This window comes from Trachypithecus francoisi, unplaced genomic scaffold, assembly GCF_009764315.1.
Source record: "Trachypithecus francoisi isolate TF-2019V2 unplaced genomic scaffold, Tfra_2.0 Contig01676, whole genome shotgun sequence".
Lineage (NCBI taxonomy): Eukaryota > Metazoa > Chordata > Mammalia > Primates > Cercopithecidae > Trachypithecus > Trachypithecus francoisi.
In genome coordinates, this window is record NW_022681448.1 from 868,426 (window position 1) to 929,373 (window position 60,948).

Here is a 60,948-nt window from a genome sequence, read left to right on the forward strand (position 1 = left end):
TAGCCAGGCATGTTGGTGCACACCTGTAGTTCCAGCTACTCCGGAGGCTGAGGCAGGAGGATCCCGCGTACAGGAGTCTGAGGTATCGTAAGCTAACTGCACCACTGCACTCCAGCCTGAGTGACAGAGAGAGACTGCAAAAGAGGGGGGAAAATGTATCCCCGGTCTTATGAAAGGCACCACAGAGGAGGTAGCATATGAGCTGAGTCTTTGCTGGGCAGAGAAGGAAAGACTACATTTCAGGTAGAGGGGGGAAAATGACTAAATGGAAAACTGACATGATCAGATTTTAATTTTAGGAAGGTAAATGGTTTCAATATGCAAGGAGAGGTGGGCAGGACTAGAGGAAAGGAGACAAAACAATAGGCTGTTACAAGAGCCCGGGCAAGCGAGGATACAGATCCAGTGCAGGCAGTGCTAACAGAGCTGGAATGTCATCTCACACATGAACAGTTTCTACTATCATACTGACAGAACTGAGTGATCCGCTGAATATGGATAGTAGGAGAGAGAAGAGCAGGGTTAGGTAGTACTTGGGTTAAGATTAGAGAAGGGTTTGGGCTAGAATTAAGGCTATCACTGGTTTACTCCCCATTTGAAAACATGATTCAAAAGATTCTCATAACCCGTCATAATTCACCCCTTCTAAAATACATTCCTTTTCCCATGTTAATATCTCTAATTATAGGAGGTATCTTCAAACATTCTTTGTGTCTTAGTTTAATTGGCAGTATAGTTTATCTCCGAGTGATAGCAGCACAACTAACCATTGTGGATCTTCAAATCGATCGCATCTTGGATTTTATGAAATGAGTGAATGTGTTCAAAACACAATAGAAAATCAAATGATTCGCATTAGGCCAGAGGGAGCAGAGCCATCACTGATGTGTACTGTTTGCTAATAATATATTAAACCTTGTGTTTTAAACAGCAGATATTTTAAATCTTGTATTTTAAAGCTTGCAGAGACTATGAAGTGCTTCCTTGAAGAAAAGCTAATCAAACTCACTTATGGGTTCAGGAGAGACTACAGAGGGTCAGGTAGTCACCTTGGCAGTGTTCAGGCAACAACAGGTAAGAACACGTAAAACTTAAACAATAAAAACTAGGTGGATTCTCAAAAACAAAACATAAAAAACACCGAAAATGTAGTTCTGAAAAAGAGAAGGTAAAAAATGCAACAGAAAGATAGGAGTAAATTATGACACAAGAGTTGTTATGGGAATGTAGTTCAGGAATATATCAAGCAAGTGCATTTGGTAAACAAAATAGCTATTTTTAAAATAACTTGTGACTCATTATCAACCTAATGTATGATTTGAGTTCATTCAAATAGGTCTTTTGTTGTTGCTCAAACTGCACCGCGTGAGTATCTAATAAACAAAGTGTCATGTGAACATGTTAACTGCCTAAATCCGGAATAGGGCTAGAAATCCTAAAAGGTGCCTAAAGAAAAGAAACTAAAGTCTCCCTGAACAAGAATTCTGTTTTCCTGCTCCTTGGCCGCACATGTAGATGAATATAATCGCCTCCCATTGGGAATCCCTGACTCTGGTCTTATCTGATCCCACGTATGCCTCATGCCTCTACCACCCTGATTCTTCTTAAATACCATTTTCACATCGCTGTTGTACTCCAAAACCCTTAACAGCTTCCTAGTACCTCACAATTACTGTCTAAACATTTCTGCATGACTTGTAAGGCCCCTGATCTGGTCTACGTAGCTGACCCAAATTCCCAGTCTTTCTTTCCTTGTGGCCTCCACTACCAACAGCTAATCTCAGTCTATCATCTGTACCTTTTCTAAGGTATTTTTCTCCCAAACTGATATACCCCCTTTAAAACTCCTTCCCATCAAGGTCCACTCTTTCAGCGTCTTCCCCCAACGCAGTCAACAGGTCAGTCAGGATGGTCACAATACCCAGAGCTCCCGGTGACACACACCTTTACGAAACCAGCCCTGGGGACACAGCAGTCCCAAGGGGCTCCTTCTGCATAGGTGACCATGCTCCATATGACCGAGATCCTTTGGCCAGAGTTGATTGGATAAGGGTAGGCTCCTAACCTAGGCCGACAGTCAACAGGCTGGCCAGGGTCCCATGAGTTTGCCAGATGCGAAAGTTCTGCTTAAAAAAGGACGATAAAGTATGCCCAGACCGATAGGATCCCCTCACTTGGAAACCTCTGCAGAAGACACAGACAGCAGGAGTCCTTCCAGGAGCAGGAGTGGAAACATCACCGAGCAGTCAGCACTCACAGTGGAGCCTGAGAGGGGAGTCCAGACCCTGCTGCGCCAGGCCACAAAACTGCCTTGTAACTAGAATGCTTTTGCATCTGGTACAGCCCCCCAGTTCTAGTTTCCATGGGGCCATGTATAACACTGTTCTCATTTTCCCTAGGAACTCTGTCTGAAGGACATTTTCTGGGATCTTGTGAAGCCTAATGACTGAGGTTCCTGTTTCCCATGCATATCCGTACAATATCTAAGGGAAACTGAATAAGTATTAATTCCATAAAATAAACAAACCTGATGCACACACTGGCCTTCACTGGTCCCTGTTCTCTGAATGTCTACAGCATTTCCAGCCTGAGCCCATGCAATCTGGCACTTGTTTGTAACGTCTTCTAAAAGTCTCTGATATTGCATATGCTTTAATTTTGCTTCCCAACAGATTATATACTTCCTTAGGGCAGGGTCCACAGTGCGTGTTTCTTTTTATTTCTTATCGCATAATGACCTTAAATAAGGTATTTAACCTCTCCAAGCATCAGTTTTCTCATTTTCAAAATTGGAATAACAATAGTACCTACTACTTAACAGGCTAATCATGAAGAATAAATGAGAACACGTCTATAAAGCAATTGACTTACTGCATGGCATACAATAGGTGCTCAATAAGTGCTGCTGGTGGTGATACTGATGGTGGTGGTAGTACTGGTAGTGGTAGTGGTTGTGATGATGGTGGTGGTGGTAGTGATGGTGCTAGTGATGGTGGTGGTGGTGGTGATGGTGCTGATGCTGGTGTTGGTGCTGGTGCTGGTGCTGGTGGTGATGGTGATGTTGGTGATGGTGATGTTGGTGATGGTGGTAATGGTGATGGTGGTGGTGGTAGTAGTGATGGTGGTGGTGGTGATGGTGCTGATGCTGGTGTTGGTGCTGGTGCTGGTGGTGGTGGTGATGGTGATGGTGGTGATGGTGATGGTGGCGATGGTGATGGTGGTGGTGATGGTGGTGGTGGTGGTAGTGGTGATGGTGGTGGTGGTGGTGGTGGTGCCAGTGGTAGTGGTGATGTGATGGTGGTGGTGGTGGTGCCAGTGGTAGTGGTGATGTGATGGTGGTGGTGATGGTGGTGATGGCAGTGGTGGTGATGGTGGTGGTGGTGATGGTGATGGTGGTGATGATGATGGTGGCGATGGTGGTGGTGGTGGTGGTGCTGATGCTGGTGTTGGTGCTGGCACTGGTGGTGGTGGTGATGGTGATGGTGGTGATGGTGGTGGTGGTGATGGTGGTGATGGTGATGGTGGTGATGGTGGCAGTGATGGTGGTGGTGGTAGTGGTGATGGTGGTGGTGGTGGTGGTGATGGTGGTGGTGGTGATGGTGGTGATGGTGGTGGTGGCAGTGATGGTGGTAATGATGGCGGTGATGGTGGTGGTGGTGGTAGTGGTGATGGTGGTGGTGGTCATGGTGGTGGTGGTGGTGATGGTGGTCATGGTGGTGGTGGTGATGATGGTGGTGATGGTGGTGGTGGTGATGTGATGGTGGTGGTGATGGTGGTGGTGGTGATGGTGATGATGGTGGTGGTGATGGTGGTGATGGTGGTGGGTGATGATGATGGTGGTGGTGATGGTGGTGGTGGTGGTGGTTATGGTGATGGTGGTGGTGGTGGTGGTGGTGGGTGGTGGTGGTGGTGGTGATGGTGGTGATGGTGGTGTGGTGGTGGTGATGGTGGCAGTGATGGTGGTGGTGGTGATGGTGATGATGGTGGCGGTGATGGTGGTGGTGGTATGGTGATGGTGGTGATGGTGATGGTGGTGGTGGGTGATGGTGGTGGTGTGATGTGATGGTGGTGGTGATGGTGGTGGTGGTGGTGCTGGTGGTGGTGATGGTGGTGATGGTGGTGGTGGTGATGGTGGTGGTGGTGGTGGTGGGTGATGGTGGTGGTGGTAGTGGTGATGTGATGGTGGTGTGGTGATGGTGCTGATGGTGGTGTTGGTGCTGGCACCGGTGATGGTGGTGATGGTGATGATGGTGGCGGTGATGGTGGTGGTGGTGATGTGATGGTGGTGGTGATGGTGTGATGGTGGTGGGGGTGATGATGATGGTGGTGATGGTGGTGGTGGTGGTGGTTATGGTGATGGTGGTGGTGGTAGTGGTGATGGTGGTGGTGGTGGTGGTGATGGTGCTGATGCTGGTGTTGGTGCTGGCACCGGTGATGGTGGTGATGGTGATGATGGTGGCGGTGATGGTGGTGGTGGTAGTGGTGATGGTGATGGTGGTGGTGGTGATGGTGGTGGTGGTGATGTTATGATGGTGGTCATGATGGTGGTGGTGGTGCTGGTGGTGGTGGTGGTGATGTGATGGTGGTGGTGCTGGTGGTGGTGGTGATGTGATGGTGGTGGTGATGGTGGTGGTGGTGGTGATGTGATGGTGGTGGTGGTGATGGTGGGATGGTGGTGGTGGTGATGGTGGTGGTGCTGGTGGTGGTGATGGTGGTGGTGATGGTGGTGGTGGTGATATGATGGTGGTGGTGATGGTGGTGGTGGTGGTGATGTGATGGTGGTGGTGATGGTGGTGATGGTGGTGGTGGTGATGGTGGTGGTGCTGGTGGTGGTGATGGTGGTGGTGATGGTGGTGGTGGTGATATGATGGTGGTGGTGATGGTGGTGGTGGTGGTGATGTGATGGTGGTGGTGATGGTGGTGGTGGTGGTGATGTGATGGTGGTGGTGATGGTGGTGATGGTGGTGGTGGTGATGGTGATGGTGGTGATGATGATGGTGGTGATGGTGGTGGTAGTGGTGGTTATGTTGATGGTGGTGGTGATAGTGGTGGTGGTAGTGGTGATGGTGGTGATGGTGGCAGTGATGGTGGTGGTGGTAGTGGTGATGGTGATGGTGGTGGTGGTGATGGTGGTGATGGTGGTGGTGGTGGTGGTGGTGATGGTGGTGATGGTGGTGGTGGTGGTGGTGGTGATGGTAGTAATGGTTATGGTGGTGGTGGTGATGGTGGTGGTGGTAATGTGATGGTGGTGGTGATGGTGATGATGGTGGTGGTGGTGGTGTGATGGTGGTGGTGATGCTCATGATGGTGGTGGTGGTGGTGGGATGGTGGTGGTGATGGTGGTGGTGGTGATGGTGGTGATGGTGGTGGTGGTGATGTGATGGTGGTGGGGTGGTGATGGTGATGGTGGTGATGGTAGTGATGGTGGTGATTGTGATGGTAGTGGTGGTGATGGTGGTGGTGGTGATGTTGTTAGTATATGCATCATACACTTCTGAATATATAGTAGATAATTTGGTAATATTTATTGATATGTGGGTTGTCTGGTAAACTATATACTACATGAGTTATAAAGGAGATAAGAGGTAGAGATAACTAGAAATGAAAACCAAAGTTGTGAACCAACTGCTTGAATATCAAGCTCTGTGCAGGATATATTATCTCATCTATACCTCACAAAAACTGATTGACAGAAATTCAGATTTAAAGATGAGAGAAGTTAGAATACAATAAATGTAATAACGCGCCTAATTTTACAATACTAAGAAATAACAATGGCCGTGTTTGAGATCTGATGACTCTGGTAACAGCGCCAGTCCCACTGCCCCGTGCTATTGCACAAATAAGCCTCTGGGTAAGTAATGGCCAGAGAGAAGAGAAGCCCAGCAGTGTTTTTTCAAGACCATAATGGTTTCAAAGTATAAACTTCATAGTTTTTCTCTGAAAGGGCCGTCTTTATGCATACTAACTATATCATTTGTATCCTAATCTCCCCGTCAAACTTCATGTTCCATTGACAACTGATAAGGTTTATGTAAGTGTTAGTGGTAATAAAATTGAATACCCAGTTTCAACTTTGATGTACAAAGAAGAGGAAACAGGACAGTGAGGTGTCAAGAAGCTGCGCTGAGGCTGCGAGCTGGGAAGCCGCCGTCAGGACACATGTAGAGAGAAGCTCCACTGGGAAACCTCAGATATATCAGCCAATTCTGTTCCTCAGAATTCAAATGACGGAAAGAGCTGCCCTGTCGGGGTCTGTCTTACTGAGCAAGTGAGAGAAATTAGAATAAAATAAATGTAATGACTTGGCCAATTTTACAATACTAAGAATCTGGGTGACTCTTGAAGCTACTTTCTGGACAATTGGCATTGAGGGAGGCAGGAGAGGGCCAACATTTACTGAGCCTCTGGGAAAAATTGAACCTCCACTGGCGTATTAAAGGAGCTCAGTGGTTCTCTGAGGATGTACATTTTCTTGAGATGAAGGAATGAGGCCCAGACAGTGCTTGCTGTGGTTCCTCGATGAGCAAACGCTGAAGCTGAACCTCACTGCGGTGTCTGTCACGGCCTCCTGCCCCTCACATCCCCTTTGGAGAAGAGCAGATGATTTGGAGTCAAGCTGGCTTCGATTGCAACCCAGCAGAGCCACCTTCAGCTCAGCGACATCTGGACACTTACCTAAATGTCTCTGAGCCTCAGTTTCCTCAGTCGGCCAGATAGGATTCTTAGGAGTATGAAATAGGAGAATCCATAAATAAACCTCAGCACATAGCCTGGCAAGTAGTTAGCACTGGACACAAGCGGCGACTATCACTGTAATTAATTACACAGCTAGACCTGTTCCCTGGGTCTCTGCTCTCGATTTTTTCCTCCTCAGATTCTCGCTGCTGATCCCTAACAGCTAAAAGCAAAACCACTGTAGAAGCTCCAGTGCCAGCACTACGCCTCCAGCAGCCGCTCTGGCTGTGTGGAAGAGCTGCCAGGGTGATGGAGAAGAGAAAATGAGATATGACTTTGTCGAGCCGATACAGCAGCAGAAGGGCTAATGCAGTTGTGGGCTTTGTTCCCAACGGTTTCATCAGCGGAGAACAGAGGTGAGAGGCCTTTCTAATAGCCTTTCTCCAACCCCACCTGGAACATTACATTAAATTCCGGGCACTTCAATACCATAAAGATGTAGAAAAACTGAAGGGAGTTCAGAGAAGAGTAATAAAAATGATGGGGAGGTTGGGAGACTTGATTTACTAGGAAAGATTAAAATAACTAACTATGTACAGCACGTCTGGGTGGTGATGCTTGGGAGCAGCGGGGGGAAAGCTCGCAGCCTATAAATAACGGGGCCATGTAAACATCGGGACAGAACTATCTGCACGGTGCAAGGAGGCACAGCCCCCGGGGAGGAGGAGATGATGGGAAAGGACAATGTATGAAGAATGCTGGGAAAGTTGTGTTGTTGGGTTTGGGGTTTTGATGTTTCGTTTTGTTTTAAGACAGTGAGAAAGGCAGAGAAAGTAAAGACACCAAGGAGTAATATTCCAATTCAGCAGAAGAAAAAAAAAAACACGCTTTTTTTTTCTTTTTTTTTTTTGAGATGGAGTTTCACTCCTGTCACCCAGGCTGGAGTGCAATGATGCAATCTCAGCTCGCTGCAACCTCCGCCTCCAGGGTTCAAGCGATTCTCCTGCCTCAGCTTCCCGAGTAGCTGGGACTACAGGCGCCTGCCACCACACATGGCTAACTTTTTTGTATTTTTAGTAGAGAGGGGATTTCACCATGTTGGCCAGGCTGGTCTCAAACTCCTGCCTCAGGTGATCTTCCTGCCTCAGCCTCCCAAAGTGCTGGGATTACAGGCGTCAGCCACCACGCCCGGCCGAAAATCCTATTTTTCTAAATCATACTGGCTTCCAATCTCTGGCACGTCTACTACCCCAACTTATACAACACCATTGCCATTCCTTCCCACTAGATTATAAACCCAGCAACACAGGAAATGCATCCGTTTTGCTCACTGTTGACTCCATGGCCCCTAATGCAGTACTTGGCTCATAGCCATTATTCCGTAAATATTGTCTGAAAGAAAAACTGAATGAATGAACAGTTTTCAAAGAAATAGAATGAAATAATTGATTACCAAAAATGATACGTAGTGTTGGTCATTTTAAAGCACCAAAGATCTCGCAGGATCATTGCTATGGATTGTGAGCTATAAAATTTTGGAGTGAGATGGACCATTAAAAGTCATATTTCAATGATTCCCAACTTTTTTTCCCAAACCATTACATGTATATACCTATATTAATGCACATTTTTCAGGACATTAATACGTTTCTGTTTCTTTCCGCCTCTGGAAATGTGTATTGGTCAATGGATAAATGGATAAAGAAAATGTGGTATATACACACAAGGGAGTACTATTCAGCCTTTAAAAAGAAGGGAATCCTGTCCTTCGTGACAACTTGGATGAAGCTACATGACATGATGCTAAGTGAAATAAGCCAGACACAGAAAGACAAACACCGCATGATCTCACTTATGTGTGGAATCTAAAATAGTCAAACTCACAGAAGCAGAGAGTAGAATCTGTGGTTGCCAGAGGTTGTGGGGAGAGGAAAATGAGGACATGTTGGTCAAAGGGTGCAAAGTTTGAGTTTGCGTGATGCCTTAGTTCTGCAACTCTGCTATTGTACGGTGCCTATAGCTAACAACATTGGATTGTTTGCTTGAAATTTGCTGAGAGGGTAGATCTTAAGTGTTCTCACCACGAAAAAGAAGAAGAAAATGGTAACTATGTGAGGTGATGGATATGTTAATTACCTTGATTGTGGGATTTCATATATCAAAACAGCAAGCTGTAAGCCTCAAATATATACAATTTCTATTTGTCAATAATAGCCCAATAAAGTTGTTAAAACAATTTTTCTACAATGTGAAATAAAAGGAAAATGAAAAAAAAAAAAACACCACTTATCAGAACACAGTCAAATGAGAGTGGCATTATTACATGAATAACCTTGAAAGCACTCTTATCTGTTAAAAACAAATACGTAAATAATTCATGGGCTGTTTGTATTAGTCCTCCCTGACTGCCCCTGAGCATTGCTTACTTACAACCTGTGTCCCCTCTTGGGCATTACCCTCCCTGAAGACAAGGGCTGCCTGGTTCTCTGCATGTCCTCAGCCCTGAAGCAGGGTCCAGCACATTCCCAGGTGCCTGAGAATATTGTTTTGTTGTGTTTTGTTTTGTGTTTTGAATAACAACAGTATTTGCTCCATTAGTCATGTGACAGTGACTTGTGTTTGGGGGTAGAGGGCTGGAGACCACCATTCTAGCTCAACATCTTCCTTTTCAGATTAGGTGGCATGGCTCCTCAGACAACCCAGTTCACAGCACATCCAAAACCATAGCGATCCCTTAGATTGAGTGTACCAGGCACGGTTCTTAGTAGGCTGTTGTTATTTACAGATGAGGAGACTGAAGTTTAACAAGTTAAAGAGCTGCCTAGAGTGAGTGGTGAAGGCTGGCTTGAGCACCTGTGGAGCTCACCTGCCCTGCTTCCTCACAGAGCCTCACCCACTCCCCAGATCCCTCTGCACCAGGTCATCAAACAAAGCTACTGAGCACAGGCTCATTGAGATTCCTGGTGAACGATTTTCTTTGTCAATCTATCCAATGCTTAGGGCTTGTAGTTATGAAATTTGGAGGCAAAGCCCAGGCAGCCCTTGATGCAAACATTTGTTTCTGCAATAGCTAACTTTAAAGTCCATCTATGGAACTCCAGCTCCCCCATTAACACCCACAAGAAAATGGCAAATACATCCCAGGGAGAAAGCTAGGAGAGAGAGCCCTTTCTTCAGTTTGCTCAGTACCTCTGCCTAGCACCCCTCCAGCCCTCGGCCCTTTGAAGGCACTGGGAAGACAAAGGGAAAGGAGACTGAGCCCTTCCCTCTACCAACCTGGGGACAAAAGCAAACCGCACTGTACCACTGTGCTGCCAGGCTAGTGAGGGGAAAGGTGTGATCTTGTAGGAGCCCAGCAAGGGAGCAGAGGAGGTCCTAGGGAAAGGGGCTGCATGAGCAAAGAGGTGAGCAAAACATAAAGTCAAGCATCGCTGGGGTGTGCAGGGGAGATGCAAGCATTTCTGGGACACCAGGGCAGAGAGAAAGAGGAGCAAATGTTGACCCTGAAGGAGTCCAGGGAGCCCAGGTGATGGCAGATGGGACGTTCTATTAGAATTTGCCCTGCAGGCTAAGGGGAAGTTCCTAACACAGAGAGGGTGGCACAGGCGCAGTGAAATCTAACTGAGGGTAGACAACTTGGAATCCGAAAAGTTCAGAACATGAAGAATCGATTCCTAACACATTGGATGAAAAATCAGACCCAATCTAACCTTAGGACATAGGTAAAACCTGACATGCCCTGGTCTGAAGCTATGTATAGACTTTATTTCACCCACTTAATGTGGTCAATTTTTCCATGCAGAAATATTAACGTGTTGGAACATAAGGTGCTACCTCAGACCCTGCTGGGTGTTACATAATATATGGTGTGTATACTACATCACCTTTCTGAAATCTGGACTATTCCAAAACACAGCAGGCCCCAGAGCTATGAATTCGCAGTTCTGTACCGTCCTGGCATCTCTGTGAAGGATGGATGGGGGCCATGAGCCTAGGTGGGGAGTCCAGTTCAGATGACTTTGGGGAGCCTAACTGTGACATGACAAGAGAGGTAGAGGAAAGGAAATGATTTTGAAAAATAATTTGGAGATAAATCTTCAGGATGTGATGATTGTGACTGCAAGTTTGGAGGGTTGGGGACAAGGACTCTCAAGTTTCTCCCTGACTCCCAGGGAAGATGGTGGTACATTGTTGAGATGCTTCTCCCAGGAGTAGGTTCAGGGAGTAACATCATATATTCAGTTTAGAATACACTGAGTTGGAGGCACCAAGGAGACATCCAGATAGAGCTATCCAACAAGGAGTTGGGTAGACAAGTCATAAGCTAGCTCAGGGGATGTATTTGGCAACGCATGCTGGTAAATTAAAATTTCATAAATTGTTCCTGAGCAAGAAAAGAGGGAAGAGAGAAGAGGCAATTCAGAGAATTATTCTCCACCTACCAAGAAGAGAAGGCAGAGAAACTCCAGCCAGCCTCTCCAGAAACTCCCTGAAGATGATCAGTCATCTATGCTGAGGCAGGTGCTGGAAGACAGAGAAGCAGCTCTTGAATTGCCCCAACTTTCTGTTCCTCCCGCCTGCCCTGTGCTGGCTTGGTGGCATACAAAGCTGCTGACTCCTGTCAGCCCAGCTCGGCACCCAAACACCTCTTCCTGGACTAGACAACCTCCACTGCCTCCCAAGGATTGTCACCCCAAAGGACCTCTTTCATTAATTCCAGAGACAAGTTATCAGGTGAGCAACAGGGTACCAATTCAAGCTCCGTTATACAACTAAATAAAAACACATTGTTGGTATTTGTTATTTTAGTTTCGTTTATTTGTTTTGAGGTATAGAGGTGGAAGAATGTGGGTTTGGGTATGTTTTAAAATTGGTGGAATAAGGAGTTACGCGACCTTCTGTGCTGGCTTTTTATTAAGTGTAGGTAGAGTGAATGACTCAACATTCCTGTCTCCTCCCACCTGCACTTCTCCTAGTGCTCAGTTCCATGTATACAGATTTGTGTACTCTTCTCTAGATATCTCTGAAATGTTTTTAAAAGTCATTTATAAAATGCAGGCATGATCCTTAGAACAAACACCCAAATTCCAAACAGGAGGCAACACGTAACAGTATACCCAGCAAAGGGTCACTAACAAGGTGGTTTTATTCAAATGTGCAGTTCTAGAGAGAAAAACAAACAATGATTTACCCAAGGCTGCAGAGTCATTTTCTATGAGACAAATTATTCTCACTCAGTGAATGTAGATGAACAGCACCGTTTATGAGCTATTTTTTGTTTTTGTCTTTGGGGTTTGTAACTCACTTAAAGTGGACAAAACTTCATTGTGAAAGACCCAGCATAAAGCCAAGGTTAAGGCTAAGATAAAACAAAGAGAACCAATATTATAGTCTCAAATAATATGTCCTTGTGGGTTTTTTCCTTTATTTATTTTTAATTGATGAATAAAATTGTATATATGTTGTAAAACATGATGTTTTGAAAAATGTATATATAGGCTGAACGCAGTGGCTCATGCCTGTAATCCTGGCACTTTGGGAGACCGACGCAGGTGGATCGCTTGAGGTCAGGAGCTCAAGACTATCCTGGCCAACATGGTGAAACCCCGTCTCTACTAAAAATACAAAAATTAGCGGGGTGCAGTGGCACGTGCCTGTAATCCCAGCTACTTGTGAGGCTGAGGCAGGAGAATCACTTGAACTCGGGAGGCAGAGGTAGCGGTGAGCCGAGATTGTGCCACTGCACTCCAGCCTGGGTGACAAAGTGAGACTCTGTCTCAAAAAAAGAAAAAAGAAAAATGTGTATATTATAACTGTGTATACTAATGCTGCAAATGACTAAATCAAGCTAATGAACTTAGGTATTACCTCACATTTATTTTGTGGTGAGAACACTTACTATCTATTCTCACAGCAATATATAAGTGTACAATACGTTATTTTTAACTATCGTCATCATGATGGATAATAGGCATCTTGAACTTATCTCTCCTATCAACCCAAACTGTTGTGTCCTTTAATCAATATCTTCCCAATCCTCCCACCCCAGCCCTTTTCTACTCTGCTTCGATGTTTCCAAATATGTCCTTGTGAATTTCTCTTTTCCATGAGGGCATTCAGGGAACTAAGGTCTTTTCTCTCTTGTACCTCCATCATGCCACCCGCCACTAGGCTGCAAGGTCAAAGCTAAGTCTCAAGGTCAGATGTGTTTCATGGGCCTGGCTACCCACCAGTTGGAAAAAAAAGACCCCACCTTATTGTACAGTCGGAGGTCTTCTGCCCTCATGCCCAATGACAAGTTTGGCCCAAGCCAGTGCTGCCTCTGGATCCCCTGACTACCTGTGTGGCCCAATCTCCTCAGCATGGAGGAGGGAATAGAGGGATTTAGAAGACACAACAGAAGGGAGATGGCATGTTATTGGGAGACATATGTGAGAACTGGACGATCGGGCTTCCAAGGTGGACTGTATCTCACTCCCAGTGGCAACCAAACCAAATCAAGTCGCATCATTTCTCAAACTTCCATTTGCTTTCAATTTGGAAATAAAGGAGGCTCGCACAGGGTCATTGCATCACCTCTCTGGAATGTGGTGAAGGTAAGCGAGATCGTGCCTGCCCACTGCTTTGCATTCCAAGAGGCACCACGGCTTGCAAAGAATATCATGGACTCTACATTTGAACTGCCAGAGCAGAGGCAGGAGGGGCACCCCGAAGGCCATTACAATGCAAGAAAAATGCTAGGTGGGACTTTCTGGAAGTAGAAATCTTAGTGGGCAGCATGTCTCAGGTGCTATCATATAGTATAGAGAAGGAAGCTAAGACGAAGTCAGAAAGCGTAGGTCCAAGCACAGATATAATATGAACTACCTAGGTTGTTATCCATAAAACAGGGATAATGACAGCTCCTTCTTATGTTACTTTAAGGATTCCAGTGTGAGGTATATAAGGACAGCCAGTATCTGATGAGAGCTTACTACGTTCCAGACACTATTCAAAATGCTTCACAGACCTTCATTTAATCCTGACAGTCCCTACGGAGGCAGGGATAGAGGACTAAACTAAGGCACAAAGAGGTAAGTAATTTTGTCCCAGGTCACAAAGTTAGAAGAAATGGTGAAGATGAGAGTCAAATCTAAGTGACCTGATTACAGTGTCCATGCTTTTAAACACTGCTCACCCACCTGGTGGAGAATGGTGTTTAACAGATGTTGAGGAATGACACTACAATGTTACCTCCACTGTCCTTAAAATATTGATGTCTCACTGATCTTCATCAGTCAGCATCCCATGAAAATTCAAATAAATATTATTTATAAACTATTATTACCCAAGTGTGAATTTGTACCAACACAAATGATTAATATTTTAAAGGCCTCGATTCCCCTTTGTAACTATTAATAGTTAAACATCACAGTCAGAATGTGTAATTTTTAAGTCCAGAAGATTCCCCGTTAGTGGTGGGCACAATGCTACCTAATGAAAAGCAAAAATAAATAAATAAATAAAAATTAAAAAAGGCCCACTTTCCATCGAGACAAACCACAGCTGATTTATTTACTGCCCTCCTAACAAAAAGGTTTCATGTCCAGTTGTAGAAAGCAAAAATAAGGCTTTGATTGGATCTCCTCTTTTACATGTAACTTGTTTTCAGACCATTCATCCATCATCCTGCACTCTTAACCTTTCTTTGTGTCATAGTTTGAATATAAAGTCCTATAGCCCTAAGGATGGGTAATTCAGTCATCATCGTATTAATTTTTCCCTCATCTCTCGTGAACTTCACAGCCTACGTCTGAACTCTGGCGTTTGCTTCAAATGCTCATCCTCTAGTAGAGAGCAGTAACTGATCAAGCAGATTTGTAACGTGTTCATACATTTGTCATGTGGCCCTTAATATAGTTTGAGTGTGCTCAGAACCATTGGGTGTGGTTCCTAATTCAGCCTCCTGACAGTCACGTGTTTCTGTAATAAAAACAGCTAAACAGGAATTTTGCAACTTAACTGCTGTTCTGAACTAAAAATATAGAGCTAATCATTCCAAGGCGTGTCAAAAAGATATTCCGTATGACGTCACATATATGACACGATGTTCTCCTTTTTTAATTTACGTCTACATCTCCTTTACTGCATATTGTAAGTCAAGTCTCTTCGTATCAGAAGGCTAGGGTTTCCCTACGCAGGTTGGGTAGAACCCAGGTGGAGGTCTATTTGAACCTTTACCCTCTGTAATGCTCTCCTTTGCCCCCAGATTCATCCACCTGTCTCTGGCAGATCACTCCACTCCTTAGAGCTGAATTTTAGAAAGTGGCAGTCAAGAGCAAATATCCTGATATTGTCTCCTTTCCTCTGAATTTTTTCTATCTCTGCTATTTAGCAACTTGAGGAGCACGTCCTTGATGTGAAAACATCAGTCTATAGTTGTAAGGAAAGGGGGCTGACTCATATTTGGACTCCCTGACATGCCAGGATCACACCAGCATCCCTTATCTCATTTAAACTGCATGACAGCTCTGGAAGGTCATTATGGTTTGTGATCATTTCATATTATAAGTTTAAAATGTGTTGTCATGGTACAATTGGCTTACAATAGTCTGCACACAAGTATATATTTTGACAAGGTTGACATATTCATGCACCTGGTAAATCAAGATTGCTAACATATCCATCACCCCCAAAAGTTTTCCCATGTCTGTTGGTGATCCCTTCTCCCACCCCTGCCTGTCCCTGTCATCTCCCGGTAACCAATGATCTTTCTAGAACTCTATATTAGCTTTAATTTTCTAGAATTATATGTGCATAGAAACGTACAATGTGTACTGTTTTTTCTCTAGCATCTCTCCTCCAGCACAACTATTTTGAGATAGATCGATGCTGTGGTGTGATGCAGTAATTAATTCTCTATTACTGCTGAGCAGTATTTCACAGTATAGATATAGTGTAGTCTATTCATTCATTCACCTGCAGTGTTTTGCCCAGTTTTTGGCTATTACAAATAAAGTTGCATGTTTTTCTACAAACATATGCTTTTATTTCTATTGGGTACAAACAAGGAGTTGAATGACTGGATCGTGTGGTAGGCATATGTTTAACTTTTTAAGACACTGGCAAAATGTTTTCCAAAAAGATTGTACAATTTTACCTTCCTGCCAGATGTGTATGAGAGTTCCAGTTCCTCCAAATCCTCACCGATAAAGTCCATTTTTTAAAATTGTAGGCCTTTTAATATGCATGTTGTATGACTGTGGTTTTACTTTACATTTCCCTAATGGGCAATGATGTTGAGCATCTTTCCATCTGCTTGCTTGCCACTCATATATTCTTTGGTGAACTGTCTGTTCAAATATTTGGCCATTTCTTTTCACCTGAGTTGTTTATTTTCTTGAGTTTTGAGAGTTCTTTCTACATTCTGGATATAAGTTCTTATCAGATACATAATTTACAAATATCACACTGTCTTAATTACTGCAGTTTTATATACAATGTTGAATTTATGTAGTGTCAGTCCTCCAACTTTGTTCCTTTTCAGAGCTGTTTCATCTATTCTAGATCCTCCACACTTCTATATGAATTTTAGCAGCAGCTTGTTAATTTCTTAAACTAAAAAAAAAAAACGCCTGTGAGATTTTGACTGGAATTGCCTTAGAGATATAGATCAACTTTCAGGAAATTGACATGATAACAACATATAAATGTGACATATCTCTCCACTTATTAGGCCTTCTTTAATTTATCTCAGCCATGTTTTGTAGTTTGCAGTATATTGGCCTTGAACATCTCTTGTCATTTCTCATCTCTATTTCATTCTTATCCTATTAAATGGTATTTTTATTTTCAATATCCAATTGTTTATTGATAGTGTGTAGAAATGCAGTTGTTTTTTGTACAATTGATTGTTCTTGCTCCAGAAGCCTTGCTAAACTCACTTTTTGATTCCAGCAGCAACTCTGTAGATTCTATCAAATTTTCTACATACATGATCATGCCATCTGCAAAAAAACAAGACAGTTTCTCTTCTTAGTTTATCATCTGGATGTCTTTTATTTCTTTATCTTGCCTTATCACACTGTCTAGATCTCCAGTACAATGCTGAGTAGCAGTGATAAAAGTACATGTCTGTCATCTCCCTGAGTTTTGCAGTAAAGCACTCATTCTTTCGTAAGTATGATGTTCACTGTAAGTTTCTCATAGAAACCTTTTATCAGGTTGAAAAAGTTTCTTTCTTTTTTTTTTTTTTTTTTTTTTTTTGAGACAGGGTCTCTCTCTGTCACCCAGACTGGAGCACAGTGGTGTGATCTCAGCTCACCGTTACCTCCACCTCCTGGGTTCAAATGATTCTCTGCTTCAGCCTCCCAAGTAGCTGGGATTACAGGCGCCCGCCACCACACCCGGCTAATTTTTGTATTTTTAGTAGAGACGGGGTTTCACCATCTTGGCCAGGCTGATCTCAATCTCCTGACCTCAAGTGATCGTCTCACCTTGGTCTCCCAAAGTGCTGGGATGACAGGAGTGAGCCACCGTGTCTGTAATAAATTAGTAATAGAAAGAAACTTTCTTTTACTGGAAAGTCTGGATCCATACTCATGAGGGATATTGGTCTGTACTTTAGCAGTGGTCTAGAATTTTTGATATATTGTATTTTAATTTTTATTCAATTCAAATTACTTTATAATTTCACTGTTGATTTCTTCTTTGAACCTTGGGTAAAAGGATATCATTTAGTTTCCAGTATTTGGGGATTACCCACAGATCTGTCCAGTAATTGAAATCCATTGCCAGAGAACATACTTCTGTGAATTCTTTTAAATGTATTGAGATATGTGTTTTTGGTTTTTGTTTTTGTTTTGTTTTGTTTTAATTATACTTTAAGTTCTAGGGTACGTGTGCACAACATGCAGGTTTGTTACATATGTATATATGTGCCATGTTGGTGTGCTGCACCCATTAACTCATCATTTACATTAGGTATTTCTCCTAATGCTATCCCCCCCCCACACCCCACGACTGGCCCCGGTGTGTGATGTTCCCATTCCTGTGTCCAAGTGATCTCATTGTTCAATTCCCACCTATGAGTGAGAACATGCGGTGTTTGGTTTTCTGTCCTTGCGATAGTTTGATCAGAATGATAGTTTCCAGCTTCATCCATGTTCCTACAAAGGACATGAACTCATCCATTCAGGACATAGGCATGGGCAAGGACTTCATGACTAAAACACCAAAAGCAATGGCAACAAAAGCCAAAATTGACAAATGGGATCTAATTAAACTAAAGAGCTTCTGCACAGCAAAAGAAACTACCATCAGAGTGAACAGGCAACCTACAGAATGGGAGAAAACTTTTACAATCTACCCATCTGACAAAGGGCTAATATCCAGAATATACAAAGAACTTAAACAAATTTACAAGAGATATGTTTTATGGCTCAGAATACCTTGGTAAATGTTCCTTGTGTGCTTGAAAAGACTATGTAATACACTATTGTTGGATGGCGTGTTCTATAAATATCAATTAGATCATATTGTTTGATAGTATTGTATAAACATTCTATATTCTTAATAATGTGTTGTTTACTTGTTCTATCAATTATTGGAAGAAGGTTATTGAAATCTGAAATTATAATTGTGAATTTGTCTATTTCTCCTTGAGGTTTTATCACATGTTGCTTCATGTACATTAAAGCTCTGTTTATTAGGTACACAAACATTTTGGATTTTTATGTTTTATTGATTAATTGACCCCTTTATTATTTTGACATGATCTTATTTATCCCTGATAATATTCTCTTCTGTGAAATAATTTTACCTGATATTAACATAGCCACTCCTGCTTTCTTTTAATTATTGTTAGCATGGTGTATATTTTTTCATTCTTTTACTTTTATCCTATCTATGTCTTTATATTTAACATGTCTATCTCATAGGCAGCATATGGTTGGGTCTTGCTTTTTAAAATCTGACAGGCCGGGCGCAGTGGCTCACGCTTGTAATCCCAGCACTTTGGGGGGCCGAGGCAGGTGGATCATCTGAGGTCAGGAGTTTGAGACCAACCTTACCAATATGGTGAAACCCCGCCTCTACTAAAAATACAAAAATTAGCTGGGCATGGTGGCGGGCACCTGTAGTCCCATCTACTCGGGAGGCTGAGACAGGAGAATTGCTTGAATCCGGGAGGCAGAGTTGCAGTGAGGTGAGATCATACCACTGCACTCCAGCCTGGACGACAGAGTGAGACTCCATCTCAAAAAAATAATAATAATAAAATAAAATAAAAAAATAAAATCTGACAATCTCTGCCTTTGGGTGCTTAGGCTATTTACACTTAATGTGATTATTAGTATGGGTAGGTTTACCTATATCATCTTGTTATAACTTTTTATTATTTTAGTGATTAATTTAGGATTGATACCACACATCTTTTAACTTACTCTAATATACCATTTCAGGTGTAATATGAGAACCTTACAATAATAAGTTTTCATTTACACCCTCCCAGGTTTGTACTATTGCTGTCATCTATTTTACTTTTACATATGCAATAAATTTCACACCACATTGTTATTTTCAAAAAGTCAATTATCTTTTTAAATGATTTGAATAAAAAGAAAAAATATTATGTATTTATTCACATAGTTATCATTTCTGGTGTTCTTCATTCCTTTGTATAGATCCATATTTTCATGTGGTATCTTTGTCCTTCTTCCTGAAGGATTTTAACATTTTAACATTTTTAACATCAACAATTTTTTTTTTTTGAGACAGAGTCTTACTCTGTCACCCAGGCTGGAGTGCAGTGGCACGATCTCAGCTCACTGAAATCTCCACCTCCCAAGTTCACAGCATTCTCCTGCCTCAGCCTCCCGAGTAGCTGGGACTGCAGGTGCCCGCCATCATGCCTGGCTAATTTTTTTGTATTTTTAGAAGAGACGGGGTTGCACCGTGTTAGCCAGGATGGTCTCCATCTCCTGACCTCATGATCCGCCCGCCTCGGCCTCCCAAAGTGCTGGGATTACAGGTGTGAGCCACCGCGCCCGGCCAACATTTACAATTCTAACATTTCTTACAGTATGTCAGGGTCAGCTGATGAATTCTTTCAGTTTTTTTATGTCAGAAAAAATTTTCACCTTTGATTTTGAAATATATTGTTGCTAGGTATATAATTCTATATTATATAGAATTTTGACAGCTTTGTTCTTTCAGTACTTTTAAGATACTACTCCTTTAATAAAGATATTAAAGATATTACTCTGTTTTCTTGTTTATATTGTCTCTGATAATAAATCATCTCTCATCCCTAACTGTGTTCCTCGGTAAGCAGTGTTTTTAAAGAGCTGCTTTTCAGATTTTGTCCTATCTACGGTGGTCAGCAATTTGATTATTATGTGCGTTGGTATAGCTGGTCTTTTGTTTTTCATTTTCCTTATACATGAGGTTTATTGGGCATCTCAGATCTGTATGTCTACAGTGTTTCTCAAATGTACAACTTGTCTGACCATTATTTATCCAAATATGTCTTTCTCCTCCTCTCTGTTTCCTCTGTTTTGGAGACTCCCATTACACACATGTTGAGCTACTTCAAGCTGTCCCATGGTTCAATATTTTTAAATTATCTTTTCTCTGCTTTTCATTTTAGTCTCTTTTGCTGTAATTGCAAGAGAATGTATCTTTTCTTTTGCCTAAATCTGTCTAAATTGCCATTTTTAAAATACACTCTAGTGTATTTTTCACCTCACACATTATAGTTGTCATCTCTAGAAGTCAAATTTTAATCTGTTCTTCTATCTTCCATGTCTCTCTGAAAATGTAGAACACAATTACAAAAACTGTTTCCATGTATTTTTCTACTTGTTCTAACATCTCTCTATTTCTAGGTCAGTAATACAGTTTGGTTTGTCCCCCCAATCTGATGTTGAAATGTAATCCCCAGCGTTGGAGATGAGGCCTGGTGGGAGGGGTGTGGGTCATGGGGGTGAATCCCTAATAGCTTGGTGCTGTCCTCGTGACAGTGAGTTCTCATGAGATCTGGTTGTTTAAAAGTGTGTAGCACTTCCCCTCCCCACTTTCTCTCTCTTGCTCCCACTCTCACCATGTGAGACGCCCACTCCCCCTTCACCTTCCACCATGACTGGCAGCTTCCTGAGGCCTCACCAGAGGCCAGATGCCAGCACCATGCTTCCTGTATAGCCTGCAGAACTGTGAGCCAAATAATCCTCTTGTCTTCATAAGTTATCCAGTCTTAGGTATTTCTTTACAGCCATACAAGAATGGCCTATACAGTCAGGTCGAATTGATTGATTCTTTTTCTTCTTAGTATGAGTTACGTTTTCCATGTCTGTTGGCTTTTGGTTGGATGCCAGGCATTGTTTATCTTCTTGGGTGCTGGATTTTTTTATTTTTAAACATATTATTGAGATTTGCTCTGGGATGAGCTTCTGGAATATAGTTTTATCCTTTTTGGTGTTGCTTTTAAAATATGTTAGGTGGGGCTGGAAAAGTGTTTAGGACTAATTGTTCTCCATAACCAAGGCAAAACTCTTCCCCGTACTCTACCCAGGACTCTGTGAATCTTGAAGTTTTCTATCTGGCTGTAGCAACAAGCACTATTCCTGGCCCTTTGTAAGTGCCAAGCACTGTTGCCTCCCATATTTTAGGGTGGTTCTTTCCCTGTCCTTAAGTAGTTTCCTGAAACTCATGCACTAATCAGTACACGGCCCCTTTCTAGAGAGTAGCAGCTAATCAAATATATTTATAAATGGTTCATACATTTGCCGCATGCTCCTTAATATAGTTCCTTGAGCGTGCTCAGAACCACTGGGTGTGGTTCCCAAATAAGATAGCCTCATGACAAGCTGTCACATGTTTCTGAGATAAAAACAGTCACATAGGAATTTTGAATCTTAACTACTGTTCTGAACTAAAAATGTAGAACTAATCATTATAAAACATGCCAAAAGGTATGCTAAATTACCGCATATTGACTTTATGTATGTTTTATTTTTCAGAAGCACAGTTCAAAATCAAACCAAGAAAGAATTCTTTGGGGAACAATTTTAAGCACCCAGTTGAATAAGAAACAAAATATTTCCAAATGACCTAGGTCTGTTATTTAAAGTACTTACTTTAAAGAAATGGTATCTACTTTAAGTCATATCCCAGTCCCTTTCCCCACCAAGAAGTGATATTCTCCATAAGGAAGACAATAAAAAAAAGCTCATAAAAATTAGTTCACCTCACTTCTGCAAGAGGCATGCAAAAACCATACGGATCAATATATCTTCATATTGTACATGAAAACAGATTTTAATAATTGTTTTTACTTTAATAATCTTAGAACATAGTATTTATCAATAATTGCTTGCTGAATATATTACTAAGTTTCAATGACAAGTTCCCTTCACTTGAATTTTGGTCAGGTTCTAAGCTATATGGGAATTATAGACATGTTGAAAAAATCGTGGGTTTACCCAAAACTAAACCTCAACTGTTGGCCAGTTTTTAAAGGTTTGTTGTTGCTGTTGTTGTTTAAAAAGGCACCAAATAGTATTCATGACTACAAAAATAACCTTTATTATTCACACTACAATATTTGCTATTTGTATTTTAATTCTCCTATAAGCTGACCTTTTGATATTTGAAAAAATATATGCAACCCAAGTTTCTATTAAAATCAGTTCATTAGGACATAACTCGTTTGAGATGCAATTTGGCCATTTCAAGGTACTGACACTTTTGAAAGGCATTTAGGACCACATGGAACACAGAACGGGGCCAAAACACAGAAATCTGCTTTTGGGCTGCTGGATAGGGACTAGAGGTGACTGGACCATATTCTCAGGCAAGTGAATTTATCCACTTCAGTAAAAAGCATTGTTAATACAACTCTTTCACCCAGTAATCTATATTTTAAAAGAAATAAGCATTTTGCATCTGGAAGAAAATGAATGCTCTGAGATGAAAATAGAATTCAGCCTGCTTGCATAGGAAATATGCCAAGAGGAAGAAAGAGGAAACATACATTAGGCACATTAGAGTCACCACAAAATTTTAAGTTGCTTCTTTGAAGCAAATAATCAGAAGAAATGGCCTGATTTCTAATTTTGTGCCCACTGACGAAGAGTCATTCATAACCCTCATCTATTGCCAGATGGCACTTCAGATGCTAGGTGAATGGCAGCATCGTGGAAATGTGTAGGCTTTACTCAACCAGTGTCAGTCATGAAGTTATCTCCTGAAGAATGGAGAGTCTCTTTGCTTGCCAAGATGCCCTGCTTTAAATACTGCTCTGATTCAATTCACTATTATTTCCTAAGCCAAATTTAAGATCGTAAGACACTTCTGAGACAATTCTAAAGACCATCCATCATGCTCTGTCAGTTCTACTTATTCTGTAATATGAACCTAAACATGTCTATTCTTCAAACATGGGATAGGGAGAGGGAGACCCAAGAGAGTACGAACCCATGGTACCTTCACAACTAGGAAAGGAAATCAAAGGAAGCCACAAGGAATCCAGAGAGAGATTAATTACAGATTTGTCATTCGATGAAGATGAGCAAAATGAAAGGTTTCATCTCTCTAACCAAGATGTACAATTTCATCTCTCTGGCATTAAACCTATGACTATATATTAGATGGCCATTGATATTTCAATGAGATGAGTTCAATGGGAGGAGAGGAGGCATTTTCCAAGCTCCATCAGTCCTTTTAGTCCACTAGGTGACATCTTCACTGAGCTCTCATACCCTTAAAAGAGCACAAATCTACAACTGAAAAACTTGGAATTCCATTGCCTTTTCCCTTGAATTTTCCCAAGAAGGGGAGGTCAGAGAACAGACTGGCCTACATTCTGTTTATTTCAAAAGAAACTCATTCTTTGCCAAGCAGTCGCTCATTTACTGAAACAATCTGTATCATCAAATTTGAGGACATCTTTCAATGTCATCCTACTTAAACCAATAGAACTTGAATAGGGCTGCTTCGAACTGAGTTCGTACATATTAAGGTATATTAAATACATAGTTGAAGAAGAGCAAAGTTCACAAAAAATTGCCAAGGCGTCCTCATGTCTTCTGGATGTGGGCATCCCAGTCCTACAGTTTCTTGAGCAGGTACCATGTGTCTACAGATTCATTGACATAAAATCCAGCACAGTATTTAAGTAACAAGATCAGAATGTTGTCTTATTTTGTACTACGATATCCCCAGCCCTGTTTCATATCATATAGCAGTTACTCAATACACATTTACTAAAAGAATGAACCGGATATTTTAAAGATTATATTTTTGCCTCTCTTATTTTCCTATATTTTAATGATTTTTACACTGCAGATTTTTGCCTGTGACATGAGGTAAATGTGAGAGAGATAATTAAAATAAGTAACGTTAATAAAAACATGGAGGGGCGCAGTGGCAATAATGTTTGTGATCCCAGCACTTTGGGAGGCTGAGGCAGCCAGATCGCTTGAGCCCAGGAGTTCGAGACCAGCCTGGCCAACACGGTGAAACCCCATCTCTACTAAAAACACAAAAAATTAGCCAGGTGTGGTGGTGCGTGCCTGTAATCCCAGCTACTCAGGATGCTGAGGTGGGAGAATCGCTTGAGCCTGGGAGATGGAAACTACAGTGAGTAGAGATCGTGCCACTGCACTCCAGCCTGGGCAACAGAGTGAGACCCTGCCTCAAAAAATTAAATTAAATTAAAACAAAAATGAGTAGGATAACCTTTCACTGGAAAGGAACCAAGAACAACACAAGAGCATTCTGAAGGAGGCCACAGGTGAGCCCAAGACAACAGAGCTGATCTGACGCAATGACTGTGTTCCGATTGTCTCCATGAGGTAACACCCCCACAGAAGGCTTAGGAAACCCTGCAAGACCAAAGCTGGCCCATTGGCCAGCACTTTTTACCTCTGGCTTTTTACATCACTTTTACTTCAGGCTCAGCCATGGTTATCTGGGAAACATCAAAGATAGAATGAGCCCAAATTCACGAGGGACACAGCACTTTCTGGACACACACAGAACGCCAGAGAATCTATAGCTCTCTTTCCATTGCCCTTCTCGTACGTTGCATTTCACCGGAAACATCACGTCCCTGGACCCTCATAAGTCCGGATGGCAACTTACTTTCCACAGCCCCCACTGCCTGCCTTATCCCAGTATTCATCACAACGCACCATGATGTCTATTTGTCTAAACTGTGTGTGTGCCACCAGTGACAAGTCTGTGTTCTTCATCCTGACTCCAGCTCCACATAATGAAATTAAGGAAGGAGGGAAGGGACTGAGAAGAGAAATAAGCAGGCAGGAAAGAGGGAGGATGAGTGTGGTCAACCACAAAGCAAGGGAACACCTGGAGTAGTGCTGCCCTCTGAACAGGAGTTGTAATTCTAGTATCTTCACAGACTAGGAAGAGCCCTCTTATTAGTAAGTGGTAAGAAACAGAAATTTCACCAGGCTGCAACCCTGTGCCTGTGTATACAGTAGGAGCTAAAGGCAGCAGCTAGGAGGAACTTAGAGAATGTTTTGCAACATCCCACAAAATGGTAAGGAAAAAGCCTGCGTTGAGTGTTTCCAAAAATAAGTTTCTCCAAGCTGGGCCTTGAACATTGTCAATAATGCTTGCCCTTCCCCAGCGTGGGGAGGGCAGCAGCAGTTGTTCAGTTTTGAATGCTCTCATACACAACTTTTTCTTTTAACTCCTTTTAATTCCAGATTTTCCTAAGTCTACTAATATCAATGGGAATAACAACCAAAACAGCATAGCTAGAAGGATGTTCAGAAAGGGACAGAAAAAAAAAAAAATAGCAAGAGCACAGTTTGCCAAAGGCTATTCAGATATCCAGTTATGCCTACAGTTTTTTTTTTTTTTTTTTTTTTTTTTTTTTTTTTTTTTTTCTGAGACGGAGTCTCGCTCTATCACCCAGGCTGGAGTGCACTGGTGTGATCTTGGCTCACTGCAAGCTCTGCCTCCCGGGTTCCCGCCATTCTCCTGCCTCAGCCTCCCAAGTAGCTGGGACTACAGGCGACACCACCACGCCCGGCTAGTTTTTTGTATTTTTAGTAGAGAAGGGGTTTCACCGTGTTAGCCAGGATGGTCTCAATCTCCTGACCTTGTGATCCGCCCGCCTTGGCCTCCCAAAGTGCTGGAATTACAGGCATGAGCCACCGCGCCCGGCCTGTGCCTACAAATTTTTTAATTAAAATTAAATTTTAAAAATACTTCCCAATATATAAGCTGGAATATGGTTGGAGAACAATGAGAATTTTAAGTAAGAATGTTCTTTTCCTATTAACCCAAACAGCAAAGAGGCCTCATAACTGGCTGACCCAAGAGTCTGGCTAGCACCCCGGTGACTAAGCTGGTGGAGAATACACATTAAGAATATTCGTTTTCAATTTCTTCCAAAAGAAAATTATAGAAGTGTCTATTTCTTATTTCTGCATGTTCCTCTCTAATGAAGGGTACATCAAAAAATTTTTTCTAAAGACCTCAGGGCAACGATAGACGCATGCGGCAAGTAAAAAGCACAAATCATACTTTGTGCCATTTATTCACACATTCGTCACCAAACATTCTGTGGCCAGGGTCCATCCCACAAACCTGAAGCCCTGAATTCTGGACTGTGTACTAAAGAAGTCAACACGATTTATTATCATTCCTCCCCATTCCACTTTAAAGAATAAAACATAAATTTTAAAATGTGAAATGTCTATGGATACACGTGGGTGTCATAGAGCATGTAGGCCACATGAATACACACGTACATTTGAGAAGGCCTTGGTGGCTAATGTTTCTTTCTAATTCATCTGGCATACTCCCCCACCCCCACCATTTCATTGCTTTTTCGTGCAAGTGACCACAAACAGTGGGTCTAAATTTGGCACATTTCAAGGTCAAGTGAGGCAGCAAACAGAATCTGACCTCAAACAATACGCCTTTGTCCATCCACCCATCCGCGTACATGTGCACACACACTTAGCTTCGCTTGCTCCAAGTTCATAAATCTTCATCCCAGAACATTACTTGCTTCTTCATTGAACACTTACAGAGATAAGACATCTGGATATGTTTGTTCCTTCCCCTCCATCCCCCATAACCCTCAACCCCTCAACACACAGCCCAGCTGTAAGAGCAAGGAGCATATGCTTTTTAAATTCCACTGGCTCACGCAGGCACAGAATCTGAAGCAGCTCCAAAATGGACATCAAGTAAAAAATACCAGTTTTCAAAACTCTGTAATTATGTATTTACACAAATTACATAATCCTGTATGTATTTACATACAATTGCAGATTATCAAGTAACTAACACAAGGTTGTAGTGTTAACGAGATGAGATAGAATGACAACACCAGAAGGAAGCCATTTGTGTATCTACAAAACAGGACCTGGCAGGGCAGGTTCCCCAACACTGACCCGGCATGTCCTTCACCACTGCTTGGGGACATTCGCGTGACAGATGGGAAAGTTGTTCAGTCCATGCTCGGTAAGTCTTTGACCACAGTGCAAGTGTTGGCACCAACAAGACAGTGGTTTGGCTATCGAAGCATGTGTTTGTGAAACCAGAACCCCCATTCCACAGTGGCTCAGGGATGCCATTCACTGGGCTTTGGGCCTCTTAAGACAAGAACTGGATGCAAACCCATGAGCTGGGGATGACTCACTCTACCGCCCAACAAACAATGCCCACGTCGAAACCCTGAGCCATCCACTCTCCCGGTTCGACTATTTACATAAATCGCATGAGTCAATATTTATTTATTTACAGACCATTACAGTTTATTGTATCAATTGCCAAAAGCATATAACAATTTGCTTGTCTTAAAAAAAAAAAAAAAAGTACCAAAACAAAATTAACTCCAAAAGTAGACATTAAAGTAGCATTTTCTAGGAATGCATGAAGATTTTAGTCCTTTTCACAATTTTCTTTCTTTTAGGTCGATTAAGGTCTCATGCTACTTTTAAGACTACTTTTGGCTGTCACCTAAAATCAGTTTTTTCAGTGCTACATAGTATACTTATGATATCCTAGAAACTTGATTCTTCCCTGTGGTCAAATGTTTAATATTTTTCAGCCAAAAAAAAAAAATGCCTTTTGGAAAAACTAAAGCCTGAATATGTGCACATTTTAGCAGCAGCAAAGGGTTAAATAATAAATAAGAATAACTACTTTTTGGAATTAAATGCAGTTTCTGTTTAGAAAGGAAAAAAAAAAACAAGAAAATAAATGAAGAGGACATTCTGAGCTTTATCATAAATCAACTATTTTACATTGCTTCTGTCCCCTCCCCCTAAAATATCTCTTAATTCCAAATATTAGACTTAGATTTTCCGTAATGCACATCAGCAGGAGGGCACTGCCATGTACTCCAACTTGGACCACAGAAAGGCAAGACATCGTCACAACAGTAAGTCATGCGCTTCTAGCTCATAACAGCTGTCACTCACCAGTGACACACTTTTATTTTTCATAGAGAATGTGCATCAGAAAAAAACAAAGTTGGAATAGTAAATTTTAAAATTAGTTCCATAAATCCCAACACATGTTTAAACTGTCACTTTCCACTTCTCAACACACCTGGCTAGAAAGTGTCATATGTAGACGAGAATTTGTTATCAATTCCTTTTTTCTTAAATATTGCTTTAAGAATTTGGCTCTTTTCTCCTTAGTATATAGTAAGAAATAGTCTCGCTTGCCCAAGGGCAAGTTCCAAAATTATTGCTACTAAAGAAATATGTATTCTTATGCTTTCCAGCATAAAATGTTATAAAAGCCTTGTAAAAGATATTCTATATAGTAACACCCCCGCTAAAAAAATTGAGCGCTTGTGGAGACCATTTTAAAAAACAAAACACAGTCAACAAGTGTAATACTTTCCCCCTCATTGTCATTATTGATAACGATTTATTAGTTTCATTTTGCAAGTTTTACTAAGGGTGCTGTTACCACGTAATTAGGACAGTTCACACTGAAAGCCACGTTCTCTAAAAGATGTTACAATGACCCCTACGATCCTTCTATAATTTCATATTTGATAGCCAAGGGAACCAAAACATGTTTATAAGTATGATCCTGTTAATCTGATTCTTACGTCTTAAAAAAAATAGTCTGCACTTTTTTTTCCTTTTTTGAGAATTCTAAATCAATACAATGTTTGATGTTAATACTGTCACTCTGGAGATCGGCTAAAATAAAAGCATAGTTATTATTTAGCTTTGGTATATTCTGCGATAAGATTTGAACAAGTAAGACATATACCAACCCTCATATTTTCCAACCATGAAGCTACAACAGTGGAGTCACTTATGAGAGAGGAAATATTGCAGACACAGAATCAAAGTTTGAGACCCAGTTTATCTTTAATCCTCTGGGATAAGCTATGAAACAAGCAGTCTGAAGAGTGAATACTCAGTGTCATGAGCGATGTGCATAAGTTTACAATAATACGGGCACAAAAGAGATTGTCGCCTTTAGTACATTAGGGTCATCAGAGTTTCTCATATCCATGCACCATTATATCTACTTGCATGAATTTACCACAGGTTCATAGCAGACTTTGCCATTTAATGCTTACAGAGCCTAAAGCTTCCAAAATGCCTATCTGGCCTGTACATGTTTCATTAAAAATAAACTCTATATAATAAATAAATATATAAAATAAATAAAATGTTGCCTTTGGAATTTCTATAAATAAATTTAACTTTTTTTTTCTTTTTTCTTTTTTCTTTTTTCTTTTTTTTCCTTTTTTTTTTTTTTTTTTAACTAAGAGGTCTTTGCTTTAAGTTCACTGGGATGATACCAGTGAGAATGAACTGAAAGTCTTTTAAGTAAGACTGCACCCTCGCGCAGGCCACCAGCCAGAATCCTGATAAGTCGAAGTATGACAGCTGTACTGATATAGGATGAAGTACAACTGATCAGAAATGTAAAAGCGTGTCTATTTCCAGCATGCATCAGGCCGCAGTCCTTTCGCCCTCGCACCGCCCGCATCTCCCGCTACACACACACACACACACACACACACACACTCTCCTAGCACTCAGTCTCTCTCTCTCCTCTTCTCCCATGATAAATCAAGCAAGTGGCCCTAGGCAGCCCTCCAGGAGGAGCCTTTAAGTGCAGAACAAAATCAGCATGTTCCCATCCAAGCCTCCATCATACATTATGCATGCGACAAAGTTTGGCAACAGTGGAGTGATGTGATGGCACAGCTAATCAATAAGAACCCACCGCGTGAAACCTTTATAGTGGTTACTTTTTTAAGGGCTCAAGTGAAGAAAATGTCTTTGTCAACTTTGGCTTAGAATATCCTTATACAGTTCAGGTACTTTGTCCGGGTCCACTGGTCTAGGTAAAAAATGTGTGAATTTCTGGTGCCGTTTAGTCCTAGTCCCTTCTCTCGGAGTCCCATCTTTATTTAATGCAACATAGTATCGCCTTCCAGTGTCCACGTGCTTATATAGGTTTGATGAGTACGTATTATACCAGTTTTCTTCGAACTGTTCTCTGAATACACACTCTTGGGTTAGTTTTTCCTGTAAAAAGAAAAAGAGGGAGAACATCAGGAAAAATAGCTAATGCATGCTGGGCTTAATACCTAGGTGATGGATTGACAGGTGCAAACCACCTTGGCACACATTTACTTATTAACAAACCTGCACGTCCTGCACGTGTACCCCAGAACTAAAAATTAAAGTTTTTTAAAGAAGATAACTATGTTGCAAAATTAGCTACATTCAATATTAAAAGTAACATTCCATTGCTACACAACATAACCCCCATGAGAAAATACTGATGTTTTAGCCCATTTTACCCATTTTAATGCATTTCGCAAAAACTGCCTAACCCTACAAATGTAACTACATTCTAATCTCTAACTCATAATGACTAAAGCGAAAGAGTCTAAACATTTTCTAGTTAAACTGTTGCATATACAATCATTTGAGTCAAATGCAAGAAACACCTAATGGGATGCGTTGTTCCCATTTTTCCTAGAGCAGCTATGTGGCGACCACACTGAGAGACAGCCTGTGCCCGCGGCAAGGCTCAGATAACGGCTTTAACACCAGTATATATTTTATAAAGTACCTGCTGCAGAGATCAACATTAGCAACATGACCAGTGATGTCAGATATTTTCTGCCCTTTTTAAAAGCAGCATTTACTTACTACTCTCTGAGTGGTTTTTAAACTTCGTTCAGTGTGTAGCAGAATCACCTGAGATGCCTTTTCAAGATGCAGATTTCTGAGTCCCAAACCTTTCAAAGTCTGATTCAGCAATTCTCAAAATATGCATTTGTAACAGGCCCCTGGGAGAATTCTAATGCAGAATCCTAATTCTCAGTCTACATTTCAAAACATAATGCCTCTATCACGACTGAGTGAGTTTTCCTGAATCCAAAGTAAAAGCAAATATCCTGGCCTTCCTTTCCCTTGAATTTAGATAGAAGAGATCCCTAACTAAAAAAGCTACATTCTCAGGTTCACAGATACCAAGAAGAAACGTGCACTGACCCAGATCAGAAAGTTTCTGCATCTTCCCAGATGGACTGTACCTCCTCTTCTTGAGCTTTATGAAAGCTGGGGTCCAGCTGAACCCCACAACCTAGGGCTCCTGGGGTTGCAAGACTCATGGGCAGTAACAACAAAAATAACACACACCCACACACCACATCCCAAAGCCATGAACACACCCCGGCAAAGATGTGTGCATCGAAGCTGGCCTCTAGAGAAATATGGTGACAGGACTTACTGGCCTTTTTGCTCGTCCCACTGTTCAAATGAAACTTTTAAAATCAGTATCTTTAGTGTTTAAAACAGTAAACATGAAAATAACTTGTTAGAAATAGTTTCTTTTCTCTTACCTACCTGGTGCTGTATATAAATAAGAAAACAAATAAGCAACTACAGATAAGGGCATTCATTTCTGTCATGCAGACCCAGGGGACAGACAGTAAACTTTGTACGTCACCAAAATACAGACGTTCTCTTTCCACGTATGTAGCTAAGGATACAATTTAATACAATGAATTCACAGGTATCCGTTGGGTAGAATCCATCATCCCCAACTCCTTACAGAGTAGTCAGGAGAGCAAAGGAGAGGACAAAGGGAGAGAATTGGACAAAATCAATCACTAGCCCATTGTGAGGCCACCTTCTCTGGGTCCCTTCTCTAATCCAAAGGCTTAAACCACACTCACGAGGTTGTGAGAGCTGGCACTTCCTGACAGGTGCTTTTCTACGTGTTTGGAAGCACTGAGTAGGTTTTTTCAGCAAAATACTATCTCACTGGTCAAGTTTTGCTAAGTGAGCTGAAATGGGGGGACGCAGAAAGGAAAAACAATGCGTCGGGCAAGGACAAAAAGGACGGGGAAACTTTAGATCCCTGGTGCTGGGTTCACAGGGACAGAATGAATCACAGAAACCAAACCCACCCCAGACTGGACGACTCTCATCTGAGGGTGGCCGGGAGCAGCGGCTCTACCCCACAGGAGGGCTGCACGGGAGAGAGGCACCCCTGCACCCTCCTCTGCACACCAGCCTAGCGGGGTGCTCTCCTGGGGAAACTCAACCTCCTCCTACGCTGGGGAGATGGGGCGGAATGTGACTTCCCTCTCATCTCTATTGAAACTGATCAAAGTTTAAGTGTGTTAAAGACATTAATGGCTATTTTAGTCCTTACTTCCATTTGCATAATAGTCTCCTCACAGGCAAGATCATTCCTGGCTAAAAATAGCTGGTTTCGGTTTGCTGTAATTAAGTGAAATTTCTAAACAAGTATGTGCATTTATTTTATCATTAATAAAATAGACCGAAAGATGGGACTGGATGAGCCTTTAGCTCTACAAGGGACAAGAAAAAGGAATTCAAAGTACCCTTTCTTTTTTGCAGCAGGAAAGCACATCACCTACAAATACTATGAAATTAAACTTTATTTTAAATGTAGAACACTTCCTCCTCCTTTCTGAGCCATGAGTGAGGTGCTAGCATGTATTTCCTCTGCATACATAGCATACCCATAGCACAGTGGTTTTTCTTGGATCAGAAACAGATACACAAAAATCCCAGCAGAAGATAATGAGTTTAGGTGACGGGAAAGCCTGACTTTGGAGTGAGAAGCCTGCTCCTATCCCAGCTTCACCGTCACTAGCTGCAGGGCTTTACAACTGGTTCTCTCACCTCTCCAAGTCTCAGTAACCTCACCTTTAAAACAGGTTAGTAATAAGTGTCTTGAGGCAGGGCTGTGACACAGATCCAACCAGAGAGCAGTGCTGAACACCGAGGGAGCTCCCAGGCAACAACAGTGTTGTTAATATCACAATAACATCTCAACATCTTAGAACCTGAATAAACCTTAGAAAACAGCAAATGCAACTCTTCCAGTTAAATACATGGGACAGCAAGGCCCAGATGTGAAGCAATTTGCACCTGGTCTGTGCCACAGGATCTTGTTATTATGTAATGAAGCCATCAGACCAAGAAGTTTCCGGGAGCCCTACCTAGCACAGCCACCACACTCTTGGGACCAGGCCCTTCCACTTTTCACTTTTCAATAAGCATAGTAAAAAGAGTCCTGAGTGTCTCTCTATTTCCAAATGTAATTTTTGTATAATTCTACTTATCTGCAGGAGGAATAAGTGGAGAGGGCAAGAGAACAGCAATCATGAACAAAATTCCACAGTGGTAGAGGTATCACTCTCTAAGAATGAAATACGAAATTGTTTTCAGTGCTAAGAAAAGATTCTCATTTTATTACATTTTTAAAGAATATGGAAACCCCCCTTTTAAAAAAGTAAATATGCTAAGAAATTGAAATGACCTTTTCACTGCCAGTTAACACTGCCTTATTTTCCCAGCAGGCTATTAGAGCATCGTTCACACACACACACACACATAACTTAGAAAATAAAGCGAATTATTCCATTTAAAACAGTATAATTGGCCAGGCACAGCAGCTCATGCCTGTAACCCCAGCACTTTGGAAGGCCCAGGCAGAAATATCACTTGAGGCCAGGAGTTCAAACCAGCCTGGGGAACACAGTGAGTCCCTATCTCTACAAAACAAAACATTAGCTGGGCATGGTGGTGCGCACCTGTAGTTCAAGCTACGCAGGAGGCTGAGGCAGGAGGGTCACTTGAGATGAGGCTGCAGTGAACTGTGATTATGACACTGCACTATAGCCTGGGCAACAGAGTGAGAACCTGTCTCTACAAATCAAACAAAAGAAAAACAGTAAAATCTATAGCCAGCATTTTTTGTGATGGCTGAGTCCAATTCCAGTTGTCTCATACACATGAGGGTTATACAACTTCAGTCCACAAGTTAAATGAGATTGTGCAAACATGACATTGCAAAACCACTGGTACATTTAAGCTCCTGCAATTACACCAATTATGCCACACAGATCAGTTTAGATCCCTTAAAAATTAAAATTATCATGAAAAGTTATAAAGATTGTGTTACTCGTCTAAATCACACATGTGCTTTTAAATAATTTCTTCCTCTTATTGGGGATTATGCCAATGTGTGATTTTTGTTTTAGAATGAGTAGCAAGATCTACAGAAATAATCTCTTTATGATCACACTTCAGTACTTAGCGATACAATATTTAGTTGAGGTGAAAATATTTATGCTATGTATTTCTACTCCACAATCATTTTTCTAAATAAAAAATAAGTACATGAATGCAAATTTGGATAGCAAAAAATATTAACCTGTATTCTTATATAGATGTGCGGATGAAGGGAAGGGGCGGGGGAGGGCGTGTCTGCCTTCAAATAAACTATACACTCTAGAATTATAGAACACAGATGTTTTAAAACTCACCACATGTTTCTAATGCAGACAGTTTATAGAGTATTCCACTATAAAGTGATCAATTCTTGTTTTATTGTATTTCCATGTTTTAATTTTTTTTTAGATTATTTAACTATAGCTGTTTATGGCATACCTATCTTTGAACTGTTGGATTATATCACTAGGCTTGGGTGGAGAATGTGGATTTAATTCAAACGTCTACTAAAGTCCATGCTTTGGAACAAAATCTGGTGAACGTTAGCAACTATGGCAACCTCTTTTCATTTTATATCATCAAATTCCAAGCGATGGGAAAAACTGAAATTAAAACTTCAAAACTTTTACCAATCCTGTTAAAACCAAAGTATGAGATAATAATGCAAAAATTATAGTACAGCCCAGAGAATGCTTAGGAATGTTATAAGACATAAACTTATACAGACACTATTTAAAAATATGAGACAATTTGAAAATGTGTAATCCACATGGGCAACATGATGCTCAGTTCGTATCTATGCCCACTTAAAACATGAAGCCAGAGTTGGTTCAAAAGTCAAGACTTAGTAATAGTGATTGAAAACGTATAGACTTCTGCCATGCTGTTATTTTAAAACATAATTTCCATATTAATAAACATATGGTGCCGTTTTGTCCACATGGTTGCATTTATTCTACTCAATGGGCCGCTTAGACTACTTGCTGCCATGTTGTAAACTACTACAACACATCAACTTACGATCAGTAACTGTACAGACACTGACTTCGCTGCAGAGGTCCCAAACATTTCATAAGTTAATGACTTCAGTGTAATCATTCATTCTCATATCTACTGTTTATTATAGTCATGATATCTTAAACCTCCCTTAACCACAATTACTCGTACAGATGTACTCTTCCTCATTAATAATCTAGCAGTAAAGCCTTAATGGGAGTTGTTGCAAGGATCAGGGTGATTAAATAGAATGACTAAAGGACCATTAAGAAGCAGCCAGGTCTCTTCACTCTTCTCTCATGGGAGAAGTCCCCAGCTAGACAGAAAGCAACCGACACAGAGACACTAGGCAAGAGGGCACTATTTATTTCATGAGAAGCTCCGACCCAGACCCAACCCAATATGGCTCACCTTAAGCCAGTTTTCCAAAACCTCTAAATTCCCCAGTATTCCAGACGGGCCTGCTTTTATATCCACATTCCTGGCCATCAAAATTGCCACCAGAATTGTGGGACCAATTGAATCAGTTGTGTCTGGTCCACATACACAAAATGAATCAAGTAGGCAGGCCATTTTGCATTTTGTCTCACCAAAGTATATAGGAAACTAAGAATTCCTAAATTCTCTCCACTCCTCCTCCACCTAAAATACAAAAGGAAAACAGAAAAGACCCTTTCCCAGAAGCTGCTCACATCAGTATTTGGGAACTCAGTGATAGGGGTCCCAGGCTGAATCTAGTCACACACACACAAACACACACACACACACACGTGCACACACATCTTCAGTGCTGCATGCTCACCAACCATGTGGTACCTAGTCTGCTGCCAAGGACAGAACCTGCCAAATACACCACAGAACAAACCAGACGGTTGAGAGGTCTTCCTTGGAAGCTGCCTGTAAAAATGAATGTTTGTTTAGCAAATCATATTAGCTCATAAACTTTTAACACATGTTCAGAGGGGTATTCCCACAGAGGAAAGAAAGTCTTGCTCAGGGAATAACAGAATTCAAATTTTCAAAGTGTAATATTTACTTTGAGAAGCATTTTTGCTGGTGTTAATGTTTAGCCAATGTACATTTAATCATTCTATAAACAAACCTACAGGAAAAATTCATCAAATTTAACACCTTACAACACCAAGTTGAAAAAAAAAAAAAAAAATCACGTGTAACATTTTTCCCCCATAGACTAGTGTCTGGTAAGAGTAGTAATATAATTCAATGATCACTTAAAATGCACATCGAAGATAAGCAAAAGCTGAAAATACCTCAAATTAAATACTACTCTGTAAAAGCTGAGAGTTGAATGCCCTTGAAGGATCAGACTGGCAGACAACGGAGGAGAAATGGAAAGCTAAAAGGCTAAGAGGTAAAATTACAGAAATAAGGATTCAAGAAAGACATTCTACAAAGACAACTGACTGCATCTACTTTGTTCCCATGATAATCATGGGAGATACTGGAGGAGGCAGAATTTTTTTTAATGTACCAGACTTTCTATGATAGAGAAAGCAGACTAAATTCAGCACATGATTTGTAGAAATAAAATGACAGAAAATGAAAGATTAACAAATACAATGACAGCATAAGCTTAAAGACAGATTTTGAAAACCTAAAAGATGCACAGAGTGTCCCTAGTAGAGGCACGCTGACCTTCCAGCGACACACACACCCAATCCGGTAACTGTGGGTGAGCTGATTAACATTCCCGGGGCTCCATTTTCTCCTCTGTAAAAATGAAGAAATTGGACTACGATTTCTAAGGTCCCTGTAAGTCTACGATTCTAGCGATTCAGTCTTGGAAACATCAAAATGTGGAAAGCGAAGTTATCCACAGTAACTCTGGAAGGATGTATTGAACAGGAAATGAAAGAAGAGACTCCAGTGCAGTTGGAAAACAGGGAAAGAAACCAAAAGAAATGACTGCATCACTGCCCACGGCAGCAGGGAGGGGGCAGAGGGTAGAAAGCACAGACTGAGTTCATGCTTCCAGAAGCCGGCAGAGAATGAGATTGCTGTTTCAAGGAGGAAGGGACAGGGAAGAAGACAGCCACTTTGGCCCCAGGGGCTCTCCTTCTCTTCCCTGGGAGACCACTGGAAGGATCCAGTCCCCGAAGGCAACGCTGCTTCCTTGCACTGTGGGGCCTGCCACATCCTCTTCCCAATGTTGGCCTCAATAGACAGGGCTCGTTCATGAACTGTCTGCTTGACCAATAAACTCTACATCATGAACTGCCCAAAGAGAACCTACTGGGAAAAAAAAGTCAAATCCTGTAAGAAAACAAAAAGTTAGCAATGTCATAGGACGCTCAAATCTGGGTGAGCAGCTGGACATGAGCATAAGGCAGAGAAAACGCACCCTGAAGATCAATGATGCCAGAGATCCCTGGGCACTATGTATTTCTATGTGGCTCTTGAATTTCTCAGACACCCACAGCAGATGCCCATGTCCCCTCAGCACCACCATGTCCACCTCATACCCACAGAGAAGTCCTAAGCAAGAATGCAAGGGAGATGACGCCGTCCCTGGCACCCTCCCCATTCCTTGGGCCCCAACTCCTAGCCCCCAGTATACTCAGGTCCGCCTCGATTTCTCAGGAAATCAATCCTTATGCTGACCCCACCTTTTGACAGATTAATAGAAATGGCCCTTCCCCTCCTCAAGACTGCGGTAGGCTATTTCTAATTCTCTCAAGGATAAGGTGACCTGACCATCTGGTCGTGCCATTCCTCCAAGACACCAAATGAATATGCTGACATGGACCATTTTAAAACTTGTGCCTTAACCCTAAGAGACCGTCTCTGATGACAGCATTTTGGGTGCTATGGCAGCCTGTGAGTTCACCATTTAAAAAATAATAAGTATAATCACAAAGTAAACAAACCCCTCATAAATTTCTTTAATTGAGCAGATAAAATAATCATGAGCAGCATATGAAACTAAAGTATGTAAAATTAATCTTGGTAAATAAGGCTTTATTGTGGACATTTTAACATATAATTTGAGGAATGTCAAGTTTTGATCTGAAGGAAATTTTTTATTTCTCTTCGGAGGCCGTGTCTTGGGTCTTAATTTCAGAATTCAAACTCACAAGAAACAGTGTCAGTGTGTGTCTCGCCTGAGTACGGCATTTCCGTCACCACCACACGCTTGGGAGCCCGAGCCTATGCTGAGCAGACACAAAAGCCAAGCACTACATGAGCCACTTTGTAGGCGTCATCTTCTCTAATCCTCACAGCCCAGCTACGAAGTGTCTATCGTTAGCCCGTTCTATGGCCTCAGCTCAGAAAGAGCGAGAAGATTGCCCACGGCTACAGGGTCAGTGAGCCACAAAGTGGCGATTCCGGGGCCTGCGCTTCCACTAACCAGGCTTCATCTCCAAGTTGTAACTGGTCAGCATGCAAGTGCAGACTAGAGTCTCCCATCACAACACTGCAGAATGAAAATCAGCTTGAAAGAGACAGAGAAAAAAGCCAAAAGAATACAAGCCAAGTCAACACAACCAGAAGAAAAGTATCTGAAACACAGAAATTCACATGGAAAATGAAAGAAGCGGGAAACAGGAAGGGAGGAAGCAAAGTGGGGAGTGAGACAGAAAGGAAGAGAATAGGAGAACCTAAAGCTGAGAGCAGACAGCTGATTATGTGCGAGCACACAACGCGACATGGCCGCTAAACAGGCAAAAATAATTCGGGGCTACAGCAAAACAATCACGCTACATACCATGGGGACAGGCATGTCTTTGCTTTGACCCTGGCAAGTCTGTTCTTAGAAGACGGCATTGAGCTTGGCGCACTTCATTACACAGAAGCAGCAAACTTCAACAGAGATTGCAATGAAGAATTACCAAGAAAAAAAAATTCAAAGGGAATCAGCCAATGTCAGGATTGTAAGCATTTACAGACAGCCTGAAGAAAGACAGCTCTGAGCGTGGCTCTCACACTTAGCACCATAACCTTTTAGTCCTTGGGGGAAGCCCTCTGCAACACGGGTGTCAGGGATGCAGACATTTTTCTCAGCCGGTTGTCACAGTGCCACTGAGGCACACCAGGCCAGCAGGCTGACAGATGATGTTTCTGTGCAAGTTCAAGTCAGTCCACGGTGAGGGGGATTAAGAAGGGGTGAGGCGACCAGGCCGCTGCCAAAGCTGGCCCAGGACAGTGGTTCCCACTCCACTTTGTAAGGATGGAGGGCATCTCTCGGGCCAGGACGCTCGACAACCCCAGAGGAGCTGCTGATGCTGACAGGGGAGGACTCTCCAAATGTCAGCAAAGATGCCTCTGGTAGCAACTAGGATAAACAGAAGCAGAGACAAGATGAGACAGATGAGGCAGGGACAGAGGAAGGAGCACAGAATCTAGGGACATCCAGAATCCTCCATGTTTCTAAACCCTGTAGCAAAGGTGCCTTCTTGGCTGAAAAGCTTTCTCTACTGAGAACACCTGCCTGTTTGTCTCCATCTCCTCTGTGAATAATCCTGACATTCTCTCCTACTCCCAGAATGAAGCTCCCTCCTGCAAGCTCTCCAAGCCCCTTCTGTTTGTAATTCTAACATTCATCACACCAAATTATAATTCTTGGTTTACATGTCTGACTCCCTCAACGAAGTGGCAAGTTCTTCCTGAATAAGTTCTAAGATCACCCACACGAGGAAGTACATTTGCATTTGTAGGTACAGCTGATTCTCCTTACTTGAGGTAGTTAAGTTCTATAAACTCTCCTACAATACTGAATCATTGCTCCTGGGGGAAATACAAAGTTGGGTTTCCGTGAGCCTCTGGTCATAACATTTTTGTCAGCCAACAGATACATAACCTTGTTTTATGTGTGTTTCTGTTGAACGATACCTCATTTAATATCTGTTGCTGATTAATTAACATCAAACTCACAACGAATGGCTTCTCTAACACACATATTTGCTCCTTAAGCCGCATCACAGCCTTCTTGCACTTAGCAACACTCGACCGCACTTCAGCACCACACTAAGAATGTTTTCTACAGCAAAATCACCAACAAAAGGCACAAAACGTGACACATGGCACTAAACAGATCCCAAAAAGGACCCTTGCTTCCAGCAGAGCTGAGACAAGGAGAACAGTGTCTTCTTCAACCTCAGCTAGGAGCGTGTGCATGGATGCTACTCACATTTTTTGCCCATGTCCATAAATAACCATGAAAGTCAGACAAATATTGATTTGGGGGTTACAAGCAAGTTTTAGTAAGTAGGCGAATTAAAAAAAAACAGAATCTGTGAACAATGAGGATCAACGTATTTCCAGCACCTACCAAAGCACTCAGCATGCATTATTAGTAGGTAATCAATAAGACTTGTTGATTTTGGGAAAGAACAAGAAAGAAGGGGTTGTGAGGTAGTGCCTGAGTAGGACGGTGTGTGTGTTGTAGGTGAATGTTAGTGTGAGTGGGTGTGAGCAAGTATGTGAATGTGTAAGCACGTATGCCTGTGAATGGAAGAGTGAGCAAGTCAGTGTGTGTGAGTGAACTGTGAAAAGAATGTGTGAGCACGTGAGTAAGCATGGGAGTACGTGTGTGAACAGAAGAGTGAATGTGCACATGAGCATGTAAGCATGTATGTGTGGATGGAGGAGTACGTGTGTGAGCGAGTGTGCCAATGAGTGACTGATTAGAGCGCTTCCAATTTGAGCCCTATTCTGCATCAGGCTGTGCAACAGCATTAACTCAGGGAGCACAGAGAGACTGCGCTGCCCTGGAGAGAAGCAGGAAGCTCTTCAATTCAGGAACTGTCCATGACACTGAGGCTCTGGTTGAGGGGTTCTCCAGGGTTCCATGCGATGAACAATCTATTCTGAAAACAGGACTGATGTGGGAGAGGTGAGAGGAAGGAGTGCCAGGATTTAGGAGGCCAGGAGGTGGAAGAAGCAGGAAGACCTTGGAGACACTGAGCTTGTGCCTCTGTTGTCCTTGAAGCTACTGTCACCTGGTTATCCTTGCAGACCCTAACTTACAACCTGATCAGACTTCTCCAGTGTGCCTCAAGGCTCAGGATGAGGGGAAGCAGCAGTCAGCACTGTCAGCAAGCCACAGACACGGAAGACCCTCACACAGACTGCTCAGTGAGGAATTCATTTGAAAGTGTTCATGAATGCAGAGGAGGTGCCGTCATAATACATCCTTTCACTCATAAGACACTTAGAAGTGCAATTACTAGCATGTGGGGCTCCCTAATACTTTTTATCAAAAAAGGAACCTTATACTCAAAATCAGGAACCACAGGTCTACATGTCAACTCCTCCAGCTCTCAAATACCTATTCACAAATCAAGTACTTTATCAACTAGAGTCTGCCTAGTCCATTTTTTGTAGGGAAAAAAAATATAAAAAGGTGATTTGGGATCCCACTGACAATACATTCATTTATGCAATATTCATTAGGTGCCAAGTGCATGCAAGACTCGATTTTAAGTACTGGCAGGACCACGGGAACCACAGTCACCAAGTCCCTGCCTTCACAGAGCTCTGCTTTACCACACAGGGCAGCTTTAATAGGCATCTGACTCAGGGCTTCCCAAAACTACTCTCTCAGGCTATCGGCTTCTCTGGCAGGGACAGAGGCAGAGGGACTTCAGAAAATGCAGCAGTGTGAAGCAGGGAAGAGGTGGGAAAGAGGGGCATTGGGCTCATGTACGAAAGCTGCACCTGGTCATCAGGAAAACTCTGCTCCAGGATTCCCGAGCATGTTCCTGAGGACCCACAGCAATGTTCCTTCCCATCCCAGACAGGAAACGCCTCTGCTGAGCAACTAAGAATTTAAAACAATCCTTCCCCAAACCTGGAAAATCTCCAGACCTGTGTCCTGTACTAGCTTGGGATGTCTTCAGTATGCCTTAGACAATTAGTAAATGTAGCTACCATGCTCAACACCATAACTAAAATCAAACAGATACATTAATTTTTTTTTTTTTTTTTTTTTTTGAGATGGAGTCTCGCTCTGTCACCCAGGCTGGAGTGCAGTGGCACGATCTCGGCTCACTGCAGGCTCCGCCTCCCGGGTTTACGCCATTCTCCTGCCTCAGCCTCCCGAGTAGCTGGGACTACAGGCGCCTGCCATCTCACCTGGCTAATTTTTTTGTATTTTTTTAGTAGAGATGGGGTTTCACCGTGTTAGCCAGGATGGTCTCGATCTCCTGACCTCGTGATCCACCCGTCTCGGCCTCCCAAAGTGCTGGGATTACAGGCTTGAGCCACCGCACCCAGCCCAGATACATTATTTTAAAAGATGATTGTCCACTAACTAATGGCCAGCAATATAGATGCTAAGGAAACAAATGAACCACTAAGTTAAAACTAGGCTACTGGAAAAAAAAAAATCCTCCAAAATCACATCCGTGTAAGAAACGTTAAAACCCTGTTCCACCATACGGTTAATTCCAGTTTAAAATATTCATGTGATTAATTCTAGTAAATATATTTTTATTCACACAAATGCATGGCCACTCTTAACATGCATATGTATCAGACAAGATTTACTAATTTACATACATTCAAATCCTGACTTGTCATCATCTATGTGACTTTCAACAAGTCATTAAGCCACTAAAATCTCACCTCCTCATCTCTAAAACCAGGACGATATGTGGACTCAGTCATACAGCAGAAGCTGCCCTCCGTATCATCTAAGAATTATTATTCAATTCTTTGAAAACTGGTCATGCACATATGAAGCACAGCATAAGGCAATGCTCAATTACTCAAAATATCTGTTGAAAACCACCCATCTCCAGAACATGCCTGTTATCAGGCAGGTGACTAAGGAAATGAACCTATTCATCTCCTTTATGTGAATTGCATTCTTTGTACAGGACGTGTCTGAACGTCTCCCATCAAAGCAATCGGAACTGAACCACTACAGTGACAAACCAGAAGCTGAGTGGTCCTTGCCATGTGGTGTGGTATCCTGTTCCACGAACACGTAAGGTTATTCTCCTTGTTCAAAAGTGGCTCCAAATTGCTCCTGCAGAGCCCCTGACGGAGACGAGGGGGTCTCTGATGAATTGCATGGGTTGGCCTCCGTCCCCAGCTCCGACCCTGCCCAGAGCTTCATGCCTATGCAGTGTTCTTCAACACTGGCACCGCAGATACCTAGAAGGCAAAGGGCATCATCTGCGGGGCCACAAGTTCTCTCCAAGAATGTTTTCACGTTGCCTTTCCATGTCAATGAAAGAGTACTAGAATTGTTTTAAGGGTATCCAGGAGCCCACCGATGACCATCCCACAACTACACAACTGCCCCCCAAGAATGGACTGGGGTTTACAATTACTGCCAGTGGTACACAGTGCTACAGTACTTTCACCATCAGGACCAACAGGAAGAAGAAAAGGTACACTGAGTACACGGGTGGTGTGTCTGAGATATGTGAAGATCAGATGAGATCATTTGTTGTCCCGAGAACTCACATAGGAAGAAGTGGGGCAGGGGAACAAGTCATCCTGAGGTGCTCTGCAGACAGGCACCCTGAGTTCACAGGAAGCTGCACCAAGCGCCAAGGCTGGATTTACAGTGAGCCAGCATCTTCGTCTCAGTCAGGGAGCATCTTCCTCCATGGGAAATCCACTGTGTCAGTGTGCATTTTACGGATCTTGCCGTTCAACTTGAATTTTGGCATATAAATGTTTTGAATTACAGTTTTCAAAGAGGCATAAGGAATTCCCATCTAGTTATCTAGTTTCATGTGTGCACATATTCAAATAACATGACAAAAATAATCTAAGTCAACATAGGATTATAAGGATATGAGATATACTTCACTGTCTCCTTTTAAAGAGGTGGATATGTCCCTCAATTCCGGGACAGAGGGACCTGCAGGGTTCCTCCCACCTACCCCACAATATGGAACACCAAGCAAGAAACTTCTTTGACTCATATATGTCTGCACAGCAGAAACAACTGCCCCAAATGAGGTATTTACTAAAAGACACTTTCTGTGCTTTGGAAACAGAGTGGAAACCCATCACACCTTGGTTACTGATTACACGGAGCCATATAAACCAAGGCCCTGTTGTGTCCTTGGAAACATAACCAAACCCACTAGGAAACACCTGCTTTAAGAAGCACCTGTCAGGATGAGGCTAGGAACAGCCGCAAAGCACTGGTCTGAGGCAGTCAGCCTGAGGCTGGTCCTCACTCGACATCTACAAGTTTTGGGCCTTTGAGCAAGTCACTTAACCTCTCTCATTTTCAGTTTCAGTAGCTGACTAATTCCTGTGGAAACGCCTGGGCTCTACAAGTTCATAACCCTGTTATCAGTGCTATCACTTTTCATGCTCATGTACAGTAGACACCGCATGTGCGTGTTCATGACGGAGTGAATACCTGGGTCAACAAACATTTACCACGTGCCAACTGCACATAAATTGCCCTGCCTGGCCTTCAAGAAAGAGAAAAATTACAAAGCCAAAGACTCTGACTCCAAAAAACTTCATCTAACAAAGAGGCCAGCAGGAATTACAATTCTGGCCAAAATAATGTAAGTGCTACAAAGGGATACAAACCAGAAATGTTGGTACCTCCCCCATCTCTGTGCCATCCTCCAGTGTCACTTTTACAGACTCCATGCCATATGTTCCAACATCCTTGCAATGCCAGTACCTGTGCCAGCTATCTTTTTTAATGAAAAGGTCAATTCCTTTTGTTAAATGCAAGCTTCTTGAAGGAGATTAATTTTTTCATGGCATTCTTTTTTAAGGAGGCATTTATTATGGTCAATTATTCTTGATGTTTTAAAGTATCTTGAAAGCTGGGCATGGTGGTTCATGCCTGTAATCCCAACACTTTGGAAGGGTGAGGCAGGCAGATCACTTGATGTCAGGAGTTCAAGATCAGCCTGGTCAACATGGTGAAACCCCATCTCTACTAAAAATACAAAAATTAGCCAGGCATGGTGGTGCCGCCCGTAATTCCAGCTACTCAGAAGGCTAAGGCAGGAGGACCTCTTGCACCCAGGAGGAGAGATTGCAGTGAGCTGAAATCATGCCACTACACTCCAACCTGGGTGACAGAGTGAGACTCCATCTCATAAAATAAAAAAAAACTTTTTAAAAGTATTTTTATAATACTCAAACAGTTTAGATTAAGACTCTAAAAGTAACTATCAGAGCCATGCCTCTAATCTTTTTGATAAGAACAAAAGTGACCAATGTCAATGAATACTCTAATCCCCTGGCCAAGTGTCTTGTGTGTGTAATCTAATATCCTCTCGAAATTTCAACCTGGCAGCATATTTTAATTGTCACATTTGAAGGGTCATGTGACCTAACCTGCCTGCCCTTCCTTTTCTGAGGCTCCTATTTATCCCTCAAGACCCATTTTCAATGCTGCCGCTCAACCTCCCCAAGCAGTTATTTACACACTCCTCTGGGATGCCAAAACATCTGTCCATTCCTCTACTATGGTAAATTTCGCACTGCCCTGAATTATTTACAAGTATAGCTACCTGTTTCATTGTTTTGCACTCATCACAGTGCTGGAGGAATCATAGCTATAAATGTGAAATACATAAACAAATACATGAATGGATACACGGAGAAATTATCACATGCATACAATAATCAAACACCATCCCCATGTTAAAATTATTCATATTCTCCTTCTAATCAAATCATTATACCCATTAGCAATATAGTTTTTCTTATTTCTACATTCTAACAGGATATCAGAATCCTGTATATTTTTCTGAAGAAGTGTTAACCCATTTACCTCGGACCTTTTAGATCAACTCTCAAGGTAAACCTGGAGACAAAAACAAGCAAACAAAAACTACATAGACGAAAAGAGAAAATTAATCCCTAAATAGGAAAATATACTTTAAATGAATTTCACATTTACAGATTTACTTTATAAAAGTGATTTCCCCAAATCTCCTATTTACCTTCTTTCATAATGAGATCAGTTTCTAACTGTTCAGGAAAAAAAGAAAGAAAATCTCCAATTTAGTTTACTGAGCTTCATGCAACTTCACAGAGATAGATTCCTGGAGGCTCCAAACGTTAAGTGTATTTAGTAACACAACCATTGCTCCTTTCTTTCCTTCTCTCAATCTCATCACAATGAAAATGAGATAGTTTAGTCACTCCTCATTCTCACCGCCACGCGAGGCAGGATAACCGCAAACCCAGTGGGAAATATGAGATTCCAGCCCCTGAGGAACAAGACTTTCACTGTCACCGTCCCCTCACCTGCAGGAGGGACAGACCAAAGGGAAATAACCTCCCGCCCAGAAGCCTCCCTCCCAGCTGCTTACAAAAGAGGCAAAAAGGTCTCACTGCACAAACATTTTGTGTGCACAGAGAACATCACGGGTCAGACAGAGAAGACTTGAGAAAGAAGCCTGAGAAATTCAAACTACAGAATTCCTGGGATCCGTCCAGACTGGGAAGAGACATTCCAGATGTCTAACTCAAGCTCTTCATCTTACAGAAGAGGAGAAAGAGGGCCTGGTGCCTACTTCGTAGCAGATACAGAAGGAGAGTTAACCACGCTCTTGACACTATCTTTCCTCCAGCCTCAGCCTCACCCCCCTCGGGCCACACACACCAGAGACAACACAGGCAGACGCAGGCCAATTATGCATAGAAATGGAAGAGGGCGATTCCTCCTTCAACTGGAGACCTAAATACACGGTAACTAGACAAGGGAGGTACTGTGAGGCCACATCTGTGCACCCAATGAGGGACAGAAATAATCATAATTTTTAATTCAGTTCAACCCAATGAGCGTTCATCGAGCACCTACTATGTACAAGAGCCATTGCTGTGTGTTAGGAAACCTTAAAAAAAAAAAAAAAAAAAAAAAGAATGTGGTCCATGGCCTTTAGATACATTAGGGAACAGAGAAACACAATTGACCACACTGTAAACTGTACTGTGACTTCTGTAATAACAGGAACAAAGCATTCCTAGGGCCCAAAGGAAAACACAAGAAATGCTAACTAGAATAAATAGGACTAGAATTGGGGGTGTAATGAAGGTTTTGCAGAAGAAGTAATATTTCCATTGAATCTTAAATAGAGTCTGCTGCTTCAGGTGGAGAAGGCAAGAGCTTATATCTGAGAGAGAAATTCACTGGACCACAAGTATAAATCAGACTGCATGATGTGTTTGGAAAACAGCAAACAGACGGACTCCAGTTGCACAGGGAAAGAGGCACACGAGGTGCTCCCGGCAAAGCAGATCCAAGCAGCGGTTCATCCTAAGCATTGGATGCCACATTAAAGAATGTGGGCAGTATCCTTCAAAAGCAAGTATTTGAAGGGATTTCTGTGCACAACTGACACTCCTGTCTGGGTTTTGAAGGTACTTCTGGCATCAGTGTGGAGAATGGATTGGAGACAGAAGACTACGGATGCAGGGAAGTAGCAGAAGATGTTTCCGCAAGGAAAGCATAATACGGAAAAGTGTCTCTCGCAGCCACCTTTCCTCGGAGCAGTTTCCATGCCTGCGCACTCTTCACGTGAGAAGGTGTGCGCTTCTCAAGCACACACGGAGGAAGAGTCATTTTACCCTTTCTTTCATTGCCCTTTGCCTGGCTGGGACTCCATGACTGGACTGCCGGCAAGCTGTGCGGCTGTATGGTACTGGTGACAAGTCTACTTCTGCCCACGCACTGCGTATGTGCTCAAAAAGCCTAAGGTGAGGCAGCCAGGAGTCACAGAAAACCTAAGACGACAGCTGGACTTCCCAGAAAAGGGGAAAGATGGTGCTCTCCAGCTGTCTACATGGCTGCCGTTTCCCGCAGTATTGTCACTGGCACTCCGTGGGTCTACACTCAGTGTCCCTTTCATGCTGCCCCAGGCACTGTGCTAGGAACTGGGGTGTGCCAGGCAGGAAGGCATGAGTAAGAAACCATTTAAATCATCCAGAAGGAGAGATGAGACTCAGCCCGGGCAACAATCCTACCAGCAGCTTTGCTGAACACAAAATTAGACATGCTTTCCTTGTCAACCAATAAACCACAGGAGTGTGAATCATGCTGGTGATTTCATCTGAAAGACTGGTCAGCTCTCAACTGGGAAAAATTCAGAGGGGTGTGCAAGGTGATCCTTGGAGCAGGGAACAAATAGCAGGGCCCCTATTTAGGTTTCCTCATTCATTCTATTCTTTAAAATTGTTTTCTTTGCTGTTATCGCTTATAAAATGGCATATATAAACTATACTTTGATATATACAATTTTAAAATAATTTCATATTTGAGATGCATACTCAAAATAAGTATATTTATTTAAAATGCATATGTTGAGATGCATATTCAAAAAAATCTTTTTTGGTGGGGATACGTGATCAATGAAGTTGGGAGACCACTGCAATAAATCTACACACTAAAAGTCAGAACTTCTCTTTCACACACACAGAAAAAGCATTTTGTTGAGTTCAACTGTGACCCACTCAAACCCACATTACATACCTAAAAGTGAAAGAAAAAAAACTAAAGGTGTTACAAAAAGGAACATCATTTTCTATTTTGTTAACGTAAAAGTTTCCTTTATCTTGTATCTCATCTTTCTTCACACTCAAAGGTATTCACAAAAGTTGTGTAGGGAGTTCATAATTTTGCCTAAACCATCCACTGTGTTTAAAAAGCTAAAGCCAACCCTATACTTACAAATACATTTTAGCATTTTATACATATGCATGTGTGTATCTATATATACATACTTTTACAAGCCTAATGGTAGAAAATTATATCTAGAAACATTTTTGCCCTTCATTTCTGTGTATTGAGAACTCCAAAACTTTTCTCATTCTAAGCTTCTGTTCATTTTCAACTTTTTATAAACTAAAGTTCTCATATTTCAGAAAACATGGATTAAATTCTCATTTGACCACCAGTAATTGCAATAATAAATTACTTTGGGAGACCAGGGCAAGAGGATCACTTGAGGCCAGGAGTTCAATACCAGCCTGAGCAACATAGCACGACCTTGTCTCTACAAAAAAAACATTTTTCGTTAACCACATGTGGTGATGCACACCCACAGTCCCAGCTACACAGGAGGCTGAGGCAGGAGGATCTTCTGAGCCCAGGAGTTCCAGGCTGCGGTGAGCAATGATTACACCACTGCACTCCAGCCTGGGCAACAGCAATACCCTATCTCAGAATAAAAGGAAAGGAAAAGGAAAAGGAAAGGAAAAGAAGGAAGGAAAGAAAGAAAAGAAAAGAGAAAGAGAAAGAGAGAAACACTAAAGATTAATTTCATTACAAGTTTGAATGTTGAAAACCCAAGTTAGTATATATTCTTCATACTTACACATTAAGCAAAAATGTATTAAGTCCCTGCTGCGTACCATGCACTGTGTTTTAGGTACTGCATTAACAGCAGTAAAGCGGTATCATGATGGAAAGTTAGTCCCCCCACAGAGTGGAAGAGCAGACTTTGTCTCATTCACACCTCAGCACCTAGAACAGTGCCTGCCTGGCACCTGGCAGGGCACAATAAATACTTCTTCACTGTCTCCCCTTTATTTATCTCCACAATAAATTAAATCTTCACTTACAACCTAGTGGGGATGGGGAGTGGGGAAAAAAAGAAATTCATAACATTTGCAAATAATTATAATATTGTAATATTCCTATTCATATACAAAAAATATCTGACAATAATTTCCATCTCCCTTCTTCTCTGCATAATGAAAATCTTGGATGTAGCTCAGAGAGAGTTTAGATTCACTGCATGGTCTATTTCTAGTTTTAATTACAATGCTTGGCAAAGCTTAGGAGGAGATCATTTCAATTCATTTCAAAAATAACTCTCATTCAATACAAGGAGATGGGATTTTTCACACTTGTAAATTTTTTTATTTACTTGATAATTAAGATGGTTTGGCATATAAATAAAGCATTTTCTTAGCAACTTTGGTCTAGTGAAGATGCAGAGCTGTTTATCTATTAATAAAAATAAAATGGCTTTCCTCAAAAAGTAAAAACTTACACTTGCCTTCCAAACAGACTCAGTTTCATTTCTGGCCCTTTTTAATCCAGAGAAAAGACAGCTGTTCAAATCAAACATGGAGCATAAAGCTGGATGAAGTCCCTCCAGTACTTACTGATCCATACAACTCCCCCTTCTCATTCATCCCGAGGTAGAGTCCACTGTCCACGCCTCGAATGCTGACCAGGCCCACCGCTATACTGATAAATTCCAGAATGCCTGTAAACAAAGAGTAGAAGGCAGAGGACAGGTCAGAGCACGGAGCATGTCCTTAGAGTCCCAGCGTCCCCGGGGTTTTGGAGAGGACACTGAGCCCACCTCCCCACTCGGATAACCCCACGCTAGTTAAAGAAGTGTCTTCTCTTTTAAAATCACTGTGTAAAAGAATTGATTTCCAACTAAATTCTATCTTATAATGATACAAAAATACTTACCAACATGACTTATGCAATAAACAAAACATTTTAAAAATTAAAAAGCTAGTGTCTACATAGATATGCCAAGAAGTAATAGGGCGGAAAAACCAGTGTGTACATAATCTAATTAACTTAAAAGAGAATTTAAGAGAAAGACAATCTACATCCACTTTGTAAACACGAAGTTAAGTATCTGTGATTCTCTTATTTTGAGAGACGTAAGACCATTCACTAAACAATACTTTTTTTAAAAAAAGACAATCTACTTCCACTTTATAAACATGAAGTTAAGTATCTGTGTATGAGTATCTTGCTCTTGGACTTCCCAGCCTTTAGAACTGGGAGAAATAAATATCTGTTTAAGTAGCAAAAAAAAAGAAACTATTCTGTTCAGAGAATGGTCTGTCTCTCAAGGAGAATGAGGTGCTAACTAAAGCTTTGATTGGTTTATACAGAAAATTATCCAGCTCTGTATTGTGTAGCTTTTTTTTAACTCTATCTAGAAAACTAAAACTGCCCAAATACATCCCAAATATTTTTGCTTAAACAAAGTATTGGTTTCTGCTATGCTTATCTAAACCTCAGAGATAGTTAAGCAATTAAAATAATAATATTCTGAAGAGATAATACTGCTCTTGATTTAAAGTAGGCATGGAATGCTGCATCCCAAAATCAAATCAACACAATGATCTTCTTTTACTTCCTTCTTTCCCCTTGCTTACCTCACTAAGAATAACACCTAAGCTGGGCATAAATCCAGAATTTTATGGCCACACAACAGCAGCTTCAAATTTCTCTAACTATATTGTGGTTATAAGATGATTAGCCCACAGGATATTTAGGACACACTGCTATTTTTTTTTTTTTTTTTTTGAGATGGAGTCTCGCTCTGTCGCCCAGGCTGGAGTGCAGTGGCACGATCTCGGCTCACTGCAAGCTCTGCCTCCTGGGTTCACACCATTCTCCTGCCTCAGCCTCCCTAGTAGCTGGGAGTACAGGCAACAGCCACCACGCCTGGCTTTTTCTTTTTTGTGTATTTTTTAGTAGAGATGGGGTTTCACCGTGTTAGCCAGGATGGTCTTGATCTCCTGACCTCGTGATCCACCTGCCTCTGCCTCCCAAAGTGCTGGGATTACAGGTGTGAGCCACCAAGCCCAGCAGGACACTGCTAATATTATTTGTACTCAGAGATTTTTTCCTTTTTATTGTAAACTAAAGTGCTACATTTTATGTAGATCTTACATTAATGCATATCAAATACTGAGTTGTCTTAAAAATACTTTCAAATATTAAAAATTTTACTTACATTTATGAGTTCAGAAAAAAACTTACAGTGCTATAGTCAGTCTCATGTGACTAATAAAAAAGCACTTACATGAATTTTCAACAATTAATTTTGCAACTCTCTCAAAATACACTGGTGCTGCAATCAAAAGAAGACATGAACAGCATAAATCTAATAAAGGATTAACTCAAGAGGAAACTATTCCAAGGTGAAGTAAAAAGAAGAGCTATTTCTTCTAAAGGGGTATTCCTAATTCTTTCATAAGGATAAAATGTAACAAACTTATCTTGTGCTTACAGTTTACAGAATATCTGAAGATTCAAATTTAATTATTTTAATAGGATGTTAAATAGTATATTAAAAAATAAAGTGAAATTACAAATCATGTTTTGAATCTGATAATCTATGACTCTACGATGGAAGATACATCCAAAAGAAGCCAGTTTATTACTAGCCTTCCCTACTCACAAAGCAAATGGGAATATAAATAAGGCAGTATTTCCATGGGATTCATTTCTCATGAATCGCTCCCTTTTTGATGCATTTTATTTCATTGTACTACTTCGAATTCTTCTGAGTCAAAAATAATTAAAATTGTGGCATTTTATTACTATTAGCAGTCACAGGTATGTGAATATCTTCTTAGTTACCTGAAAGCACACCAAAATGTGGGTCATACATATCCTGAAATTAATGTAAGGAGTTAATGTCCAATTTTCATCGTAAGATGAAATGCAGAAACATCTGGTCCCTTTTGAGGTCTGAATGATTTCATTTACCAGATCAATAAGGAAAGGTTTAATCATAAAACTAAAGGGTATTTGCAGCTTCTAAGGGGGCATGTGATGATCTTTCTGTTTTCTCCACACATAGAGTAGCTGAGGACTAATAATGAGTATTAGCTAATGTCGCCCATCAGGTCCAACAAAGAATAAGGTGTATGTGATTTCACAAAACCATTTCACTGGCTGGTCTGCAGAACATCAAGAAAAAAAAAAATAACAACAGCAGCAGTGATAACTGTAAAAGCGAAAATTCTCGAGCGTTTAGTCTATGCCGAATGAGAGGCCTTCTCTCATTTAATCCTCAGAACAACTCTAGACATTACAATATTCTAATCCCCAGTGTACAAATGGGGAAATTGAGGTGGAAGGAGGTTAATAATTAGCCCCCAAGCAACTGGACTCCAAAACCTATTCCCTTAACTATTATGCACATCTTACATTTGGCTTTACCTTTTTTAATGCTTCTGTGATTTCTGTACCATTTTCATACAGTTGAGTTCTGAAGGTATTATCATTATATAATTTGGAAATGAAGATATTAAGATATCTATCTAGTTTCTTTTTCTGGCATTGACAAGACAGCTGTAATTCATAGTCGTTCATTTTTTCATTCAAGAAGCTATTACTGAGGGATTATGATAAGCCAAGCACCATGCCATTTATTGAGTATATAAAGATGAACCAGATATAGCCTAGGTCCTATTACCCTCAAATTTTTGCTCACCATCTGCTGGGAAGAAGGACACGTAAACAGATAACTATAACAAGAGTATGGCAAATGCAGTGACAGGGAACTGTTCAGGGTATGGGCAGTCCAAAGACGGGCAGCTCATCTGGGTTTCTGAAGGCAAGTCAGAAGCTTCCCAAGAAAATAAATACCCGAGATAAGTCTCCAAAAAGCTATCCAAGTGAGAAGGAACTACCTAGTGACCCCTGGTGGAAAAGATTTCATCACCTCAAACCACCACCCATTTCTCTGCAGTTTCTTAAAAATAGAGACCTCAAAAGAATAGCCCAGCTTTTTATGTGGTCACCTCAGTGATGCAAGGACAAGTAGACCACCTGAAAGTAGGGGTCACACTCCTTCTCCCCCACGCAAAGAATTCCACTGTTGTAAGGTCAGGAAGATGTGGCAACCTCGCAACAGGATCCCAGCTCAACCAGACCAGAAACCTCATCATTCCTGGTACCCTCTTGTTCACAATAAATTCTATAACCTTAACCAGGTCCATTCACCTCTCTCTGGGGTGGAGCTGGTACCAGGCAAGTGCTTCCAACTGCACTCCCTGAGTACAACCTGCTCCACATGTTATCTGCCCACGTGACTGGGCAGCACAGGGGGGCTGGATCAGTAACCGCCAGAATTCTGTGCAGAGACCTCTGAATGTTTAATGATCAAGGAGAGAGAAAGGGAAAGAAGGAATGAGCAAAGAAAAGAAGGAAGGAAGAGGGGAGGAGGGAGGGAGGGAATGATGAGATTGTGCCTAAAATTAGAACTATGGCACACACGTGTACCATGGCAGCCTGTCCCTCATTTTGGGCAGACACAGCCTTGACATCCTTAGCTCAGAAGGCCCACAATAATGGGTAGTGATAGGGTGACATGGGAAGCACAGGGTCGGTGACTACTGTCATTTCTTTATTGTCTTCCACAGCAGCCAACAGTTCCAAATGAGGACATGCTCATTGGGACCCCACTGGATTTGATGAGGTGTGAGCTCATCCATGGTCCATGAGAGACCAGGTCAATGCCTGGACTATTTCAGGAAAATCACCACACCGGACCTTGCCAGTTGCTCCAGACTCACTGTTAGTGACTATCCCCAGAGCTGATGGGCTGCCCCAGTTCTGTTCACATGGACCATTAGCAAAAGCTGGCACCGCCCCCTACAGCCCATCTGTGCTGGGCCTCACCTCCAAGGCCATGCGAGGCCAGCAGTGGGAGAGCAAGGCAGTCAGAGCTGCTCCACTCTGGCCCTCATCACGTTTCTCTGACCTAAGAGCCCCCGACACATTAGAGAAGTGCACTCTTCAGACCACGCAGACGTATGCAGACTGTCGAGAGGGGCAGGGCATGAGGCTGCAGAACATTCATGATGAAGCCTCTTCCCTGTAGAGCTTCCTGCTCACCTAGAGAAGCTCCAACCAGGGCTGCTAGATCAACCATCTCAGATCCTGCACCGGGGTAAGTTCGGATCTGTAGCAACTTGAGCACATCTCAGAGTTTACATAGGAAATGACTAACCGAATGGGAGTTAAAACTCCACCAACTTTTCCAGAACCTGAAGCAATCCTAAAACCATCTCCTTAAACACCCAGTGTTTTCCTGAGACATTGAAGAGTCAGATACATAGAACAGAATAAAGTTCAAAACCCAGGAAATAAGTTTGAAACACCCATTTTAAAAAAACAATTATACTATCGTATTTCTTCCCTCTAGTAAAACCTTCACCTGACCCCCCTTTGAATAGAAGCCACAGTTCGGGTGCTCAACGGAGAACCTGAAGACCAGCCTTTCAGAGCTACCTAACCCCCGCCAAAAAGGGTTAGACTTAGGCTTCCCAAGCAAGCTAAATAGCATATCAGGCCCAGCGTTCATGTTTTTATTATTTTACATTACTTTTTCCCCAAATGATTTTCTGCTCACTTTTTTGCCCATCTAGCAAGGCTGGAGTGCTTTAAAAGTGAGCTATATATACACATAGGTATATAAATATACAGATGAAACGAGACATCTCGCTTCCCCAGCCTACTGCACAGAGATACAATTGTGAGTTCCTTTTCTCCTTGTTCAATCTTATCTCCACACCACCAACCCCAGAGGAAAAAAAAAAAAAAACCACAAAGGGCTCCTTCAAGGTCCCACCTAAGTTGTCACCTCCGCAGCTCCTGCTGGAACATAAGACTCCCCCACCCCCAAGTCCTCTGCACTGCCGCTGCTGTGTCACTGCCAAGCTTGCCAGCAGCTGCAGTCACCTGCGGCTGCATGGGGGCGGCAAAAATCCTTTTTCCAGCAGGTTTCCTTCTGCTGTTTCATTTCAGGTAGAAAATGCACCTTCTATTTTAATCAAGGTGTAAACCCACCCCGCCCCCCGCCTACAGTTACTCTTTTCTAGAGAAACTGAGTGTGAGGACGAAGTCCCCAGAGGGGAGCCGGGCTGCGGAGGGGAGGCTGCTGCCAGAAGAGGAGGAGGGCCGAAGGTGAGGTCGCGGCGGCGCGCGGGAGCGCCAGGTGTGCCAGAGCCGGGGAGCTGCAGTCCCCTCGCCCCCTCCCGGCGCCCGTGCCCTCCCTCCGCCTTCCCCGCGCGCGCCACGGGGTCCTAGCGCCGCCGCGGCCCCGTTCCGGGCGGGGCTGGGAAGGCGAGGGTAGGAGGCTCCCGGCACACGCACCACCGCTCTGCGGAGGTTGCTAATATTGGGACCTGCCGCAGCGGCAGCAGCGGGAGACCGCGGCACTGCTGTCACCCCGGGGGCCTGCTTCTCACTGCAACCGGATGAAAGACTTAAATAACGCTCCTGCCTCACCCTGCTTCCCCACCCCCACTGCGCACAGCCACCCACTCAACTCCATCCCAGCCAGGGTGAGTGGCACAGCGGAGCGCCAGGGCGCCCTTCCCCCTCGGCCGACGCCAGGCCGACGGGCTAGCTCGCGGCTCGGCGCCCCCAGTCCCCAACCTGGGCCGGGGCTTCCGCTCCCCTCTCATCCAACACTACCCCCTCTTCCCTACCCCAGCCTCTACATCCACCCCACCAACACAGTGCCGAGAGTGTCTAAGGAGTGGAGATGCCACTTCCTTGGCAACACCTTTCTCCGACCTCTAGGGGTGAGGGGTCTAGCTTTTTGTTTAACGGTTTCTATCGAGCCACTGTAGCCCGCCGCGGTCCTCGTCCGCTCACCCTGGAACGCGCCTCTCCGGCCCTCCCCCGTGTCCCCCGCCCTTGCATCCGCGCTTTCCCCAGTGGCAGAGTTACGGGATTTCTAATGACTCGATTGCGTGTGGCAAACGTCCTATTCTAAAGGTGACTGCATCAAAAAAAAAAAAAAAATGCTCATGGAGGGAAGGGGTGCGTGGAGGAGCCCCAACTGGAACATCCCATAATCTCTGCACACCAGGGCCCAGTCGTGCTGCACCGGAGTTCTAACAGGGTCTCTCAAAGACAGGCTCGGCTGATCCACACAATAAAACCGGCTCGGGCCTGCTGCGGCGCCCCTGCAGCCGTGCGCCCCCGCCGCGCTCCCGCGCGCACCCCAGGCTCCCCCGGCTGTGAAGCCGGAGCCGAGGCGGGGGCGCGGGAAAGCCAGATCGCGATCGGCGAGCTCGCGAGCTCTGCTCTCGGAAAGCGGTTAACAATAGCACGCCACCCCCTCCGCCCGCCTCCGCGGCCCTTTGTCCCCCCACCCCCACTCCTTCCCCTGCGGCTCCGGCCAGGGGCCCCCGACCCACCTCCCGGGCACCACGGAGCCCTTCAAGTCTCCACAACCCGGCTGCGTGCTTCAGAAGAAGGGGAGGGACACGGAATGTGACAGGGGAGCTCAGGGGTCCGACCTCCAGCCCGTCCTCTGTCCCCGCCACCAACTCTCCTGCCGCTGCGCGCGCCTCCAGCCGTTCCCACACCGCAAACCACCGCGCTGCCTGGGGCGGCGGCTGTCAGCCCCGCCAGACCCACTCTCACACACAAAGAGAAAGCGAAGGGGCTCGACTTGGGCCAAAATGAAAAACCGGATTCCCTAAACGCGGCCAGAAGTGTTTCAGCCCCTGCTTGCCGCCCCCCGGCCCCGTGGTCCCCGCAGCACTGGAGGCTGCACCCGAGCCGGGCGGAAAGGGAGCCAGAACGCGAGCGCGTTTAGGACCGCGCGGAGCCGGCCAGGCAGCCGCTAAGTGCGCCGCGGGGCCCGGGCGGCCGAGCGGGCACCTGCCGGCCGCGAGCGCGGGAGGGCTGGAGCTCCGGCAGCCTGACACACCTAGGTTGGCCGCCCACGCCGCTCGCCTCGGCCGGCGCGGCCCCGACACCCTGCGGGTGGCCGCCGCAGCCCCGGACACACTCGCTCGCCCACCCAGGGCCGCCCACTGCCTGTTGTTCTGGTATCGAACGCTAGGCAGGGTGGCAGCCCTTAAAGAGGCCAGAAGGAAACAGCACTTTACTTAGTAAAGTTTAGTCTTCTCTTTGCAACAACCAGAATCTACCTTTACGTCTGGGGTGGGGAGGGGATAGTTATATTTCAACTGAATAATTGCAAAGCGAAGAGCTATAACTTTTTTTTTTTTTTTTTTAAGCAGCGAGAGGAGACGGCCACAGCAATTTCACACTACTAGGCTCAGCTGTGGGCTTAGGCTCAGGGGTGAGCACGAGGAGCAAATCCTGGGCCTCGTGGATCTGGGACCATACCCAGCCCAGGCCTGAATCCTCCTCACCTTCTGGCATCATCCGCAGCCGCACGAAGCTAAACATACAGTTTACATTGTGTTCAACATCTGGCACTAAAGCATGAGGAAGAAAAATCACCACAGGACTTTATTTTTTACGACCTAGTTTAAGTGTTGTCAGGTGGGTTCACTCAGAAGTTAACTCCAACAGTCTAGTTGCCCAAACTGGCGCTTACTTTTTTTCTTTTTTAAGTAAGGAAAAAACTCAAGAGTACACCCAGTTATGACTGTTGGTTGACTTCGTGCTGTTGGGCTCAGGGTGCCCAGGCAAGCACGTGTGTGCAGGCATAAAGTGGGCAGAGCCACCAGCCCTCGAGTCTGCAGCCCTCAGTGCTGAGTCACAAATACCCTCCGCTGAAAAATGAAATCCTCGGAATGCCCTTTAAAATTAGCTCGCAGCGTTTGCACGCGCGCGCACACTCACACCAGAAAGCCACGCAGGAGACACACAGGGCTGCACACTACGGAAATTTAAAAGCAGAGGTTGTCACTTGATAGCTGGAAGGACAAAAACCCCTGGGCGTCCTGCCTCTTCCCAAGTCATTTTCCCCAAGCCTCTGCCCCAGCTTTTCACGGAGCCTAAAATATGACTTTAGTCCTCTCAACAGGACAATCCGTCAGCAACCTTCGCCTATGGGGCTTTCAGACCCCCACAGGGGGGAATAAACAATGCGCTTAATATACAATTCAAGCAGTATACTTATTAGAGGAAAGCGAGAAAGGAAAAAAAAACACCTTAATTTGGGCACAAGATACCCACTGCCTTCAAGAAACTGCATTAAGTTCTCAGGAGTTAATGATTAAAGCTTTAAACTCGTGCAATCAGTCCATTCAAAAGAAACTTCCTAAACCCGTGTATCTGATGCAAAAGACCTGGAAACTTGTATTATATTCATAAATTATGCCCCCCTTTAAATTAAAAGTAGGGGGCCTTTCAGGGTATACTTGCATCAGTGCCAGCGGCAGATCTGCAATTCCGGAGGCTTTTTTTTTTCTTTTCTGAGCTGGCAAGACAGAGAGAGAGAGAGAGAGAGAGATACAGAGAAAGAAGGGAGGAGGGGAGAACCCTTCCCACGTCCCCCACCCGGCCACCACCTTCTTGGTAGTTATAATTTCAACATGTCATCTCATGGACACTAAAGGGTTAATGGTATACCTACCAAATCGGCTGTGGTCTTTCCTGGTTCCCTGGATAGTACCATTGGGGAAGATTTCTAAGTGAAATCCAGTCCTGCAGTATAGCTGCCTCCGCCTGAGAATCCCCTTTAAATGATCCAAGTCCGTGACTGCGGGTCCCCTGGGGAGCCCCCCTGCTTCGGACTGACCCAGGTGGTCACTTAACAAAACCGGGCTGTCCACCGGCAACACGGGCACATTCCCAAACGGCACCGCATCCTGCACACCGAAATAGTTCCCAACTTCACCTAAGGGAGCCATCAGAGGACTCGGCTTTTGGAGCACAAGAATAAACAATAATGATGGTGTCAACCAAGGAGATATTAGGCGAGGTATATCCAACTCCCCTCCCTTACTGCAGTTGCAGAGAGAGAAAAAAAAAGGTTCTTTTCTTCAATCCATTAAATGCATAAATAAAAGTAATCTGCTGTTTCACTGGCACAGGTTCAAGGTCAAACCACTGATAGTCTAAGAAACCACCACTTTATACTCACACACTGACATACTGATAAACATATCTATGTATCTCTATAGACAGATCCCCAGCTCTTAGCAGGCAGGAAGGTCTTCATCCCATCCGACCGTAATAAGGAAAAAAAATCCGTAGTTTCTCCATTTGGTTTGAGATCAGAATGACCATAGCAACTTAAATGCCTAGGCGTTATTATAGGGATTTTTAAGATGCACGGGCTACGTCAGAATTTACGGATCCTGACTCCAGGAAGGCATGCGCTGTTTTTACTCTCTAACCGACTCTGCAGACATCAGCATGAATCCTCCAAGGGGAAAAAAAAAATCTCACGTTGGTGGCGGCGACAAATCTCCCCTCCCGGTCCCCCCTCCAAAAAATGATAATAATAATAAAACAAAAAGAAGAAGAAACTTTAGGCGTCCAAAGCTAGTATCCAGGATTCTCCAGAGGTTCGGCAGATGTCCATTGGCTTAGAACGGGTGGCGAGCGGCGAGCGAGGAGAGCCGCGTCCGGGAGCTCGCGTGCCGCCCAGGCTGCCGCGAACAGGTGTTGCCGCGCCGGCTCGCGGAGCGTTGTAGCCGGGCGGAGCGCTCCTCCTGCGCAGCCCCCGCCGGCGCGCAGAGTGGCGCAGGCAGCGGCATTGGGCTGGGTTTAAGGTAGCGCCGCGGCCGCCCGGACTCCCCGCGGTCCTAGCGCCCGGCCTGCTGCCCGCGCCGCTCTGCGGCAGGCGAGGTGCGGCGCGCCAGAGCGCAGGACTTCCTCGGGAGGCAGTCGAGGAGCCCTGGCTTTACAAAGAAAAGCAAATGAAAGATGCACTGTGAGAGGCGGGAGGAAGAAACACTGAATCTCCCGAGACTCAAAAGTTCTCCTGCAGAATAGAAGCCGGTAACCTAAAATCTAGCTGGCTACATTGATGGAGGGTCAGAGTGAAACTGGGAAACTAGTTTTCACGTGGGCTCTGTGACCTTGCGTTGTATTATAGAATATGACTGAGTTGAGAGAGTCGGAGGGAAGGGGAGTTGATTTAATGGGCTTGCATGGCCATGGCAGTTTCTCTTCCATTCTTTGGCCACACACACAGAAGCGCAAACTATGTTGCAAGTGAGACCAACCCCTCTTCCCGGTCACACACACACAGATGCGGCCACCGTTTCGGTTTTGTTTGGAGCGTTCTGCTGGGCATCTTTGGGTTGGGGCTATGTTTAGGTCCCGCCCCGCTGCTCCGGTCCCGACGGCCGCAAA

At 43.2% G+C, this 60,948-nt stretch overlaps 1 protein-coding gene across 1 annotated transcript; it reads right to left on the reverse strand.

Moving 5' to 3' along the window:
* Window positions 1-27,430: 27,430 nt before the first annotated feature.
* Window positions 27,431-60,333, reverse strand: FGF9 (fibroblast growth factor 9). Its single transcript, XM_033196930.1, has 3 exons — window positions 59,219-60,333; window positions 50,262-50,365; window positions 27,431-30,209 (listed from the first exon to the last, which is right to left on the reverse strand). The coding sequence occupies exons 1-3, from the start codon at window positions 59,493-59,495 to the stop codon at window positions 29,964-29,966; spliced, it is 627 nt and encodes a 208-aa protein (XP_033052821.1). The 5' UTR covers window positions 59,496-60,333; the 3' UTR covers window positions 27,431-29,963.
* Between the last annotated feature and the right edge of the window lie 615 nt (window positions 60,334-60,948).

Excerpts from the sequence above, each read along its gene's own strand:
- FGF9 (XM_033196930.1), bottom strand. The coding sequence starts at position 59,495 with ATGGCTCCCTTAGGTGAAGTTGGGAACTATTTCGGTGTGCAGGATGCG. Across the intron at positions 50,366-59,218 it reads GAAAGACCACAGCCGATTTG|GCATTCTGGAATTTATCAGT; the intron begins GTAGGTATACCA and ends CTTTGTTTACAG. Across the intron at positions 30,210-50,261 it reads AGGGGGAGTTGTATGGATCA|GAAAAACTAACCCAAGAGTG; the intron begins GTAAGTACTGGA and ends TTCTTTTTACAG.